The 72,089-nt window shown below is 35.2% G+C and overlaps 1 protein-coding gene across 1 annotated transcript; it reads right to left on the bottom strand.

Moving 5' to 3' along the window:
- Positions 1–14,153: 14,153 nt before the first annotated feature.
- Positions 14,154–67,395, bottom strand: RFX6 (regulatory factor X6). The gene is made up of 19 exons (XM_040965351.1): positions 67,153–67,395; positions 66,733–66,889; positions 64,547–64,670; positions 62,926–62,987; positions 50,634–50,711; positions 49,554–49,581; positions 31,546–31,653; positions 28,127–28,204; positions 27,914–28,027; positions 26,544–26,593; positions 24,959–25,118; positions 24,217–24,361; positions 23,897–24,006; positions 22,844–22,961; positions 21,290–21,412; positions 20,340–20,546; positions 18,746–19,258; positions 17,333–17,545; positions 14,154–14,965 (listed from the first exon to the last, which is right to left on the bottom strand). The coding sequence occupies exons 1-19, from the start codon at positions 67,370–67,372 to the stop codon at positions 14,790–14,792; spliced, it is 2,784 nt and encodes a 927-aa protein (XP_040821285.1). The 5' UTR covers positions 67,373–67,395; the 3' UTR covers positions 14,154–14,789.
- Between the last annotated feature and the right edge of the window lie 4,694 nt (positions 67,396–72,089).

Here is a 72,089-nt window from a genome sequence, read left to right as displayed (position 1 = left end):
CTCCAAAAAAGCAATCCAAGTAGGAATCAACCATCATTTAACTTAATGGTTATTAGACATTATTTACACTGAACTTTGAGCCAAAATTTGAATTTTATTCCTTATAAGGGGATTTGTGGAAGAAGTGTCCAAGTTATTGCTTTTATCTAAGGGAACGTGTGATATTGCTAGCTTTAAAAGCAGAAGGGAGACGAGTTGTTAGGTATTTGGGAGGTGTACTTGCATGGAGAAGTAATTCCGATGGAGGAAACAATGTGTTCTAACCTCATCCATATTAACTGAACTTGAAAAAATAGTCACAATTGCCATTGAGATGATCAAATCATGATCTCTGTAGCGTCTCAATTTCACTCAGCATGGTTGCTTAATGATATTTACTTCCACTTAGATTTCACTTTCCCATATTTTCCTCCGTGTATTGGGTTCCTCATCTCTTACCTAGACTATTTCCATATACCCATGTATCTCCCTGTCTCTAGATACATCCCTATAGTTGATTTGCCTACAAGTAAAAGACCTTGTTTCATAACTTTATCTTTGACTACATTACTTGCAGTTATCTATCCTGCAGGTACTAAAAATCAGTGTCTTCTGACTTTTAGCTAGAGTAGAAACGCTATAGGGTTGTTGTGAGATTTAAGAGAATACCCCCACCAGTCATAATTATGAATAAAAAAATCCCACTTATGAATACTTAATGCAATCATCTCATAAGAATTTTGAAAATATTTAGCATAATAATTCCTTTTCCTGTTTCCAAATGATATAAGTAAAAATCATTATGGTTATACATCCACATTCAAAAAATATCAACCCCCAGACAAAATAAAAGATTCAATGTATGTTTTTGCTAAAAATACCTGGGAAGTACCTTTTGTCAGCTGGATCATTCTTTACTTTAAAAACAAACACTATTTATATGTTGGGGTTCAAAGCTAGGATAGTAGCATATTTCAGATTGCATTTCCAATGAAGCAAGAAATCATTGTCTCTTTTGTTTGTGTAAATCTTGGAGTCACTTAATAATGCATCAGTAGGAAATTAAGGAGATAAGATATAATATATTCATAGTGATTAAATTATATCTGAATAAACTCTGTATGGCTTCTAACACTATTGTTTGAAAATAGGGCCGGGCACTGTAGCTTGGCAGCTAAAGTCCTTGCCTTGTGCATGCCAGGATCCCAGATGGGTGTCAGTTCATGTCTCAGGGACACTGCTTCCCTTCCAGCTCCCTGCTTCTGGTCTGGGAAGCAGCCGAGAATGGCTCAAAGACTTGGGACCCTACACCCGTGTGGGAGACCTGGAAGAAACTTCTGGCTTTGGATCAGCGCAGCACTAGCAGTTGCGGCCACTTCGGGAGTGAAACATCAAACAGAAAATCCTCCTCTCTGACTTTCCTCCTCTCTGTATATCTGCCTTTCCAATAAAAATAAAATGAATCTTTCAAAAAAAAAATAAACTAAAGCATAGAACAACAGAAGTTTGTGTATCCATATAGGCATCTGTGCACATCACATAAATATTGTAGATTGTATTTCTGAGACAGGATAATACTTACATTGAACTTTTCCATTGCTTTTCATTTATTAGCATCTTTTGCTCTTATAATTAGTAAACATGACTGAATTCTTCAAAGGAAAAGAATGCTTCTCTGCCTCCTCCAAAAATATTTATTAATGTCTAACCAACCTCTGCAATAAGTCAGTAAATTAATAAACACATTTACTAATAAGACCAAATTAATCCTTTAACATTTAAGTATAAATTTTGCTTCATGTATTATCATAGAAGTCAATGAAAGTCTATGGGTAAAGTCTATTTTTAATTTTCAGGAAAATTGTTCTATTCTATTTTTATTACATTTTTAAAAAATTATTATTTTATGATACAGTTCCATAAGCTCTGTGATTTCCCTTCCCACTCTCTAAATCTCCTCAACTGATTTCTGCTATATCATTACAAAATAGCACAGTTCTTCATAAACAGTCATAATTTCGTCATTCTGCTATTTAAGTGTATCCTGACATTGCAGGTACAGACAATGGCAGAGTCCAGCAACTTATTGTCAAGGTATAATTAATAGTTTCATTGGGAGTCGATCTTTGGTTTGGAAGTAGAGATGCCTACTGCACATTATCTTCACATCTTGATATGATAGTCCCTATTACACAGTTACTATGTATCCTGCTAAATGAAAAAACACAACATAAAATCAAAAACAGGAGTACAAATGAAAAATTTACAGTAACATGAAGTTAAATTACAAGTTACTGAATGATGAATCTGTCTTTGAAGAAATAAAAAAAGAAAATAAAAAACCTTCTTAAAGAAAACCATGCTCCTATGTAGCCTATTAGTCAGAAAAGAATTTAATAAAGAAAAAAACTATTTTGAAGAAATGAAAATTAATAATTTTATGATGTCTAAAGCAAATTATACAAAGTTAAAGGTAAAGTTTTAACTTTAAATGATATAAGATATTTGCTTTTGCGGCTTTTGCATTTTTACTTTAAATTAGTTAAAATAAGAGGTGTTTGAAGTTACCAAAGAGTACACAGAAAAATGCGATAGATATTAATGTATCCATCAATCCATCATCACAATTTAGCAAATGCACATTTTGCCATATTTTCTTCATACTGTTAAATGAAGCAAGTGTTTCATATAAACTTGAGCCCTAATTCATGATCATTTAACTGCCTTTTTCTCTAAACATAATTGTTATATTCAAGTTAATACTCATCTTCTCAGTCTTAATGACTAAAGTGTTTATCCATTCAATAGTTTTACCTTGCTTTAGAAATTTGTATAAAAATTTGAGCTTTCTTTTTAGCTCTTTACATTTAATTGAAATTTATTAATGAAAACTTGCTTGAAGGAGTGCATTCTATCACAGTAACATTTATTCCTTTTGTAAATTCATTCACCTGTTGATGGTCGTTGGTGCTGTAAATTTTTTTTGCTACAGTGAACATACTGCCCCCTTGACCACACATATAAGCATTTGCTTAGGATATATAACTGAATCCCATGGCTTACCAAGGCGTCTTCCAGGCCTCCCCAATCAATCAATCATTCCATTAGTCAATATTTGTGGAAGGTCTAGTCAATTAAAATGAATAGCTAGATCTTAGTTCTTAGAATTCCCTTGTGTCTTAACCCTATGATTCAAACTAAAATGAAACAAATCTAAAAGTAAAAAACATGGTTTAAATGACATTTCTAAGGAATGCTTCAGATTGGTGAGCATGCTACTCAAAACTGATCTCAGCAGATTCCATACTTTGTATAATTATAGCAATCGTTAGGTAATCATAATTGTTCAGTTATTGTTCACGTTGAGATATTATTTCGTGTACAGCATCTTGAATGATAAACTCCAAATGATTATTTATTCTGAGTTTAAATGTGTCCTTCCGTGGTAATTTTAATTAAATATGCATTATTGTGGGAATATATCTATAAGCCTGATATTTGCTTTAGCCATCACAAAACTTATACTTTAGTTTGGGTTACAAAAATAGCGCAATACATGTTTAGGGACATTTAGCACCTGAATTGAGGTTATGAGGGGGACACTAATTGAGACTTTTTTCATGGGGAATGTAGCATCAGTACTTGAAGGCTGAATAAGAATTAGTTAAATACAGGAGAACCACTGGGCAGAAAGTTTAGAGTTTATTAAATTCCTGAACATTGCTCTTTAAAATCTCAGCTTCAGCCTCAACTATAAATCAGTATCTCTGAATGTCATCAGTATGTATTAAGGCCTCTCCTCAATCTTTCAGCATCCCTTTATCATACATTAAAAGGACTGACAATTAAGCCAGATTATTTGTGTCAAATGGAAATGTCTTAAAATAGTTAGAGCCATTAAAATTATTGATTTTTGTAAGTCCTTTCTTCTCTATTAGCCATTTATCATTTTTATTCATACTTTCTATTCTGACCAGAAAACATAAAGGAAATTCCAACACTTACAGGCCGATAACCTTTTCCATATAAAAACCATAAAACCTGCCAACTGAAGACAATGTCCCAAACAGTGTACATATTCTATTGATTAATATTGATACAAACAGGAAAAGCAAAAGTGCCTTGGCTCCTTGCAGAGCAGTGTGAGCCTTGGCGTGAAGTCAAAGGGCAATCACAAAGTGTGTTGGGCAGAGGTACAATGTGTGTTTAAAATCATCCAGGAGCAAGTCTTGGCGTGGTTGGTGCCTGAATTCAAGTTCCAGCACAGTTCCTAACTTCAGCCTCCTGCTAATGTGTAGAGCAAGCAATTGGGTGCCTGCCACCCACACAGGAATACCTACAATGAATTTTTCAGCTCCAGGCTTTGGACTGTCTCAGTCCCAGCTATAGAGGGATCTCTCTTCCTCTCTCTGGCTTTTCTCCTTTCCTTTCTGATAAATTAAACACACTTTTGAACAGAAAGATTCTCTAGTCGTAACAGTGAAGCTAATGTCCATAATCCCTGGCGAGAGTTGAGAGTTTGCACTCAGAGCAGGAGAGAGCTCAGAAACATAATAAAGAGAAACAAAGTGGTCAGAAGAGGGGGCTGTGGGCAGTCAGGGGGCGGGGGAGGGGGACGTTTAGGACCTTTCCAGGTTTCTGGCTTTCACAGCGTGGAGGAAAACAGTGAGAATGCAATTCCAGCTCCCCCTGCTTGCACAGCAGCTTTGTGCAGGCTGTTAATAACACATTTAAATGTTCATAGTGGCTTGGAAATTAGTGCTTTGGATTAGATAAAGGTTTTTCTTACACTAGAAAGAAGAGAACAGAAAATACTTTATTCCTGACTTGCAGTTATCAAGCCATTATAAATGTCCTACGCATTAATATCTTGTGATAAAGCTTACACATCTGCATTTCAAAATTTTGTGGATTGATATTTCCGGGGGTGGTGGAGAAAGTCAATTAATAAAAATACTGTTCTTTTAATAGACCTTTTCACAGGAGCATCTCATGTTTTTCTGTTTTTACTCCATGGCTGTGAAAACAGACAATCAGATTGAAACAAACACTTGACAGCTCTCCTCCTGGAATTATTGGTTAAAAGAAAAATAATTTGTACAACTATGAAATCAGTAAAAACATTTTATAATATCATTGTAAACTTGTTTTCATAACTAACAGCTGGACCATTATTGTAATCTACAAGAACAGCCTTTTGAACACCATATTGGAGTAGTTAATGATTCACTCCATTTTGCTTTTTTCCCTTTACTTTTACATAATAAGTTCTTATTTAATTAACAGTGGCCTAGGTTATCTTAATAGACAACTGTAAGCAATAGAGGAAGTCTACATTACAGATACAGAGACAAAAGAACAGTAGGCCATGGTTTTAATATAACTACTGATCCATACACTCAGAATTAAAATAATGACATTTAATAACAGTTACCTTTATTGATTCTGTACAATATGTTAGGAACCAATGTGCTAAACAATTCAATAAATCCTCACAAAAAACCAGGGCAGACACTTGGCTTTGCAGTTAGGGCATTGTATTGTAGTACCTAGGTTAGAGTCCCAGATCTGCTTTGGCTTCCATTTTCTGTAACTGCATTTCATGGGAGGCAGTGGCTCAAGTGGCTGGGACCCTGTTTCCACATGGGAGACGTGGACTGAGTTCTTGTCTCTTTGATTTGGTCTGGCCCAGCCCTTGCTACTTAGATTACAGATATTTTGGAAATGAACTAGCATAAGAGATTCTTTCTCTCTCCACCTTTCAAATAAGTGAAATGATTATTTTTTAAATGTAAAGGTCACATGTTTATCACAAAGGTTAAATTGCCCTGTGGGACCTCTGCCTGCTATACCCTGAGTGTTTGGTATTGGTCCAAGCCATTCAACTTTCAATTCAGCTTTCTTCTGCTGTGCACCATGGCAGGTACCAGATGATGGCTCCGGCACATAGATCTCCTCCAACACATGAACGACCCAAATGGAGTTGCTGACTTCAGTTGGACCCAGTTCTAGCTTTTATGAGAGTTTGGAATAAAGAAAATTTAAAATCTCATCCTCACCAAAACTTTCTGTGAGGCGTACTATTATTTAAATCATTTTATACATGAGAAAGATGTCTCTGAGAAATTAACTGATTTGTCATACAATGAATGTGGCCTCAAACAGAGCTTTGACCCTGAAATTATGCTAATCCTGCTATTATTTTTATTGGAAAGTTCAATAAACATTGCAATGCTATTAATCAGAATTGAGTAGCGGATGGGATTGTTAAGGAGTTATCCTTCCTAGGAGAACTATACACATATCAGCCTTTTGTTACATCTCATTCCTGCTGCAAACGATTGGACTTCCAAATGCAGTGAATCGAGGAAAAGCTATAGAGCAATTTAATTAAGTCAGGTAATCTAGCACTGCGACACATGCCAATCACAAGCTATTCTTTAGGGTTTCTAGGATTCAGTACTCGGTCTTTGGCAATTTTTTCTTATGTTCTCTAAAGAGCATTTAGCATGTGAGAAAACCACTGATGTCCTAGGGGGTTCTAATTGACTCAGGGTTCAGTGTATCCTCAGAGGCTTTATCTGTAAGTTTGATGTCCGAGTCGTTCTAATCCTCCAGTCAACAGGATGTTCAGCTCCTGTGAAAGCAGGTCAGACACCACTGTCAGACGCATTTTTCAAATGACATTTCCTTGGAAAACAGAATGAAATGAACATTACATATTGTACATATGTCCAGACAACGAACAATTCATGAAGCTGTGTGCAGAGAGGAATATGGAGGGTGGCAAAAAGAGCAAATACATCACACCCTATATTTGATGGGAAGAAATCAGTATGAAATGTGGAAGCAGCTTTGGTCTTAAACAGGGGTTATGTGTGAAACATTAATAAGCTAAAGTACACAAAGCCAAATGACAAATCGTGATTAACAAATGGTGCACAAAGCTCATATTTGCCAGTGTGTTTACAGATGCTTGAAGGCCGTAAATCCCTGAGCCTCATTCTGACTATTGATTGGTAAGAACACCACCTTGTTTTTAACTAATAAAAACAATGGTTTCTCTTTACTTTAGAGCAGGTATCATATTGTGTAGTTAATTTTTCACCTTTGTAAATGTGTTCCTCACCCAATTCTTACTTGGAGTTTCCTCAGTCTTTTAAGGAAAGAGGTAAAAAGTCATCACATCACGTTTTCAAGGTGGTTTTGAACTCTTCACCTTTTGTTTCCTTCAGCTTTAGGGTGAAAATCAGTCACACCAGTACAACAGAAAATTGTCCCTTGAAAGTTTTAATATATTTTTTTCCCTTTCCTTGTTATTCAAATATATTTTTCCAAGATTTTCCAGAAAACCAGTTTGGCATTTGTGGAAAGAGAACATAATGTCACTAAAATTTGTGTATATTGATTGAAGTCATCATTTTCCAAAGAAATCCAAGTTAAATCCTTAATAAGGAATCCATGAGAATAATCCCATAATCCTTGATGAGTTGTTATAAAGCACACAAAAAAGGGGTTTAAAAGGCTTTTAACCATTTTAGTTGTGGAAACTATGGCAAGGCAAGACAGTTCTGATAAAAATGTTTGAACATTTCAATTTATGAGAGGCTCAGTGTGATTTCCTTACCAGTTTCTTATTCTTTACAGATCTTCCTAGTTACGTGAGTTTTTCATGTTTTATCAGTAAGTCCTTCAGACCTTTATTACAGTTGGAAAGACTCAGAGTTTCTTTTGAGCCTCATTTTTGTAACACACTCTCCATGCTTTGCCACATCATTTTATTAGGTTGCTCACTTGGTAGATTCCTGTCCTAATTAGTTGTTCTGCCGGTCACAACTGTTCCCCGACCCAAAAGCCCTTTGCCATCCCCATCCACTTGTTACACATTCTCTGGTATTCAGTCTGCATAACACTTCTCCCAGGAAGCTGCTCTGACCAGCTTTCCCACCCCATTGCTGCCATGTACACACCTCCAGGAGGTTGACTCTTAAACCTATGAACAGCATTCATGTTTCACATATAAGTGGATTCTTAATTGTAACCGGCTATGTAATTATTTAGTTTAATATCAGCCCTCTCTCATAAATTACAAACTATGTGAGGGCAGAGACCTTGCTTTTCTTATTATCAAGATTGTGAGGGGCATGTTTAAAATGTGGGATAACATGGACTGCCCTCTGGAAACTAACACACCAACTCAGCAAACCCTAATGAAGTTAAAGAATACCATTAGAGTATTTTATTGAAAAATACTCAAACAGTGAGTTTTTAATTATTGAGTTGAAGTGAAATATTTGTAAATAATGACATCAACATTTGAAGAACAGGAATCTGGAAACAATCTCCTTTTATGTATTAGATATCTTCCATGCTACTGGATGGAAAGCAAGATATCAACTACAGGTTTATGATATGCTAAATAAGGTCAAATGAATGAGCAGTTAACTTAATCCTCATAGACTTTTGCATAAATACAATAAAAAGTACTGGTATTTAAAGACAAATTTGAGGGTGTAGATTAGAACTCTCTGGCTGGATTGCATTTCTCTCTCCCTCTCTCTCTCACATACACACACACACACAAAACACAAACAATTCCAAAATTTAAAAAAAATATATTTTGCTCAATTTTAGAAAGCAGTTTTTATAACAGGAAACATTTCTACTCTTGCATTATTTAACCAGATCAGTTAAAGTTAAAATGTGATTTATAGGATTTTTGATATTAGAAGTTTAATACCCTTTCTCAATCTGAACAAAAATCCAGCCCTCATTTTCCAGTTCAATATCTCAACATTAGAGTCTGCTTCTATCTACCAATCTTTTCTAACTATTGCTTATGTCTATAATCAAAGAATAACTGCAATTTATTTCCTTTTCATCTAATCAGTGTGCTTTTGGAACAGGCAGTTTGTGTTCTATGTCCTTTACAAGCACAAGGATTTAATTTAGAATTCAATAATTGAATCAGATGGCACAATAACCTTTTATATAAATTCATCCTTTCTTATCTTTCACAAAGAACAAAATGTCCTGTAGGCGATAATCACTATTGTTTACTTTTCTGGAAGGTTTTTGTTTAAATTTCTGTAACTCATCCTGGATTGTAAATCTGCCCTCAGAATACTGGGTGATTTACTACTGAGCCCTTGTAAGAGCACATAGCTGCTATTATGACACCTGCATGGCAGTTAACGTCAATCCTTGTGATGTAGAAACCCATTCTCCCTTTCCAGAGCCTTCATATGCATAATACACACTTGCCTCCTGCTTTTAAAAGGGTTGAAAATCTTAATTTTAGAATATATTTCAAAGTTTCAGTTTTTTCTTCTCTCTCATTCTTTTTTTTCTTTTCTCTTCACTTCTCTTCTCTTCTCTTCTCTTCTCTTCTCTTCTCTTCTCTTCTCTTCTCTTCTCTTCTCTTCTCTTCTCTTTCCTTTTCTTTCCTTTTCTTTCTTCTCTATTTCTATGCCATCACCTCATTTTTAAAAAGAGGAGTGTGGTAGGCAAAGTAAATTCACTACTGAGGCTGACCCTTATGTTTATGCATGGAATTTGCCTGAGTCAGTGCATCTTGAAATTATTGAACTCTTCTTCAGACGAGGAAACACTTGATAGATCTGGGATTGTATTTAAAGCAATTATATTTGAAATGGCCATAAGAAAACTGAATCCATCAGTCTCCAAGAGCACCTTCAAGTGGAGCAGAAGTTGGGCATTTTTCCTTACTGGTTAAGATAACACATATGCAACTCTGGTAGCCTGTCATGCCGGAGTCCCACGACAGGGATCCAATCGCTGATACCCACAAGGTTTATACTTGACGACTCCATTTCTATCATTGCTTCTAATCATCTCTTTCTTTTATCCTAAATTTATTTATTTTATTATTTTATGATACAGTTCCATAGGTTTTGGGATTTCCCTTCCCCATGCCCCAAACACCTACCCTTTCATTAATTTCCCTTATATTACTATAATAGCATAGTCATTCATAAATAGTCGTAAGTCCATCACCCTGCTATTTAAGTGTATCTTGACATTGCAGGTACAGACAATGGCAGAGTCCAGCAACTTATTGTCAAGGTATATTTAATAGTTTCATTGGGAGTCCATCTTTGATTTCGAAGTGGAGATATATACTGCATCGTATCTTCACATCTGGAAATGACGTCACTATTACACAGTTACTATGCATAAAATGAAAAACCACAAAACAAAATCAACATCAGGAATGAAAATTGAAAATGTACAACAATATGAACATGCTACCCAATGCCCAATATATCCCTGAAGAAATGAAAAGGAGACTCAGGTTACACAATAACATTGCATGCTTCAAGAAGATTTTTGAGTCTTTCTCATTTCTTCAGTGACACATTGATTATTCAGTAGCATGTTACTTAACTTCACATTGTTGTAAATTTTCTATTTTTCTTCTTATCTCTTTCTAGCCCGAGTTTCTAGGCTGTAGTACTGTGGAGATGCCCTAATTAAATTAGATTCTTATTTAAAGGGCAACTCTTTGCTAAAATTTCGAGGCATAAAGTTTTGAGGCATCAGCTTATTGGTCTACTTTCACTTTTCTACAGATGCTAATGATTTTCCAAAGCAGAACAACTCCTTATTATGCAAGTCTGTCCCACACCTTGAGCAATAGATGCCGGTGCATTTGCCTTTATTATGCACCCTGACATCCAAAACCACCACTTTGCATTTCCAAATTAGGTTGAAATTTCTGAAACAAATACTGTTTCACATTACATGTGAGAGTTAAATGAAAGAGGAAAAAGAGAGACCAAGAGAGAAAGGAAGTAAGAAGTGTGCACCACAATTGGTGCAAATATAGTTTTGGGAAGCTGTGCCCTATTCCATTGTCAAATCAATGGTTAACAATGTCATATTACTATGTATTTAGACTAATATTTACTGTATTTAAGTGAAAAGATAATTTTTTATTCAATTATTGTCTACATCTATTTTCTATGTTCCCACTAAAGATGTTCCCACTTAAGGTTTTTTTTTTTTGTTTTACTTTCTGCTTTTAAAACTGTTTTGGTGAAGTACTAGCCTTTTTTTGCAGTGATACAAAGTTTAACTGCAATCCCCAAACCAAAAGATGCAGAAATGGAGAGGAAAGAATTATGAACAGGAGGAAGGGTTAGGAGATGGCAGGGAGGAAATATCTTTTTTTGTAATTATGTCTATAGTCATATTAAATCTGTTATTAACTAATTAGAATTTTTTTATAAAAAAATCGACTTTCTGTCTATGAGACCTTAATTGTCTCATGAATTGTTCTTTCTAAAAACAGGAAGAGGGGAATTATTTTTAAATTACAACTAGAACTGGAATTTAGCTTATATTGAACAAAAATAGTAACAAACTTCTCTGACTTGAAAGCATACTTGGGAACAAAGAAGTAAGGAGAGCACTAATTTTTCTCAGCACACTTGCTGGAGAGAAGTCTTTCTTCATCTGTGACCCTATGGTAATGACAGATGGTTTTAAGTTGTTAAAAAAATAAAAAGGATGCCTGCCCTCAAAACTGAGTTAAGAATTCACTCAGTTATTTTGCATGTTCATTTGTCATTATGTCTTTTTTTCTGGACTAAGCAACATAATGTAATTTGGAAAACGTTGCCAAAGAGTTGAGATACAAACTAGCATTTTGGAAATTCGATTTCTAAGTTTAAAGTTGCATTTCTCATAAGCAGAAGCTTGAAATGATTTCATGAGGCTCCACAGCCTCCAGAAACCAACTGAAGAACAATTTATTTACTTTGTAAACAAAAAACACAAAGACATAGGCAAGAAGCTTTAACGATATTCAAATTAGCAAAATGAATATTGCAAAATCCCCTGAATACCCAGGCTTTGATCCATAGAGGAAATAATTCTTGACTGCTGAGTGTTATGCTGTCTCTTTCTCCTTCCAAGTAAAATTTAAAATGCTATAACCTTTAATTCATGAAGAACTGTTTTTTCAGAGAATATTTGGAAATGTGAAGTGTTTCTGGTTTTCACAATAACTGGGAAAGAGGATTTTGTAGAGTGTTTGGGATTACTAAAATCTGTGTAATAAACACAACAGTCAAACACAATAAAGAATTGTCCTGCTTGAGAGATAATGGTGCCTGCACTGAGAAACACTTGACAAAACAAACTCAAGTCCCATTGTTTGGGAAAAAAGAGCAAGTTAGTCATCTGTCCCCTTTTGATGTCAAGGCTGAGCACCTTATTATCAGGCAGGTTCACGTGAGTCTCAGAGGTGCTGCTCACCTGTCTTCTGGGTTTCATTCTGTTCCACACCATTGCCCTTCACTTAAAAAGGTAGTATCAATTAAGACTCAACCGTTTATATTGTGATGTCTTGCAAAAGTTTGGAACATTTTATAGACAAGATGAGGGGAAATACGTCAAAGTATTTTTTTTTAACATGATGTTCATGCTGCTTTCTCCTCTCCACCATCTCATTCCTTCTGCTTTCAGGCATGCTGTTTTATCTGCAACATCTGTAGATGAGAGAAATAGCCTTCCATGCAGTTCCTCCTCAGACTGACTGCTGTTGCTCTTTCATGCCTTCAAACCCTTCTAGAAATTCCCTAAACACTACTTCCCCCACATTTCTTGTAATGTCTATCTATCTACCTATCTAGCTACCTATCTATCTATCTTCAATGAGTTTCAACTTCTTCTGCACAACTCTTTAGCATTACATGGAATCATTCTAAAAGTATGGTGTATGTTCCATTTTGTCTAATACAGTGTCTGACTCATAACAGACAGGGAGTTTATGTTTAATCACTATGCATTAACATTTTAACTGCTATCCTTCATTCTCATGGCAAAATACATCTTAAGACTATTTCATTTACCATTTTATTCCAAGCATTTATTAATCTTACAATTCTTTGGATTCATACAACTTTACTAAAGAATCTGACATTTTAGGGCCTGGCGCGGTGGCGCAGTGGTTAAGGTCCTCGCCTTGCACGCCAGGGATCCCATATGGGCGCCGGTTCTATTCCAGCAGCCCCGCTTCCCATCCAGCTCCCTGCCTGTGGCCCGGGAAAGCAGTCGAGGACGGCCCAAAGCTTTGGGAACCTGCACCCGCGTGGGAGACCCAGAAGAGGCTCCTGGCTTCAGATTGGCATAGTATTGGCTGTTGTGCTCACTTGGGGAGTGAATCATCGGACGGAAGATCTTCCTCTCTGTCTCTCCTCTCTGTATATCTGCCTTTCCAATAAAAAAATAATAAAAATAAATCTTTAAAAAAAAAAGAATCTGACATTTGATGTGCTATGAGTAAAAACTCTCTCCATTTAATTAATTAGGTAATAAAGTACAAATTACTGAGCACAGTACTTGATAAATGTTGGTAATACTCCAAAAAGTCCACAGGTAGTTATTTTGGCTTGCTAAAAAAAAAAATCCATAGTTGTTTGTTTTTACCAAATTGCGCTGTGATCTGTAACGGGTGTTTGGGGCTTACAGATCTTTTTATATGAAGCACTTTTGACTCATAGCATAACCTGCTCCCTAACAAAAATATGAAGTCTATCCTAAGATAATATAAAGCCTGTGAAGTTAATAGAACTTTCAATTATAGGCCTTGAATTTTACAACAGACCTTATAACCAAGACTTATGGAGTAAGAAAAGTACTGGAAAAATGATGCTGTCATCTTGTGTTAATCTTTGTAATATAAAGAATTCTTCACTTGTGAACTAGACTTCACGTCTTGACATTGCCTGAACATTCCCTCCAAGCAAATAGCAGAATGTTAAACTTGTAACTGTTACAAAAGAAGTACACTACTGAAATAGTATGGGGGGAAATGGAGGAAGGGAAAATAGGAAAGTAGGAAAAGGAGCGGGGATTCCTACACTTACAAACAGTATCATGGTAAAATAGTAACAATAAAAATATTTTCTTTTAAAAGAAAGTATTTAAGAAAGACTATTTCCAAATCTAAAAAAGGATCAAGCAGTAGAATAGTCACAACTTCTTTATATTTATAGGCATGGGTCTGACATTTAAATATTCTTGAGGTACAGGGTTTTGTACAAAGCAGCTTTACCATTTAATTTTGTATCTGGAGGAGTTCTACCTTTATTCAAAAATCATGTCAGCCCTGAGAGCAATCAGACCTTCAAAAATATTTCCATACATTATTTCTTTTATTTCTTATCTCTTTTAAATAAAGAGAGGAAAACATTTGTCAACTATATCTAGTTACATAGAATTGGAATACTGCTATGTAACAAAATCATCATACTAACATACAGGGATTGAAAGTCAAGCAACTTTGGTCTAGGCTGAGTTGAATTGAAGTCTTGACCTTGTAAACATTTCCATAGGAGGTAGAAAATACACATTTGACTTCTTGTCAAATCAGGGGTAGTAAACAATGATTCGGAAATCCTAATAAATTAAGGCTATTATGAAGGCATTAAATATACATTTCTCTTTTTTTTATAAACTAAAGATGAAGAAAACACAAATCTACAATAAATTAAAAGGTAAAATATTAATTTTTCATAGTTGAAGTATTTGCATCTTAAAATCCTTACTAGTTCCATTTCACAATGTTTGAACTATGATTAATCATGAGATCACATTTTAAGCTATTCTGTGCAAGACAAAATTCTGTAACTGTTTCCATCCACGATGGAGTAGGCCATAGTACCAGTGACTTGAAAAATAGTGTTCTGCCACTGAACATTCTATTTTCCTTAGTATGATGATTGAGTGAATATTTGTGCAGTAGAGATTTTTAGCATGAACTCCCTCTTGACATTGTTGATTTAAGTGCCACCAGCTGCTGTTCCCATAAACACAGTGTTGATAGGTGGTAAAGAAGACACCATTTCTCTACTGTTTGATCCATGAGAATCCAGGGTTTCTTGAGCTGGATACTGATTAGAAGGTCCATACATACACTGGGAGGAAGAGGAAGGAATTGATGTTTGCAAGCTGGAAGCTGTAAGGAAACATACAGTCAATAATTAAAAAGTGATTGACACTTTCTTTCTTCTGCAAGTACCATTCACTTTAAGTTTCAGTCCCCGTTTTTGCATTTAACACATGCACTTCTTTGAAATTAATTTTCTGAATTATAATCATCTCAAAATTATTTTTTCTACTATTTTTAAAGAGAACTCAATTTCAAATGTAGTTTTATCACCAAAATATATTTCCAACTCTATCCCCCCACTCCTCTTTCCTTCTGTACATTTCCTATTTTAGTCCAAATCATCACATCTCTTACTTGAACCAACCCAACAGCTTCCCTACTAGTCTTATGGCTTTCACCTTCTCACACGCTCTCATCTGCAGAAATCAAGCAGAATTGTTTAGCATAAATCCAATTTCCACATGGCTCCCCAAACTCATTGTTCAACTCTAAGCCTCCTGCTCTAACTTATGGTTTGTTTTACTCAATTCCATCATTCACCACACTCAATCGATAATGGCCTTGTCTGCCCACTGCTGACTATAACTCTCACATACATCAGAGGCTCTTCCACTAGAACTCCACCATCAGCTCTCTAGCAGATCTTTCTTCTGCTACAACATCACTTTCAGATCTATTTCTTATTATTCACCAATGTTTCATATTCAAATTTCTGTACTTCAGGATTCTTTTTCCAATTTTTTTCACCAGGTCTTCCATTACTACCTTTATTTTTAGACCATTTAATTGAATGGTGTCTGAAATTATTCTTTCAATGCATTTGTTTTTATACACATGCCTCTGGCTCTCCTTCCTGGCTTGCAAGCTTTCAGGCAGGCACTGTGGACTGACTATCACAACATGGAGTGCGGCAGCTTGCAAACGGGTGAAAACATTTACTAACTGACTCACTAGTAATGGTCAATTCCTTCTCATTGCTTCATAAACCCATATTTATAACTAGGTAGTTTATAGTTTCTCCCTGTACTGCTTACCCACTTTACTCTATTCCTTCTTTTTTACTCTGAATTTTACACTTTGAATGTACATAAGAAGCAAACTCTGAGAGCTAAAGCTTAGAGTCCACCACATTGCTGCCCCATGTTCCATCAAAGCTTCCACTATCCCTACAAGCAAATAGAACAAATAGAAACAATAGCAATGCGGTACATTTTAGTCTTATAATGAGGAAACTTCCTGAAGTGGAATTTTCTGCTTCATTAGAGTAACCTAGAAGCAATGACCATTTGCAGATAGCAGGAGCTGAGCTTCTGGACTCTGCTAACAGAGCATCTGTGATGTTCACGGGAAGGGAAGAAGTGTTTCCTATTGAATTATTGGAAAAGTACACGGAGAGAAGAGAGGAAATATACCTAATTTTCTCCTTGCTCTCGCTGAGTGTCATTATCCTTTACTGATGTAAGTTTGGAATCAATTCCATTGGAAGATTTCTGTCATATAGACATTAACACTCACCTTGGATTTAATGAATCTATGCTTGTCATAAAATGCCTCATCAGTAATTTTCAGAAAATAACTATGTAGATTTTATCACAAAATTGGTTATTAGTAATAATGTTAATTCATTCTATACAGACTAAATATAAATATAGGTTTAGCTTTTACTCCAAGTTCCAATCATATTTTTGTTGTTGTTCTTACTATATGGTAGTCACTTAGCTAATTGCTGCTCAGTAATTAATCTAGTATGAGTGGCAAAATTCTTTCAGAGATGTAGTTTACAAATTGCATTACATTTGCAAGAACATGGTAGGAAAATTCCTAGCAAATACATGATTTTCTCATTTTCACATAAACTGTCATGCTACAGAACAATAAAAATAGCAATATTTCACATAGATGTTTCAGGGGACACTTTACATAATATTAAGAAGATGGTTGTAGCCTTCATATCATGACATTAATTTGAACTATATATATACACACACATATATATATATTTAATTTTTTTCTAGCTGTTTGCCAGTATTGAAGGATATCATAAATTACAAAGATACTTCTTGGCACTGTCATTAAGTCCACCAGTAATAAAAAATAGAGCAATAAAAAGACATCATCAGTTACCCTATAAAATGTATTACCTCTTACACTGCACTTAATATTATATTAATTTTTTAGAGTATATAATAGATGTCAGCTATTTTTCTGCGAAGAATAACAGATATAACCATAGGATACATTCTAATCTTATGAAGAATGAAAAAGTGAATGTTTACCACAAATTCAGTTGCAAGAGGATAATTCTGGATTCCGAGTAGTAAAACTATGGGAACACGCTTGTGCAGGTCACCTCCACACATCTCCCCCAAGTAACACTGCACAGTTAGGTTACAAACTTTGAAAATATTTTCAGAAACTAGTAGAATCACTTACCCACTACTGGAGTCCGACATGCAACTGGAGGTGGTGTGTCTGCATAAAAGGAGCTCATCTGCTTTCTACTACCGTCATCTAATATGTTAAGTGGATCATGGATGTCACTGTAGGCAGGCAGTGAGCGAACACTGCTGATGACGGAAACGTGCTGATTCACCATTGATCCAAGTCTGTGAGACTCTGGGTAATTCATGTTGCTTCCATAGTATCCTACAACAGAAATTTGACAGTGACCATCTCAGGGGAAAAAAAGACAATATTATTAGATGGAATCTTAAACATATCAAACTATAAATATGAAACTTGTATCTACAATCAATGTAAAGTTGGGTTTGTAATAATTATGTATATGATTGGGATTTAAAAAAAACACAATAATTACAATATTACTAATTTTGAAACACAAACTATCCCTCTCAAAATTTTTGTTAATAAGCTCTGCTCATAAAAAAGAAAAACTATTAGCTGCTCTCAACAACTACACTACCCTTAATTATTGTTTCATTTATAAACTCATATATATGAAATAAGAATAGACCCACTTGGTACAGAACCAGCAAAGAAGCTGATACATAGGGGTGGCTAAAAGAGTCTGCAGATGTTTTCAGTTGCCTTGACTTCTGTTGTCTTTTTCTTCCTTCCCTCCTTCCTTTTTTTTCTTTCTGTCTGTCTTCCTCAACACTGTTTGATTCTTAATTTTTACAATCTGCTTTCTGGGGCTGGTGTTGTGGTATATTATGCTAAACCTCTACCTGCAACAGCAGCATCCTATGCATACAGGTGCTGGTTTGACTCCAAGCATGAGAAAGCACTGGAGGCTGGCCCAAGTTCTTGGGCACTTGCAGCTATATGGGAGACCTAGAAGCTTCTGGTCTCACTCAGGCTGGAGTGGACTTCTGGGGAATGAAACAACAGATAAAAACCCTCTCTGTCTCTCCTTTTCTCTGTGTAACTTTTCCTTCCCAATAACAGTAGACAAATCTTTTTTAAAATGTATGATTTCAGTCCCTTGGAAGGAGTATTATTCAGTAAGAATGTTTTCAAAAAATAGACTATTCTTTTTTAGGGGTTATTAAGACTAATAATAAAAATAAATATCATAAATAACATAAATAAAAAATAAATAAAATAAACAAAATAAAAATAAAAAGCATACTATTTGACTTCATATAAATTGTACATAAACCTAATAAAATGTGACTTTTAGATAGAAAACCATTTTTAGATAGAAAACCATATAGCCACAGAATTAGAGAATATTGTTTGTGTGTGTCAGAAATCAGCTACAAATATCTAAAGTTATCATATTTAGACATCTTGTATGCGATTAGATGCTACTCATGAAGTTCAATGTTTGATTTGCCTTATTGTCTCACAAAAGTCAGAAAAAATCCTTAATAATTTTATTACCATTAGGTGAATTAGGAGGCAATGTGGCTCCTTCGCAGCTGGTTGTCCCTGTATGACTCAGAAAATTGAAGCTTCCTGTATTTAAAAATTGCATGTTATGTGGATCTTGGGCATGTGGGGACAGTCCAAAGCTGGAAGGTGGGCGGGAATTATATGGTGATCCAGTACAATTCCCACTGAAGAGGTCTCTAGAAAGCTGCTGTTCAGCCCAGGCCATGCATCGACCATGCTCAGTGCGATGGGGATACAGTCCGGATGGGGTGTGGGGCTGTGCCCTAAAAACAGTCTGATAGTTAGAGTTGCTCCCAAAAAAGTCATGATTGGCTGGAGGGAGAGTAGGGTAAATAGGCTCTGGGTATGCTGAGCAGTGTGATGGAGCTGAGAGTCCAGGACCCACATTGGGGGACCTCCCTGCCATTGGCCCTTGGTTAATGACACTTCCTCGGTTTGCCATAGCTGGAGAAATAGGGGGTGTCATCAGATGGCCAGCACTTTGTGAGAGCTCCATTTGACCTGGAAGAAAAATTCCAAACAATCACTTAGTGGCGTAAAAAGGAGATGAGCTGAAATTTTAAAAACATTAAAAGGATTTCTACTTTTAACTTATTACATTTAATTATTTCAATTATTAGTATAATATTTTGCCTACTTGGTTCAAGGCTACCCATCAAAAATAAAACTGAACCAGGGGAATCAAAAATCAAACATTTGATAATACGTAAAATATAACAATCGTGTAAACTTGAAGTCTGTGAATATAGATGACAATCTAGGATGGCTTCATGCCTCCATAGGTATGAAGATGGAGAGAGATCACACCTGGGGAAGGCAGGGGAGTCTGCAGTTCATACTTATCCGTGACTTTAAATATCCTTGTAGGAAACTGTTGGATTTTTGTAGTAAAATAAAAAGATACTAAGGTAAAAATGTCCATAGCTTTCTTCTCAGTTCATGATGTAGCACATTAAGCCTCTGCCTATAGCACAAGCATCTCATATGGGCACCAGTTCAAATCCCAGCTGCTCTATTTCTAACCCAGCTCCCTGATGATGTGCCTGGGAAAGCTGCAAAAGATGGCCCAAGTACAGGAGACTCTACAGCCCCACAAAGGATCCCAGGTTTAGTCCAGTTTAGCTCTGATTATTGAGGTTATTTGGGAAGTGAACCAACAGATGGAAGATCTCTCTGTTTCTCCTTCTCTGTAACTCTTCCAAATAAAATAAATAAACAAATCTTTTTTTAAAAAAAAAATGGTTATCACATAAAAGCAGCCAATTCAAAACAGTATGCCAATGGCATATAATTTGTGAGCATCATCAACTATCTGTCTCTGCTGCAGTTACAATTGCTGAACTGTAGGTCCTTCCAACTTCCCGTTATGATCTATGAAATAATGTATGTATACGATAGAATTTCCAAAAACAAATAAAGGAAAGGTAGATAATTATTATTTGGAGCTTCCTACTTTTTACTTACACTAAAAATGGTAACTATCTCCATATTCATCACAGTGTGACACACGGGTTAACGATGGAGTTAGTATGATGAGAACCACGGCTGAGATGTGCTGCAGTCTGAGGGTTTCTCTACATACCTGTGAGCACCATGTTGTCTGCATTCCCTGTAGGGAAAGGATGCAGAGCAGGGGGAAGGCCTCCACCTTGAGTAGATGACAGAGGAAGATAGGTGGTCTCCACATGGCTTTCATTCTTCACACTGTCACTGGAAACTGAGTTCCCTTTATTACGATTGGCCAGAAAGCAGGAACTTGGAGAAGCAGTGAAGGCAGCTTTACTTGCATCTGGAAAGAATTTTTTTAAAAGTGTGTGTGTGGGGGAGACAATTGAGATTATTCCCATATCCCTGGGAGATAAGCCCTAGTAAAAGCAACTGAAACTTTTGTGGTTGAATACTTAATCTTGTTTTCTCTCATTGGAATATTATCTAAACCCCACCCAGTTAGCTTTTGAGGTCAGATGATATTGGGAACATTCAGGATTGTATGACCATACACTTAAGCAATGCCTTCTGCAGGAAGCAAAGCTGAAAAAATTTTGTGCGTGGTAATGGTGTGGAACTCATTAATGGAATGCATGCAGGTAGAGTTATGTTCTGGGGAACATAAAGAATCCACTCTGGAGGGAACACCATTCAAAATGCAGTTCCTCTAGTAAATATTTCCTTATCTTCCTTATCTAAACTTCTATAGCACTCATAGCTATTCCATTTATACTTGTAGTAAACCACATGTGTATTCTTTACTATATAGTTATTTTTTTATTATAGAAACTTCTCTAACATTTAAATGCTCAGAAATCAAGAACACTGATTTATATCCATCAAAGTTTTCAATAACATACTTTACAACATATATATAAATGAAGAAAAAAATAGTGTTTTAAGAGTGTCTATATGTTGCTAATAATTATCTCTCAGAGAAAAATGCAGACAAATATAAACCCAATTAACAGGTGCACTTAATAAATTCTTGAGCTTAGGCTTCAACAAAGGATTACACACAATAATGTATTTTATTTAGAGTACCTGAATTCTTCATATACTTGTCCAGCAAATTTTGTAACTCTTGCTCTTTGTCATTATTAAACTGTGTCTCCATGGCCAGGAGAATGTATTCATCAAGGAGCATTCGGATCAAATGGAAAGATCCTGGTTTATGAATGGAGGATGCAGAAAGGACATTGTGCAATGAAGAAAAGGAGAGAGAGAAAAAAAGAGAAGTCAAGTTATCTTTGTGACCATCTCACCACACTTTACAAGGAGCAACTGAAATAAGTAAATACTTGTTGGACTTTAAATGACCTGCTAAGACCAACATGCTTCACTTGGGTCTCTAATCTTTCTGTGTACTGCCTGCCCTGCTCTCTGTGTGCACTGTCCTGCCAGCTCTTTGGCCACTAGTTACATCAAAGGAAAATACGGATGAAAGTGAGACATACTTTATGCTTTAAGAGGGCACACACTGGGATATGATAAGCTTTAACCTGAGGATCATGAGCTCCACTTTGCTCTGTTTCTGTTTACTTTGTAATAAATAATCAGACAATAGCTATTATAGTCTCAAAAATTATCAAACAAGATGTCTTTCTGCCCTGAGATAAAATATCGGTGAATTGGGAAAATATCAAAAGAATAATTTTGGGGTGAAAGTAAGTTGGAAAAATAAAATATTTTTTAACTATTCAATAGGGTTCACAACAACCCTCACCCCTTATTTTTTTTATAGGATCAGGTTTCAGTGCTGTTTATTTTAAAACAATGTTAAATGTGTTATTCAGGCAACAGAAAATGTGTTTGGTTCATCCTTCAGTACAGTGCATTGATTTTAATTGAATGCATTGGAAATGAAACTAAAACAATATAGTTAATTAAGCCTATTTTATCACATGTAAAGATTTTTTGAAATGCAGCTATTAAATACAATTTCTGTCTATGAGTTTACTGTTATATTTGCAACAATGGAAATTCAACAGCTTTTTAATAAAAATAAGTATTTTAACTACGAAAAAGCTAATTTGATCCAATTTGTTTCCCAAGTCATACAGATTCAGAAAGATAATTCAGAAACTTAAGACAGAGTGTGTTTTAAGGTGCTCTTGATTCTTGGCATATAGCCATATGGATGACCAAAAGAAAAATGCAAAAATGTTCCATATTTCAATGAGTAGTCTTTGGAAAATAATGTCTATATCACTGATTAATTATTGAACAAATCAAAATTATACAAGTTCTGATTTTAATGTAGCCATTAAATGCTTACTTAGTGTTAGGAAATGTGCTTTTAAAATTGTAAGTCTTAGGATATTTTTGCTACCTTCCTAAAAGAATATTATTTTCCTTCTTCGTTGAGCAGACTGGTTTTGATGAAGTACCAAGTCACAGAGAAATAATGTCAGTGCTGATTACAACGCGTGGCCAGAATCTAAAACTCAGGATCTTAACTATTAATTTGTATCTGCTCACTATTCAAGTATGGTCTAAGAAGTGGCAACATAGCATGTGTAACATTGACAGGAGATTTGGCCAGTGAATGAATAATATAACTCATTTAAAAAGAGTTGTATAAAGCACATATAGTACCAAAACTGGATGCATTATTCAAGGTGAGATTATGCATCACTCGAGCACCAAAAAAACTCCACTTTAGCAGAAAGTCTTGAGCCCTCTTCTTTAATGATCTTCCATTTTGTTTGCTGGTCTAAAAATAAAGACAGAAATGCAACTGTAAAACTATAAAATCATGCAACTTGTTAGATTAAGAGCTGATAAACTGACGAAAGGTACAGCACTGATTTCATCAAGTAAAATTATCTTTCTAGAGGTTTTAATTCCAGGTGGTCAGTGCTCAGTTTAAAGATAATGATACATATCCTAGGCATACTTGCATGGCAACATCTTAGACAACAAAAATCAATACCCTCCAAAATAATTTTCTCTTTTAATTTTTCTTTGACATAGTTTAAAAAAGAACAGAAGGCAAAGTGTGAAGGAAGAAAGGGTTATATTTCCCTGTAAATAATTACTTTTGTCTTCTCTGGTCATGAATGATAATTTGTTTACTCTCTGAAAGAAAACAAAATCTCTAAAAACTAGTTTCTCTGATATGGAATGGCTAATCCAGCTACTGAATGATGTATCTGTGTTTATTGCCTTGTTTCATGATGGATGGCTTTAGATTAACTGAAAGAGCTTAAAAAACTACATTAAAATCATACAAATACTGAACTTTTAGAATTTGAAAATGCAAATGTTGAAATTATATTTTCTGTCAGTATTTGTTAAAACTTCCTGTTTTGTAAAGGGCTGGGTCTTCCTACTTTTGCGTTTCACTATTGATATTACTTAACTGTAAATTTATTGATTGATATTCATGAATGGCATTCTGTCCTCCAAGTCATTGGTCAAGAAAAGACATAATACAGTAGAATTCATGCCCATGTTCTCAGATTGGTCATATTCATAATTTTGATAATATCGATTGCATTATTTGTCTGGTCTAATAACTTTTATATAATATTTTTATTCAAAACCTACTACAAACCCCTCAAATCCACCTCCCATCAAGAAATTACAGACAATTTAACATTCACACAGAACCAACAATTTATATTATCAATTCGACATTAAAAGTACCTTGATAACTCTCTGTTCTACCACAGTGTCCAACCATTCTATAAAAGCCTCCACAGTCGCATTCTTCTTAAGGAGGTCCTTCAGTTCTTGAAACACAGTGATAGAATCATCTACCATATTTTAAAAAAAGAAACAAAAATGAAACAGAGCATTACCTCATAAACAGAAAACCCAAAGCTGGAAATAATAATTAGTAATTTCATGGCATTTTATTTCTGTTATTAACACCTAGTGGGCAGAGATCCCAGAGGCTGCTGAATGTCCTGCAATTGACTATCAAGGTTGGGCAAAACTATTCTAATTAAAGCCAAGTTACTTACATTCAGTGTAGATATCAGATTCAGTGTCTGTACTGCCAGAAATAGTAAGAAGGGCCTGTGATCCAATACTATTTAAATCAACCTTTTCAATGTCAGATATCATAGAATTTACAACATGCTGGTCAAAGAGAGCTGGTCTGGCAATCTGCAGAGAGAAAGCAAAACAGATATCATACTTGATAATTTATAGTCTATCTAAATGAAAATTTTAGCTTTGAGAAAACTAGTTCCTTAAAGGAAAAAATTAATCCATTAACTTTTCTTCCTTATTTTAAAACTTAAAGCAGTCATTGAGACTCATTGCAATCTCTGTTAAAGGTTTAAAAGTTAGCCACATATGTATTAATGACACTTCTGGTTCAAAGTCACAAAATAATGTTTAAAGGCTCTGTTTGAAAATTAGAGGCCTAGAGACCTTCATAATGCAAACAATCATTTATAATATGAGGAAATACATTTTACTAGCATTAATATGATTTCCCAGATCCAAGAATTACTTTTATTTCTCCCTAGTTAGGAGATTCATAATTAGTAGGCAGTACAATCTTAACTATATACTTAATTCAAATTGTACTAGCTTTCTCACCAATATCCTTTTTCAGTTCTAGCATTTACCCAGAACCCCTCATTGCACTTAACTGTTGGCTACTGTTGGCTTCAGTCTATGAAAGTTCCTCCATATTTTCTTGGAAGAATATCCATGAACAATAATGATTCTGATACATTAGGCTTACCAACATACCTGAGCGAGATGTAGGAAGGACGTTTGCCGTTTCAGAGAAGATACAAATCTTCGCACAATAGGTATTTTTTTGTCAGTAAGGGCTTCTGGCAAGTTTTCCAAAGATGAAACAACCCACTGTTCCCAATTTTTTGCAAAATTTCTTATGTCTGCCAATAAGCTACAAATAAGACTATATGTTAAATGCTACACTGTGCGAGAATCTAATAAAGAAATGCTGAATGCAGGTAAACACATGTGTACTTCCAAGAATGTGAGTTTGTAAGGCACACTCAGTCTAAGGCTATCATTTATCATGGTCAAAATACTCAATCTCCCGAAGCTACTATTAGATAGGAATAAGAACAATGCCTATATTTCAGATAGTGTGAAACATACAAAAATTTGATCAAAAGCTATGTTCTGCTTCTTAGGATTAGCTGCCTCTGGAAAAATTACACCTTTCTTCTCTCAAGTTCCTCTAAGCTGTGAGATCAGAGTAGCTGCTTGGGAATACTGTGACAGATTGTTTTACCAAAAAAAATTCCACTTGTCCAACGAAATGTAATTGGTTAAAATAAATAATGGAATCCATTACAGAGCAATTCCTTTTACAATATGTATTCCGCCATGGTGGTTATTTTATGTGTACTTATGGATAGTTTTTGAAAAAAAAAGTCTGGAAGATAAACACATTGAGATTGTAGTGAGAATGAGTTTTTTCTTAATTCACTTATTTATACTTTTCATTTTCTTCAATGAAAAGGAGAGGCTAGCAGGGAAAATGAAATAATTTATAGTCTCATCGATTGTTCTGTGTTTAATCAAGGTCGGCTGTTACTTTCAACGCTCACATAGCACATGGCAGCTGCTAGAGAAGCACAGTTATTTTACGATGAAATGTTAGATGTACCTGATCTACAGGACAGATTAGATAAAGACACAAACTGATAACTGAAGGAAACTATGGACCATGTGGTGACCAACTGTTACGTAAATCAATAAAGTAATTTGGAGGAAAATATAAACTTAAAAACTTCAATGTACCAGCCAACATATTTATTGCGCGCCATGTCCAAATACAACAATTTACATCTCTTGAACATGAAAATAAATTTCATTAGACTTCTTTTTTTAAGCAAAATTTGGCTTTCTTTCAGGTTTCTGTTGTTGTGATGTTGGCAAATACTTTGTGAAAAATCTTCAGGTCTCATTTTAGTAAACTATTTGAAAGCTTATTTCTTTGCTAAAATAACAACTTCATTATACATTTTCATTTTTGAAATTAAGACCAAAGATATAATAAAACAATAATTTTTCTTACAGGTTTTATTGTAATTGTTTTGCATAAATTTTCCCCATTTATCTTCTTTCACTTTCTCAGTATCTTATTGGTAAACATACTTAAGCTTCTACTTTTCCCTTTGGTAGCTCTCTAATTGAAAGGATTTGGGTACTGTTCCACACATTTTGTTCACAGAGGCATGAAAGTAGGAAAATAATTTTTTTGATAAATTAATAAACCACCACCTAGTGCTTTCCCTAAATGCAATGTTAAAGCAAAACCCATGGCAAGAAATGATCATGTTTCATTAACCAAACGTACCTTTCAGGCATTTCTTGCATTGTTGCAGGAATGAGTACATCTGTAAGAACCTTAATCACAGCAAAAGAGAGTTAAAATAAAGCTTTATTGAGTATTTTCATAGAGAGAAACATCATTCGTAAAGTAATTTTCCTGTTAGATTTGCAGAGAAAAATATACTAACACCATCCTGAAGGTTAAAAGTTCATATCTAAAATGAATGTATAACATCTATGTGTATGAAGGAGTAAGACACGAGACAGGTTTGTATCCACCCAGCGAGGAAATTAGCAAAGGGCTAGCCTTCGAGTCACGTACTGTTTCATGAATCAAAAGCTGATCACTCTACCTGGTGAGGTGAGGATCTCATAGAAACTCTTTTTGCACATTCTATTCATGGCACTCACTGTGCCTCCCTGAATGCACCCTAAAACAGGAGAAACTAAGTTCGCCTGAAGTTACTTAGACCTAGTATGTTTATGCTGAAATTTTAAAAAGTAGATCATTTATGGGGAAAAGTATGTTTTAAGGTTATTCATTTTTAAAATTTATATCATTTATTTGAAAGGAAGAATTACAGAGTGAAACCGGGAAACACACAGAGAGAGAGAGAGAGAGAGAGAGAGAGAGAGAGAGAAAGAGAGAAACTGAAAAACGACCACTCACTTAAGGAGCTTTATTTTCCACAAGCTTAATAGTATTCACTTTGAGTGTTCTCACCAACCGGCGCTACTTTTCAAAAGGAAAGTTTTCATCTTTCTCTATGACAATTTAGTAGGCAAGCATTTAAAGTGCTCAGATTTCAATAAAGTTTTTTCCCCTAACTTGGGACATGCTGCTGTTCCTACCAGGGAAGAAAAATATTAGGGGTTAGCCTGTCTCCCTCATGAAATATTTTGGCTAGGAAAGCTCCTTTTATTTGAGATGTTTTCATGATCTCTCAGCAAATACTTGCAGACTGTCAATTTACTTTCAGAGCCAAACTGGATGTTAATTCATAAACCTGGAGAGTTTCAAGACTTTTCCACTTGCCAATCCCGTGAATCTACTCAATTCAGCTTTCTCTGCAAACACCAACATTATAGGGAAATATGTTTTTTATATTAAAACAACTTGAAGAGTTAATGAAAATTAACTATATATTATTATGCCACATTTAGAAAATCTCTTACCTATAAACCAAAATGGATTTTGTTTTAATATAACTTTTCATTAAAATCCATAGACTGTTAAACATGCACTGTTAATTGGTTGCATTCTCCTAAGAAAAAATATTGATAGCATGTCTCCATCTAGAAGAACAGATTTATTGAAAAAACACTGCAAGAACTGAGATAAATGCTACATAAAAAAATAGATGCTTCATATTTAAGACATCTCAAAGATCTTACCTTGTAAAGAATTGAGTCACAAACACAAAAAATGTCAATGATGACAGGATTTTCAAGCAGGGGAAGAAGATGGTCAGGCATTCCTTGCCAAAAATGTAGTAAGAAATGCTGGATCTAGTTGCAGAGAAGGGAGTATGCATGTTAGAATTTTCCCTTAAACATAAGCTCTTTAACAGGACACGAAGGCCAGAGAGCATCCTCTGTCACTCTTACCTCTTCAAAGTTTCCATTAATCGCATTGTCCAAGATGCACTGGCAGTGAGTTTTGTACATCATTATGAGAGTATCAACCTATTTGAAGGGAAAAAAATGTAAATTATCCTTTTAGTATGCCCTTAATTTGTTCATTCACGCAACATGAAGATTTAATGTTCCTTTCAAAAAGCAACATTAGACAATGTTGAGGACTCAAAAATAAAGTGAAAATCCTAACCAAGGAACTTGCTATCTTGCAGAGGAGGAAGGTAAATAAGTCTACAATTATGATAAAATATGATAATAACAATGAAAAGGGGAACTGTTCAGTAAGCTGTGGGTTAAATAATCAATCTGTTTTTCTATTTAATAATAAAATTACCTTTGGTCAGGGAAATACATTAACCCTTTACTCAATTGTATTGAGTGAATACTTAACACAGTGTGGCATTGTGATTTCAAGTTTTGATTCTGGATTCCGCTGAAGCCGAATGCCTAACTCTGTACTTCTTACCAGGTGTGGCTGCACAAGTAGCTTTGTGCATGTCAAGCTTTTTATCCCTAAATATTTATAACATAGTAATTTTATGGTATTAAGAAAATCAAATAAACTAAGATATGACACACAAAGTAATGCACAATAAAAGCTTATCAAATGTTACTTAGGATTCATATTACATGATACAGTTACCAAAAAGAGTCAAACATTCAATATCTATTGTAAAATGTTTCTACTTGCACAATATTTTAAAAATTTGATTTGTGTACTTCAAAAGTTTTGAAAACATTCTAACATTGAACTGAATTAGGACTAAGTATTATTCCAGCAAATCATCAAATTTAAGCTAAAGTGTTTATTCCATATATTATACACTCAAAAATTGTGCTTCATATGAAAGTGAGCACAGCTTAGAAGTTAAAACTGCCAATTTTGCCTTCAATTTATCTTGCTTTTAATTCCAATTCTAGTCTGCCTCTTACTAACCAAGTTTCAATGGGAAAACTGCTTAATATTTCTGTGCTTTGATTTCCTTGCATAAATAACTCACGTAACACTAAGGGTATAATAAGAATGTTATAAGGACTAATTGAATTAACACATACAAAGCTGGTGGGAATTCTCTATATATTAAGAAATTGGTTAATGCCAGCTATTTTGATCCAAAATGGCATCCAGAGTGCTGGTAGTGGTAAGGGGAATATCTTAATGTAACCTGCTATATTCTTTTCTGTATTCATGTAACCCAGCAGTGCACATCTTAGCGATGTAGACCACAGCTGCATATTGATGACATACAAAGTACCAATTCATTTCCAAGGACTATGCTGACTGCAGAACACTTCCAGCTGCATATGACACCATCATACAAATAAGACTTGCCTTACATTTCAGGTAAGGCAATTACATTTTACATGGATTGTCAAGACATACTTTTTTTGAAGAAGAAGATAAGGATGGATGGGAAGTCATAGTGTTTTCAAAATTTAATCCTTTGAACCCTGAAAACTTTAAAAGCAAGCATTTTTATGTGTTTGTGTAAAAATGCATTGCTTTATATATATACATATACATACATATATATATATTAATACCTTTGATCTGGTATATATAACTAAAAATTAACCTTGTTATCAGTATATCATTATTTACTGATATTTGGTCTCTGGGAATAGATTTTAATTATAGTATAATTTGCCTTCCTTGTAAATCTATTTGTGCTCAATTTCCCAAACATAGATATCACAGTTGGGAATGTAGGAGAAGGGGCAAAGCTTAGTGACAGTAAGGACGATCTGATAAGCAAGGCAACTGCCTTGAGTTGACAATATAAGAACTCCTCAGTTTCAGCTACCACTTCTCAGTAGAGTCGGCTTCACGTTGCCTAGTGTAAATTCTTTCTGCCTTACAGAAACAGATGCTTAGTCACAGACCCTTTCTTCTTTTCCAGAAATGACAGGTTACTTGGAGATCTTGGCTACTGGTTAAGAAGGTGAAAGGGCTAATTTGTCCTCAGGGACAATTGTGCCAGTTTCTAGTACACATAATGAAGTTCATTGGGAATGAACTTAGGTTATATAAGCACCTTGTTACTTGAGTGAAAAATGATCAACAGATCACACGTTTAAGTTGACAGGTGAGGAATTCCTTGTAGTCCAGGAGAGCAACTGAAACAAGCCTTTGGAGAGTATAGTTCAACTCTGTTTTCAGTCTCTTACTTCTATTCTCAATCTCTACCAGAGCCAGGTATATTTACACAATAAACACTTTTGTGATTTGTCTGCATTTGAGCAATTCTCTCCTCAAAAGTGATCCACTAATACACTTTGCCATAGAATTGAGGTCCCATACCTCACATGAACATTTAGTGGCAACTTTTCAAATATAAAGTCTAATATCACATGTGCATAAAGTAAAAAAAAAATATGGTAACACTTAGAAATGTGATGGAGAAAGAGAATAGCAAGAAGTGGACATGCTTCAAACATTCACCATTAACTCAGTATGTAGGACTTTTTTTCAGTACGTCATTCTTAAGTATGGTTTTCATTAAACACAGTAAACTTACTATATATCTCTACTCACCTATCAACAAGCTTTCAATGAATAATTTTCTTCCTATTTCTACAAAACGTTCATTACTAAATCAATATATCTGGACATTAATCAAATTCTTCCACCTTTGCAATTCAAAAAATATAAATTGGCTCAATATGCAATGAAAGTTTTTTCTTAAATAGTCTATACAAATTGAGGTTTAGTTAAAAAAATAGTAGTCATTATGTTCTGTTTTAAGAAAGACTTCTAATATTAAATAGTTAATAGGTTCAGAGCAAATGATTCTGCAAGTACATAAACAGATTTAGTTTTTTACTTAATTGCACAAATGTTGAAAAGCCATACTTAATATTGCTTTATAAATTGAGCCCAATGCAAGTGTTTCTCCTTTAACTTAAAAACTTGCAAATGTAAAGAGAGCACAGAAATTTAAAACTGAAAGGGATCTTTGGGACCCTCCAGTTAAGAATTTTCCTAGATATTCGCCTAGATATCCCATCCATGCTAGGAACAGATTAATGACTACTTACTGAAAGAAAATGGAGCAAATTGAAAACATAAAACTTAACATTAAAGAAAGTGCATGCTGAAGGACACATTATAGGCTTTTCTTCCTCCCTAAGGTTTTAAATTTTAAAAAATCATTAGTACTTTATGAGTTTATATACTGCCTTTAGATTGCATACTATCATGGAGATAGTAAATAATTAATTGGAAAGTGTTTAATCAATGCTGGTAAATGTTTGTCTCTGCTATAAATCACTCAATTATGTTTGATTATGAAGATTTCTGACTGCTTCCTACAAGTGCCATGAATTCCCAGGAAATTGAGAAATGGAACCAACATATCTGAAAATCAATAGCAAAGTATCTTTGATACCTTGTCCTTAGAAATGCATCCTTGGTACACAAGGTGTTGAGCGCTGGGGAATTCTGGAAGAAGAGTTCCAGTTTTTGAGCTAAGGGAATACTTTCGAGTGAAGCCACCCTATAATTTAAAAACAATGGAAAAGTTTATGAACTACATGGTTCCAAAATACAACTCTAAGAAAATAGAAATGCTCCCATGCACAAATTTAAGTCTTTTTCGAGTTGTTAAATGATGAGAAATTAATTTGAATAGACTGTTTTTTTTTCTTTTAGCTGAATGAACTAGAGTTGTGTAACTATTTCCAAATCATAAACAGTTTCACAGAATATCTTTTTTATGGTTTTGAATTTGAAAGTTGAAATTTTTCACAACTTACAGAACTTTTTAAAGCTTGCTAATTCCAAACATTTTAGAAAGCTATTTTCTAAAACTATTTTAAATATAAGAAAGGACAGCAATTTCCAAACCCAACTTCTTCATTTACAGATGAGATAAACAAGAAGATGAGAAATAAAGTCATTCACTCAGGCTCAGAGTTAGAACTGGTAGGATTTAATTAGTGTCTAAGTCTTCTGATTGTAAAAATGGCCTTCTGGATTATCACTTAACAATCTTTCCTGACCAGACATTCACATTTGGCTATTCTTTTACATCTTTTACAAAAAAAACACACTTATGGCAGTTTTCAGAAAATTAAAAAAAACCATTTATATAAAGCATATAAAGCTATAGTGCTGATATAGCTACAACAAAACCAACATTAAATGAATGAGTGTAAATTCATGACAGAATAAGATACGCACCAAATCAAATACATTGGCATGTCATATAAATATAATTATCTCAGTTGATGTCACATTCCCTACCCCTTCACTTCTCTAACAGAAAAGCAGAGACAAATACATTTCATCTTTGCACAAAATATATGCATCAAATTACAACAAATATGTTATTCAATAGTAAAAATATAAAAATCTCCTTGGAAGTCACAAACAGTGGCCAGTGCTTAGTCAATACTTAAAACACTGGCATTAATTGTAAGAGTGCCAGTTCAAATCCCACTTACTATAGCTCTGATCCAGCTTCCTGTTAATATATAAAGTGGGAAAGTAGTAGAAGATGTTCCAAGTACTTGGACCCTTTGAACCTTGCAACCCATGTAGAAGACCAGGACACAGTTCCCTACTACTGCCTCCAGCCTGCTCCAGCCCTGAATGTTAAGGCCACCTAAGAAATGAATAACAAATTGAAAATCTCTCTCTCTCCCTCTCCTCATCTGCTACTTGCCTTTCAAGACAGTCAATCAAGCAATTGATTAATCATTTTGTAAAAGATAACTGCAAACCAGATAATGTTGTCTGCTCTCAAGTCTATTATTCAGTACCATAGTAGAGATCATAAGCGAAACAGTAAGTATTGAAAATCAAAACTGGCTTGGTCACCTCATGTTGTCGATTACATTGAAAAAAACTATAACATACAACAAAAAGCTTGTTATAATTAATAACAGAAAGTTTTGAAGTTGCTGGATACAAGACCAATTTAAAAGTCAGTTGAATTTCTAACATCAAAAATTTAAGAATATGTAAACTGAGGCTGTATAAGATAGTAACAAATACAGGATGCTTAAGAGTAACTTAAAACCACAGAAAATTACGATGTAATAATCATAGTTTATTAAAAAGCATGCAGTGACTTATGATAAGATTCAACACTGAACAAATGTTAAACAAAAATTAATCATTTTATTTAATGTAATTATAATAAAAACTGATCAGTAATTAGAATGAAATTTAATAACAAATCAGTTCCAAAATGTTTGTTGTCATATAAAACACTAACACATACACAAAATACTTCTGATGAAGAAGAATCTGACAGGAGGATGTTCAGACACATAAAGGTGTATTATTTAAAATATTGGTGGATAAAATAGTAATACTGGCAGGATTCTCCATCCCCAAACAGGAAAATATCTACTTTCCTCAAGTGCACATAGGATATTTTTCAGGATTAATCACAAAGGTCACAAATTAACCATCAACTAATTTAAAACCATGAACATCACACAGTGTATACTCTTCTACCACCACATCATGAAGCTAGCTAGAGAGATGAAAAACTCACAAATTTGTTGAAATAATACACTCTCAAACAATGGATCAAGGATGTGAAATAAGATACTTTAGAAAACTATTAAGAGACACAGAAACAGGCTAGATGCCATGGCCTAGTAGCCAAATCCTCGCTTAGCATCCCTGCGATTACATATAGTCCCTGGTTCATATCCTGGCTCTTTCACTTCCCTTCCAGCTCCTTGCTTGGGAAAGCAGTAGAGCTTTGTAAAGCAGTAAAGCAGTGGCCTGGGAAAGCAGTAGAGGACGACCCAAGGCCTTGGAACCGTGTACCCACACGGGAGACCCAAAAGAAGCTCCTGGCTGTCTGATCCTGGCTTCTGTTCAGCTCAGCTCTGGCCATTGTGGCCACTTAGCAAGTGAACCAGCAGATAGATCATTCTCTCTGTATCTACATCTCTCTGTAAATCTTCCTTTCCAGTAAAAATAAATAAATTTTTTTTAAAAAGACACAGAAACACAGCATACCAAAATATATGAGATGTAGCAAGATCAGTGCAAAGGATGAAATTTATAACTATTAAAAGAAAAAAGATTCTAAGTCAACAAGGTATCATTAAAATGTAAGGAGTTAGATAAACAACTGCCTGAACCCAACTAAACAAAAGGATGGAAATAACAAAAACTGGAGCACAAATAAAACAGACAAGAGAATGGAAAAACAAAAAGGAAAATCAGCAAAATGAATATTTGATGTTTTAAAAAATCAACAAATTGACGTTGGCTATCCTGACTTACAAAAATGACAAAAATCAGAAATGACAATAGGGAAATCAATATTGATTCTAAAGGGCTAAAAAAAAAAAACCAAGAGAGTACAATAAAAACTTTATGTCCAAAAATTGGACAATCTAGATGAGATGGATAACTTTTTGAATTATAGCTTAACATGTAAAAGTGAATGCCCAGAAAAAGAAGTTAAGAAAACATTCTATTTACAATAATGCGATAATAATAAAATATTTGGCAGTTAACCAAAGTAAAATATTTGTACAATGAAACTGTGGAACAGTGCTGAAGGGCACTAAAAAAGGTGTATGTAGAGACATTTCATATTTATGGATTGCAAGACAGTAATATTAACATTTAATTTCCCTCTCCAGAAATCATCTATGGAATCAATGCAAAATCCCAGTGATATTTTTCAAAGTGATAGAAAAATATATCATTAAATTTATATAGGATCTCAATAGTCTCTAAATAACTAACCAATCTTGAAAAACAACCAAGTCAGAGGACTCACAAATAGTGAGTTCAAATCCTACTACAGTTACAATGAAAACAATGTAATGCATCATAAATGGAATAAAACAGATCCTAGAAAATGATCTTCATACCTATGGTCAAATGATCTTTGATAATATGCTAAATCTATTCAGTGGTGGAGAGAACAGTCTTTTCTACAAAATAGTGCTGATAATACTGGGTATCCACACGCTGAAAAATGATGTCAAAATTCTTACCTAACTGTATATATATATTTTAAAGATTTATTTATCCTTTTTGTAAATTCACATATACAAAGAAGGAGAGACACAGAAGATCCTCCGTCTGATGATTCATTCCCCATGTCACTGGAGCTGAGATGCTCTGAAGCCAGGAACCAGGAGCTTCCTCCGGGTTTCCTATGCAGGTGTAGGGTCCCAAGGCTTTGGGCTGTCTTCTACTGCTTTACCAGGCACAAGCAGGGAGCTGGTTGGGAAGTGGGGCAGCCAGGACAAAAACTTGTATCCGTATGTATCCCTGGTGCTAGTAAGGTGAGGACTTTAGCCATTAGGCTACCACGCTGTGCCCTGTATACAAAAATTAACTACAGCTGGATCAAAGATTTAAATCTAAAAGCTAAAGTTTTAGAGCAAAACATGGGGTAAAAGATTCAGTATGATGGTTTTGACAATGAAGTTTTGTTTATGAAAGCAAAACACAAGAAATAGCATAAAGAAGAGAAACTGGACTTCACAAAAAGTTTTTGAAGTGTACATCAATGGAACTCTAAACTGAATAACAATAAAACATATGAGAGAAAATAGCTTCAAATGTATACGTATGATTAGGAATTAATACCTAGAATATGTATAACCCCCCCAAAATTGACAACCAATAAGACCCCAACAAATTGATTTGAAATTGGACAAAAGATTTGATAAACACTTCTCCAAAGGAGATATCTGAATAGTCAATAAACATGTAAAGATTTTTCAAGTTGCTAATCATTAAGAAAATGCAAACCAAAACCACAGTAGAATAACTCAGTCCCATTAGAGCGGCTACTACAAACACGCCCACATGTACACAAATAACAAATTCTGGTAAGGAAGTAAAGAAATTTGAATCCTTGTGTACTAAATGTGGGGTTGTAACCCAGTAAGAAATTCCTCAGAAAGTTAAAAATAAAATTGCTTTACCATCTACTATTTCTAATTCTGAGTGTGTATGCAAAAGAAGTAAAAATCGTTCTTGTAGGGATATTTGCACATCCTTGTTCATAGAAGCATGATTCACAAGAGCTTATGCATACAAGCAGGGGAATGAATAAGCAAAACATGGTTTATGTATAAAATGGAATACTATGAAGCCTGAAAAACAAGGCAATTCTAACATGCTACAGCATCGAAACCACAAAAGACATTACACTTCATTAGTCAGTCACAGAGAGATAAGCACTCTATGATTCCATGTAAGGGAAGTGTATAGAATAGTAAAAGTCCTAAAGACAGAAATTGTAATGGAGTTTGCTAGGGATTGGAAGAAAGTAACACAGGGAATTAGTCATTAATGGGTAAAGAGTTCTAGTTTTCAGGAAAGAGTTCTGAAGATGGATAACAGTTGTGGTTATCAAATATGTGAATGTACCAGAGAACTGAAACTTTCACATATATTTTACCACAATAAATATATTTGATTATTTACAGAGGAAATGACTTAAAAGTTATAGCAACTTTAAGAATACTTTTAAATAGTTTGTGTAGAACATTTACATGGTTTGGAAAATAAACACTTTTTTAAAGAAGAAAAAAAGATTCTTTGGCTAAACTTTGTATTTAATCATACCAACAGCAGGAAGAAATTATAAATAACATACAACCCATAGGATTTTAATGTCCAGAATGTATAAATGACTCCTAACACTCAATTTTTCTTAAATGAAAAAGTGTGATATGAAGCAAACATCTTGGACAAGGTAACTGGACAACAAAATATTCCCAAAAGAAAAAGGTATTATAAATCAGCAGGTTAAGTTCCAGCTTGGTTAAGTTCCTGCATCTTTCATTGGAGTGCCGGTTTAAGTCCAGCTACTCATTTATTATCAACTCTTTGCTAACACTCTTGAGAAGATAGCAGAATATGGACCAGATACTTGTGTCCCTGCCACCCATCTGGAAGGCTTAGATGGAAGGCAGGGCTCCTGACTTCTGCCTGGCTCAGCCTGGCTTTTGGGGAGTGAACCAACACACAGAACAATCTCTGACTCTGTCACTGTGCTTTCCAAATACATAAGTAAATAATTCTCAAAAATAGGGTATACAACATAATACTCAAACTCAAATTTCAAGTAGTGTAAATGAAAATATAAAACATGAGAGATAAACTGACACAAACACTTGGGAAAACAACTTGACCTTAACTGGTAAACTTAAACAGGAGCATATCCACAAACTTGAATACCATTCACCTATATAAAGACCTGGACAATACTTACATTGGTTTTTTTTCTAGGCAAAACATTTCCATCAATAGTGTATTCAAACAGATGCACTGTGATATTTTCATATAACAGAAAACCATACATCAGTAAAATAAAGAACCAGAAATTAATACATTAGGATTAGAGAATCACAAACTCTAATGTTGAATGAAAACAGAAAGCCAAATGAAAAAATAATCCACTTTTATGTAGTATCAGACTGGGAAAATAATAACTAATATACTAGTTAAGGATATGTTCATAAGTGATAAGGTTCAGTAAAAAATTCTGGAAAGCAACTGGGTTTTGGTGAGTAGGGAAGAAAGTGATTGTGGTGAATGAAAAAGGATTTCAGAAAAGAATTCACAGGGTGAATTTTACGATAAATTTTAAAACTTGACAGATTAGAAAAGTCACAAATAATGCATTTCCCAATAAAAAAAAGTATTGTGATGTCAGGAGGAGATCCAACATGGCTGGAGAGACTGGGCCCACACCTTCACAACAGAAAGAACCAGAAAAACAAATGAAGTACCATATTTCTAGGAGTCTAAGAGAAAATTTCAGTGAAGAAGTGATAGAACTCTAAGCAGCACTTTGAAATGCAGCATAGAGAAGCAAATAACATTTCAGCTCCTACCCAGCTCTCCAGCTTGGGGTGGAAATGAGCAAGTAATCTGGCTGGTTAGGAAAAGGTTAAGTGAAGGCTCTGATAACTCCCACAATCTTCAAAGATCTTCAGCTCTGATTATAGGTAGATGCAACAGTCCTCATTGGCTTTAAATCCAGTCCAAAATTATGACTGTAGTCCCAGTAATTCCTTGGCTCCTAGTAAGGACCCACATTGCCATATTCACTTTCCTCTTATTATTAAAATCCCATATCTAAGCTGTTGTAATTACTATGAAACACCATTCTATATTAGGGACAGCAGGTAACTCTGCTGCCTCCAGAGCTCCCCTACTCTGCCCACATGAATCAGGGGGCTTCACAGAACACACTCCCATTCTCTCAGCATCCTGTACTTGTAGGATTGGTGGCCACAAACCCCCCAAGCTATGTTTATTCTTTCTGTGGCACCTAGGAAGATTTTGTTTTTCATTTTGTGGGGCAGCACCAGAAGCAACTGATGCAAAAGAAGCAAAGCAAAAGAAAAGTCCCCTTTGCCATCTCTTGGTACTAAGTGCTAAGTATTCAAGTCACAAAAGCCCAGTATTATCCTTAACAACTTGAGGGACCCAGCCTGGGACTAAGGGTGCAGTCCTGTCTGGGTCATGAAGCTCTGAGACTGTGTCTGGTGGTGATACAATTCGAGAAGTAACTTCCCTGCATCAGTAGGACATAGGCAGCCCAGCCTGGGTTCCTCTGCTTTAGTCTAGTATCTACTAGTTCACAATCCCCAGCACCTGAATGTGCTCTATAAGACCTGGATAAGGATTCCATTGTAGCCTGAAGTTTTGAGACAGAGATTGTTGGTTCTCCATGTGGTGAGCACATTTAACATGTCTTTATGGAGGATGAGGAATTCGTTTCCTGAATTCTTTTGCTCCTGACTTGCACTTACTAGTACATAAATCCTACTATAAATTGCAAACATCATGTAGAAACTTAGTAATATACCTTCCTAGTTCTCAAGATTTGGGTCTTTGACTTTTGGAGCTATATTCCCCAGTAACCTGAGTTAACCTGAAGAAACTCTGTGAGGATCCCACTATATGCAGCAGCTCTGGGTCTGTGACTGATTGTTCTGTATGTTCAGGAGACACCTGTTCACAATCATGGAATGACGAAAACATGTTGTCTGCATCACCCTGTCCCGAGTTTACATCATGGGATGTAAGGCACACTCAGACTTGCAGCTCTGGGACTAGGACTGCGAGAGTTTGATTCCAGAGTCATCTCTAAGTTCATCACAAGAACCTATGGAGAGCCCTATAAAGCACTGCTTCATCCCCAATACAGCATGTGTGCAATCCTCAACCTACTATGCACATGAATCTTGGGACCAGGGGAAGGTGACAATGCATTCTGTAGTACTCTTGGAACACATGTACCTGCACTGTAGGACCTAGGACAGACTCTCTCTTCTTTCCACTGCTGCATCCCTTGGCTGTCAGTATGTAATCAAAGCAAAAACAATAGTTTTACACTGGGATCTGAGCCAGGTACCTTTCCTGTATTGCAGTTCTGGAATAGTGACTATTAGTACTATGTTCCTTGAGTCAGTCACCTGAGCTGACTCACCAGGACCTGGAAAGAATCTCTGGGTCCTGAGGTCACACACCTTTGGAGACTCACATCTACATTAAAGTAATACTGCTGCCTCTACAAAGGAATGCTTGCTAAACAAACTAAAGTTTTAGGTTATTCAAGTGGTATAGCCTCTTAGATGATTTTTTTTTTTGAGCTGTAGTCAGTGTAAGCAGTGTCTACAAGTGTCACAATTGTCCAGTCTGGCAGACTGTTTGTTTAGTCTGAAATTTATGAAACGTGTGGAAAATAATAAATATGATCCTATGGAAATTGAATGAGATGTAAGAAAAAATAAAGAAAACTCAAAGAGATGCTGAATATTTTGTACGATATGAATGAAAAATTAAAAAGAATAAAATCATTAAAAAAGTCAATCAGAACTTTTGGAGCTAAGAACTTCAATCAATGAGATAAAAAATGGAACTGAGAGCTTCAACAAAACAGATGAAGCAGAAGAAAGGGTTTCTAATCTATAGGATAAAGACTTTTGAAACAACACCAGACAAAAATAAATATAAGAAGAAAGAAGAAACTGTAAAAGACACATTGGATATGCAGATACAGAAGGCTTAAAGGACCTCAAGCAGATTCAATAAAAAAGACCCTAATCACAACATATTATAGTCAAATCTATACAACTTAAAGACAATGTGCAGGTCATACAAACAGTGAAAGAGAAAACATCAAGTTACATGTTAACGAAAATTCATTAGACTAATAGCAGACTTCAAAACAAACTGTGCAGAGCAGAAGAGACAAATTAATATATTTCAGGCTTTCAGTAAAGCAGGAATATCAATCCAGTGCAGTTATTCTTTGAAAGAAAAGAGAAATAAAGTAACTCACAAACAAAAACTGTGAGAATTCTCCACCACCATACCACCCTTAATAAAAATGAGTCCTACATCAGAGATAGAATGATCATATCCGCTATCGTGGAAACACATAACAGTAAAAAATCCATATACAAGCAGATAATCAAGAGAGAAGAAAATCTCATCATGCAGGAAAGCCTCATAAAAAAGATACATAATAATAAAGGCACAAAGAAATGCAAAATATAAAAACAATCAAGAATGGGCTAAATGACTAGAGCTTTTTATCAATATTAAAATTAAATATAAATATAAATAATTCTTCAGTTGGAAAACATAGGTTGATGAAGTGCATGAAAATAATGAGACAAAACAAAGGAAAGCTAAACAAATTAGACTCAAAAGATTTTTCATAGCAAATGATCAACAGAGTGAAGAGACATCCAATACAATGAGAAAAAATATTAGCCAACCACCTGCTCAAGAAAGAATAACTATTCCAAATAACAGCAACTTTAAAATCTCAGCACCAAAAACAAAACAAAATCTGGTTGAGAAATGGGCAAAAGACCTCAGTAGACACTTCTCAAAAGGAAAAGGAAAAAAAATGCCTGCAATATCTGGGAAAAAATAGTTAATGTTAATAGTCATCAAGGAAATTAAAATCAAAACCATGATGATGTAGCATTTCGCTCCTATCAGAATGATGGAAGTCCAGAAAAGTGACAAATGCTACTGAGAATATAGAGAAAGGGAAACAATTACACACTGTTGATGGTAATATCATTACTGCAGCCAACATGGAAAAATCGTGGAGGTTTTCTAAGAAACTAGAAATAGACTTGCCATATCATCCTGAAACTCCACCACTGTGTTTCTTCCCCCCAAATTTGAACACAATGAATCAAAGAGAGACATGCAAGATCTTCTTTTTTATTTACCCTGTTCACTACTGCCAAAAGTTGAAGCCAACCAAGGTGCCTATTATAAGATAAAAAGGTAAAGAAAATGTGATGGGGTCAATGAGATGGTCTAGTGACCAAATCCTCTCCTTGCATGCACTGGAATCGTCTGTGCCCCATCACTTCCCATCCAGCTCCCTGCCTGTGGCCTGGGAAAGCAGTAGAGGATGACCCAAAGCCATGGGACCTTGCACCTGAGCAGGGGACCCAGAAGAAGCTTCTGGCTCCTGATTTCAGATTGGTTCAGTTCCAGCCATTGTGGGCACTTGGGAAGTGAACCAGTAAATGGAAGTTCTTTCTTTCTGTATCCCTTTCTTTCTATAAATCTGCCTTTTAGGCAGAAATAGATAAATCTTTTTTTAAAAAAGAAAATGTGGTGTGTATATATACACAATGGAATAATACTAAGTTATATTAAAAAAAAAAAAAACCACCAGGTTTGCCATTTGTAGCAAAACAGAGTCAAACAGAAGACGTCATTTTGAGCAAATATTACATGTTTTCTCTTATATGTGGGAGTGAAAAGTTTAAAAACAAAAAATAAAAATTAAGAAATAGCTCTATGAATCAAAACTGCCATAATTAAAGTTTATTAAAACTTCTCTTGTTATATTTTGGTTAAATTAATGGTTAAATGATATATTACTATGAATTTTAATGATCTGTTATTCCTTTAAAATTTACAGTGCATGAGTAAAGTTGTCACTTGTTTTGACCAACATTTACTGTATTCATGTATTACAACATCACATTATAGTCCAAAATTAAGCGTAATTATTGTTAATAAAATTCCTTTCAAATGTCAGAATATTAAGGAAAACAAGTATTAGAATACTTACTTTTTGCTCCCCCTGATACTTTTTTAAAATCTCATGTTAATAAATAATACAACTGGAGGCAGCAATGAGTGAAAAAGAGGCAAAACAAAACCCAGGGAAACATGTGTTTAATTTATTTAAATGACAGGAGAGAGAGAGAGAATGAGAGGAGATTAATTTTTGCTTCATTCCTGGCCAAATATCTGAAGGCTGGTGCTACTTCAGGCTTAAACAAGATGAGAAATCAATTCCAGGTCTTCCACAGGGTTGTCAATGACCCAACTACTAAGACCAGTTCCAACAGTATCTCAACGTCAGACATGTGCCATAAAAGGATAATTATTTGAATAGATTTGTTTCTATAAGTACACAACTATGTATAAAGGTGGTATAAGTGGCGTATGTCATTAAAACTATGCTGTTCAGAATATGCAACAGGGAAAAAGCTAAGCATCTGTCAAAAAATGCCTGGATAGTTATTTTTATCCCCTAATTTGTTTGCTATTACCATTACACTAAAAGAAATGTCAGATCATAGGCTAGTTACAGAAGTCCAGCTTTGCTTCATTTTATTGCTTTTTTATTTCTTAGCTAAGGGCTTCAATATTTTGAGTGAACTATTAAGAATTCTAAGAGAAAATAAGAATGGACCTATAGAAAAGAAACAAATATGATTAGAAGACAAGATGGTCTGATTTATGAGCAAAGATTAAAGGAGTTAAACAGCACAGTTTGGCTAAGTGATGACAAAAGAGAGCAAGATAACAGTCTACAAATATTTGAGGAGCATACACCCCGGAGGGAGGATTTGATATTTATCTTGGCACAAAGTTGTCCAACTGGCCAAGAATGGTCAATGTTAAGGAGAAGGAAATTCAGGCTATCAGAGAAACTTCCTTGTTGAAATATCTGACATGATGGGATTTATTCTCCAGGAAATAATGACGATTACATAGCTTTAACTAATTAAAGCAAAATTTGGCCCAATTGAAAGATTCACAAGAAAAGGAAATCTTCCTTTCTCTAAGGGAAATCAGGTTTTGTCTTTTTGATTTGGGGGAATTTAAGGAATTTGAGAGAGCCTCTGAGACATTTTAAAAATTAAAGATGCTGCGTTTTTGTATACAACATTTCAAACTTAATAGTCATAACAACAAATGGCACTTATTCTTGTCACCCCTTCCCATGTTTGTATATTTTGTTTTTATTGTCTCTGGCTTTATTTGATTCTATATATTGCACTACCTAAAAATTACCAAAAAAGCATAGACAAAAAAAAAATAAACACTCAAGTACTTACCATCCTGATGAAGATATGAGATATTTTCAATACTAAATCAGGCTTTATAGCCCTCTCTAATTTATTTCCTTCCTGCTTCACAAGAAATCATTAATGGTGTGATTTAGTTTTAGATCATTCTTATTAAAATCTTTTAAAAATTACCTCATAAGTAAATTTTCTTAAACAATGTACAATATTGTTTTAAACTGGTTCCTTAGAATATTACCCTTCCCCACTCAACAGGGGATTTAGCTCAACTTTAGCCTTATGATACAATTCTGATATTTTTAGATGAATTATAGTTCATTCGTTTTAAAGTAATATTGATTTCCCTCATAGTCATCTATAAAATTCTTCTTCATTATACTATGATAGTTATTTTAATCATTTCCCATTCATAAGCAGCACTGCAATGAACATCCTCACACTGGTTTCCTTGCGCGGTGTGCGGAGTTCTCCAGGAATGCACTCATACATTGCACCTCCGCTTTACTAGATGTTGACCTTGTGTCATTCCAGAGGCTTTGCTTCACAGTCTTATAATACCTATCTTTAGACTTTTCAATTATTGCTAATGTAGCTATTATTAAAAAAAATCACTGTGGTTTGAATTTGCAGATCCCTGATTAATATTTATGCTGAACTCTTAGTGGAAAAGATGCCACTTAAAATTTTTATTGACCATATGCCACAGGTCTTGGTCAAACAGATTGGGTATTTGGATGTTATTCTGTTTTATTAGTCATGATTTGATTTACTGGTCATTCTTATTTTTTTCCATTTTGTGATTTGCCTGTTAATATATTCTGCTGTATTTTATTTGGATTATATATTTGTTATTCAGTTAAATTATTTATATCTTCCATAACACTGCTGGCTGATAGATCTTTCTGTTGTGATGAAAATATTCTTTATCCATATGGTCCAAAACAACAGCCATTAACCACATTTAGCTTTTAAAAGGTATTTCAAACATGAGTAGTGTAATGGAGAAACTGGATTTCTTGTTTCATTTAATTAAGGGCCATATGTAGCTATACTGTACAAAATGGTTCTAGATATGCCTAGTCATCTTGCTTTTCATATTTGATTTACATTTATATTTACATATATATTGCTTGTGTCTTGGTGTTTTCCACAGTTAGCATGTCTCCATATCATTGTAGGAACCTTTCAATTAAATTAAAAAATATATCATCAATAATGTAATCATTTTTTATGATTGTTAATTCACAGATTTTCACTGTGGTCAGTGACAATTTTGTGAATACTATTTTATCTGTATCTCCTACTTTTTATGTCTCTATGTTAGACTCTTATGCAAAAGCAGACTTTACAATAGAGAACATAAATACTTTAGGGACTCCTGACATAGAACTTAAAGCTGTTTTCCGGAAAATTTATTCTACCTTCACCAGCAAGATACAGAAGAGTAAGCTCTCACCATAGTATCACTGGCTTCGTAATAATTTCTTAGTATCTTATAAGTTTGTCACATTAAACACTACTTCAATTTGTATACCTTTAGTAGCCATTTTTTAATGATTTCTGTGTCATTTCTTATGAATTATAATACTTCTTGTAAGAGACATTATTATATTTTATTAATGTATTTCCCCACTTTTCTCTTTTAGTTCAAATTTGTATATGATGTCTTTAACATAAAAGATCTCCCAATTTCCATGTTTTTATTTTTCATTTGACATGTGTTAAATTGTTCTTATGTTTACAAGTCAGTTTCTGGGCCTAGGTTGTGTTGTTAAAATTGCCACCTGTGACACCACTATTCCGTATAAACACTGGTTTATGTTCTGACTACCCCATTTCCAATCCAGCTCTCTGCAAACTTGGCCTTGAAAAAGCAGCAGAAGACGGCTTAAACGCACTCATGTGGGAGATGCAGATGAAGTTCCTGGCTGCAGCCTGGTCTAGCTTTGGCAGTTGTGACTAAACCAAGAGATGAAAGATTTCTCTGATTCTACCTCTTTCACTTTAACTAGGATAGTCATATAAACAAATCTTTAAAGAAGCCAGTTACCCCACCCAGAACTGAGGTAGATACATGTATTTTCTTACAAATATTAATTTTATATTTAACAATTCATATAAATTTTAAGTGTGAGGTACAGATTCCAAAATAGTCCATTTTATAACATTATGCCCTAAACTTTATTTGTGTGATATTATATCTTCCTCCAAAAGCAATTTAAAACAATTCATTGAACAATGTTTTCTTCCTTTCTCGATAGTCACACCCCTTAATCAAATCCTTTTATACTTCAGTGAGCAATTTGCCATTTAAATATTACATTTCCTAACTTTTTTATTTTTACAGAAGTTTTTTCCCCCTCTCAACAGAAAGTCTGTGGGAAAATTAAGTCCCCAGAACATCTTTTAGTGTTTTCTCAATTCTTCCAGGGATGGCATTAGCTGGTACCATTGTCTATGCATAAAAGAGTTCATCCTTTCCAGTTCCCTTCATGTAACAGTTGCCTGACAGTTCAGGACTGCATTCTCTCTGGGAACCTAGGACTCTCATTAAGCAATTCATATGCCTGCTTTCTCCCCTTGGTACTCACTTACAGCAAAAATGTCCTAAATTCTATCTGAGGGAAGCCTGAAAGCACCAAAACAGAAAAACCTTCAACTTCCGGTCACAAAATCTGCAACTCTGCTTGTGCCTGAGTTTACACTTCTATAAGTTTTGATGGAATCAGTGAGCCTTCTTTCTAGAGCCAGGGTCTGCAGACTGAAGCTCTTTGCTTCCTAAACCCTCAGCAATATCACAGTATTCCCAACATCCCCCCTGTATGTGGATGTGTTTTACAGCACTGGGACATCAGCCTAATCATTCCTCCAAACTAAATTCCAAGTCCTTTTCCAATGATCACTCTGAACTTGACCAAGCTTTCTACGTTTAGCACTATTTCTTACTCAGATAATAAAACAATCCAATCCAGCTTATTATTGAAAATGTTCTCCCTGAAGTCATCAAATTATCTCCACATCCCCTTGCAATCTTTACAGTAATAACTTGTTAGTATTTCAAATTGGTGAACATTCCCTTCTGTTGGAGGCACATTTTATTTCCTCTTATCTTCTCTGACATAGTGTTCTTCTATTTTACCTCCCTGGTTATCCTCAGCTGTTTCACCAACCTTCTTTACTTTTCATAACTTTTTTCCTGGTAACGTCCTCCCTTTACATTCACCCTTCACCATCCCACTCTGCAGCATTCGTATCTATTACCGTGCTTCCAATCATCATCAAACGGGATCTCATTAAATCCCCTTCTCCAGTCAAACATTCCTGCTTTAAATTTACAGTTTCACAAGCAAATCGAATAAATATGTCGCAGATTGAAACTTACTTTTCTGTTCTTTGCAACTACTTTTTCTTTAATGTTCCCTAACTAAAAAATTCAGTCACTCCTACCTATACCTAGGGTTATATCTCTAATCAAAATCTGGATGTTTGGGCCCAGAACGGTAGCCTTGTGGCTAAAATCTTTGCATTGCATGCACCAGGATCCTGTGTGGGTGTTGGCTTGTATCCCAGGTGCTCACTTCCCATCCAGCTCCCTGCTTGTGGCCTGGGAAAGCAGAAGAGGATGACCCAAAGCCTTGGGACCCTGCACCCTCATGGGAGACCTAGAAGCTCCTGGCTCCTAGTTTTGGATTGGCTCAGCTCTGGCTGTTGTGGTCACTTGGGGAATGAACCAGCAGTTGGAAGGTCATTCACATTCTTTGGCTCTGCTTCTCTCTCTAAGTCTGCCTTTCCACTAAAAATAAATAAATCTTCAAAAAATCTGGATCTTCTGGCTTTCTTTCAATTAATTCTCCACAACAAAGTTCAAATGCATTTTATAATATTGAAGTCAGATGACATCATTCCCTTTTGGTGGCTTCATATTCTAGAGTTCTTAACCTAATATTATCATGTTGCCGTGTGTAACCTAGCTCCTGCCTGCTACATAGCTCTACATTTGACCTCAATCAACACTATAGTCATCCCCAAATTGTCTTACTGATTTACTTTTGCAATGTGATGCTCCTTTGTGCTTTGTTATAATATATGTAGGTGGTTAACTTCAGGCAATGTTAGAAACATTTTGGGTTGTCATACTGTCTGTCATAATTTGAAAGATAGAATCCAGGGATATTATAATTCTATAAGTCATCCTACAATATATAGCACATCACCCACAAGCAAAATCACCTGGACCAAAATGTACACAGCAGTGGGGCTATACACACACAATTCTACTTGTTTGCAGTATTTTTTTTTTGTTCCTCTTCCTTATTCTGCTTCTCCTACAAATACTCACTTATAATCAGTTCTTTTCTGAAACATCATTTCATTACTGTGGGAAAATTCCTAAATGTCTTCAACCTATGAAATTTATTTGATCCCGGTAACACCCTTTATAATTCTTAAATTATATGTTCAAGACTTTTTGTGTGACTACATTATAAAGGTCCATGAGCACTGGATTAAATAATATAAATATAGCCCTAGTATGTATTATCTATAATGCTAAGGATCTGATAATTAATATGTTTTCTTTAAAAAAAATTAACTCTGAATCTTTTAAAAATCAAATATATTGAACCACATTTTTCCTAGCTGTAAATTAGCAAAGTGAACATCCATATTTTTTTTATCACATAGATATTAATATTCAAATGTCTAAGTCAAATGAAGGGTTACACTCAATGTTTTGTGTTTGAACAAACCATGCAGTTCATCAACCTATTCATTTTTAAAATTTCAACTTTGTGATTCAAGTATTTTATAATTATTTTTGAAAATTATTTAGAGTAGCTCTGAACTTGCCAAAAGCCCTTAATGGTATTAATTTTTATGACCATCACCATCATCATAATATGCTATTATTGCTGTAGGTATTTACAGAAAATACATAGGCTGCATAACCTAAGCAGAATATTTTTATTTCAATAACAAAATCCAGCACTAAATTTATTATTGTATTTTTTTTGAAAGAGTGAAAATGAGACTGAAGACATCTTTTCTCTTTCAGTCTACCAACCAATGATTGACAGACAGGATGTGTCAGTTGACCATCAGCATCACTAAACTCAGCAAAATGATACAAAGAATCTGGGAGAATTTATTCCTATTTCCTACTGACAAAATATTTTGTTAAGGTATTATTTCTAAGTCAGTAGTTATGCAGTTTCGCAACTGTTTGTTAAAAAAACTAATATTCATTTGATAAAAATAGGTAATGAGCAGGATTTTCTTACATGATCAGTGGCAATTAAAGGTACTACTTAGAAAAAAATCAGTCATTTCAGATGGTTGGGGCATTTTATATTCTTAAGCTAATGTTTGCATCATTTCACCAACTAATGGAGTTACTCTTTACTTTAGGACCAGCTTTAGCACACAATACCCGTCTAGGTCCTTAAATCTGTGGCACCCCTTTTTAATGATTAGTTAACTTGAGGATAATGAAGGCTTTATCATGTGCCTAATTAGCCATGCAGTCCCTAATGGGAGTCTAACTCATTTAGATAAAGTCAGTTTGCTGATCTGTTCTTTAAGCAGGGGGTGGAGAGGAAGCCTGTAGAGAAAGATTATATATGTGAATGTGTACACAAAGTAGTAAAACCCAACCATAATATAGCACTGCATTTGAACTTCTTTTCTAAATGGTGTAGTCCAAATGTCAATTCTTTCCACATCCTTGCCATAGTCTCTTTGTTTATACCTAAGTGAATGGCTTCTTCTCTAAATCAGTCTATTTCTCTATATCTATCTATCTATCTATCTATCTAATTTTTTTTACTTCCCAAGTATCTGATATTTGGAAATGATAAGTAAAAAAGCAACCCTCTTATGTCAGTTGGAGTTGTATAGTAAATTCATGTAACGACTCATCAATTGCTTCTAATCTAACTTAGATGCAAAGTCCTCAGTCATCAAGATGCTCTGCATAAATGACACTTATTTCTATATTCACCAGTACGAATGAATAACATGCATTTCTTGCCTTGTAAGACATATTTTGACAGATATAGAATAGTAATAAAACAATTCTTACTTCATTCTTCAGCTTGCTGCCAGAAAACCTTAAAAAAAAAAAGGACTTTCCATTAGTTAAAAAAATTAATTATAACAGTCAAGGAAATACAGAAGGCCATACAACATAGTAACTTTCATACCACAGTCAGTGAAACAAACCAGAGAAATTTGTTTTTCATGTAAACCCAAGCATCTTGCTCAACTTCCAAACAGCAGATCTTTGGAAGGTAGAAAAACAAGGACTACAGAGGAAAGTCAGGAAACACATGAGGCAAGCAGAAACTACCTGTGTATGCTCCAGCCTGTAGCGGCCGTGAGTTGCCATTATGTTCCTTGTAATGTCTGGAATCATTTTAATATGAATCAGGTAATTTAAAAGTTTTCCACAAAATACTTTACCTAGAAAGATCATTTCTAAGAGCACCTCCTGGTAAATCATACCTGAGATGCAGTTGTCATTTTCAGAGTGCTGGTATTTTTTTTAAACGGCAGTGCATTTCCATTAGTCTCATTCCTGGTCCCTACATATGAATAGCCTCCTCCTGGTAGATCATGAGGACTTAGTGCAATGTGCTCTTTATATTCCTGTCTTTACTTTCAGAGCAACACAAAGAAGTCAACCGCTTCATCTTCTTAAAGTATGATGATAGCCAAAGCATGTGTGATTAGAGATAATTATATTTAGGTTTTCATTTTGGCAAGATACTAGTTAAGCATACAGATCTTTATAACTAGCTATCTCGGAAAAAAATTACACTTGTTTTTTCTGCTGTTATTTTATTAAATACAACCTGGAAAAGAAGCTCAGCATTATGAGTAAATGCTACTTTATAAGCAATTCAGCTCCTGTAATTTCTCTTCTTCATCTCTTTGAACACTTAGCCTGCTCTCTATTCCCCCACATTATATAATATATATATTACACATTATATAAATGTCCCGGTAAGCTGGACTATATAATAACAAATGTACACACAAAATTGACCTTAACACTTAAAAGAAAAAAACCTCATAAGCAACATTAGCAAAAGATTTTGTTCAACAGATATCATGCATTTCTTAGGAAACAGAATCTGTTTTCAAGACATTATAACATTACCTGGTCAAGCCCTTTCCTGAATAAACAGAGTGGTAATATGCGCTGCTCTCTTTGATACCAATCCCATAGTAATGATACCTAGGGCAAAGACAGAAAGCAGTTCATGTTAACAGAGGAGTTCATGGAGGAGCGAGAGGCTAAGGAATAACTGGAGCAACCACAGCAGAAACGCAGCCCTTGATGACTGTCCTTTCTTCATAGTTTCAATCAGCCTCTTACTGTGCTTCATTCTACTCTGATGGTAACTAACTCTTTGCACTTCTGACTCTTTGCCTCAAAGAAACAGAAGACTCTTACACTGCTAATCCTGTTGGTCACTTAAAAAAAGTAGGCTTCAAAGCCCCAAATTTAAAAGTATAGGAATTTAGCCCAAAATCAATCATATTCATTAGAAATCACTTGGTTCATCTTGAGTTTAGTCAACTGAGCAAGAACATGACATGGTTTCCTTTATAGAATATCTATTGGAAGGAGAAACATGTATGCCGTTATATGTGCGGAAGACATGAATGTCATGCATAGGAGTATGTGCGAAGCAAGTGACACTGAATGTTAATTTCCATATAAAGAATGAAGAACCAAATTACCATTTTTACTTCCAACTTTTTTGTAACAATACGGAAAACTATAATACAAATCAAATGGGAAATGACACATTGAATGTGAATATTGTGAATATTTGTATTGTGAACACAAATATATCTAGGAAGGAACACTGTACCAGAGAATTAAGGAATTGTTACTATTTATGATGCCTACATGCCACATCACAGCAAGTGCTACTTTGCTTAAGATTAAGATCCATACTAATGCATTCTATGGGACAGATGATAGCTTAAATGCTTGCACCTTTGCTGGGTTCTTGGTTTGAGACTGGTCTATCCCTGACTGTATGTGAGCATTTGGGGAGTAAACCAGTGGATGGGAATGCTCACTTGTGCTCTCTCTTTCTCTCTCTCTTTGCCTATGAAATAGATGAAAATCAGCATATAAACATTAAAAATGTCAGTGTATTATGAACCACAAGATAAATATGAACTCCCACTGATTGCAAAAGTATAGCTTTTTCTTCTAAGCTACAGACTCCTGGTGTATCAAACACTCACACACAAACACTTCCATATTATACAAGAGCTAGTCAAATAATGGGTATGTAATGATAGGGGTCAAAGTCCTCTAACATTTGCTGTCTGTGTAAGTCCCCACCTTCTTTCAGCCCTCCACGAGGAAGCTCCACTATCCACTTGCTTACCTACCTCTTAAATCTGCATTCATCTCAGATCAGGAAAGGAAAAAAAAAGTAAAAGATAATGGGGGGATTTGGCAGCTTAGTTATGTTTTAATATACAATTCCATAGCATTATCTTCTGTATTTGCAGTGAACAAGATAATGAAAGCTCTAAGTTTCAAGGCTTCTTGAAAGAAAGAATTTAATCGAGCAGTTCCACCCTCACATTTTCAGTTCACAGGACAAAAGTACAAATGGAAGCAAAATATACATATCTAAATACTTACAAAATATACAGTAAGCTAACAAACATTATTGAAAATATTCCTCTATCCTACACTTAGAATGTAACTCTAAAATAATCTGCTATAGGAATTTGAGTTTAGAATTCTTAGGTGCCTGAGGTTTGATGTGAAAACAGAGAGGTGGGGAAGATTAACTTCTCAGTCCTTGCTGCTCTGTTTACGTTACCTACCACCAGCCACAGATACTGCTTCGTCCAAGGTTGTGTGCACTGATGGAGCAGTGTGGGCTCCTGAGAATAGATAGGGACAAACAGTGCAGTCCTAGGAAAGTGGACCTTGAGGCTATGTAGACAGTGATCTCCAGAGCCCAGGGACCTGAGAACAGGCCAAAAACAACAGCCAGACAAGTCGTCCATCGTGTGAGCACAGAAGATGGACTCTCTTCTGTCATAGTGCAAAAGTAGGACCGGGACAGCGCAGCTCGCTCTCTGTCTCAAGTTCATTTGAAATAGAAAGAAAGGATCTTTAAAAATTAAAATATACACCTACATTACAGCAACGTTTCTAATTGTATATTTGAATACAGTAATGTGGAGTGACCAAAGTAAATGAAAATATTCTCTTGTTGTGGCAGGCTAGGAAGGAGTTTTTAAGTCGTTTCGATAAAAAGCCAATGATAGTATGTTAAACTCAAAGTTGCTCAGTGTCTGTAATACAAAAACAAATCTCATGGCAGAGAAGGACAAAGGACTTGTAAGATACACAGAAAACTGGACAGGATGGAGGCACTACAAAACTAATGAAGATGGCCCAGCATGATAGCCTAATGGTTAAATCCTTGCATTGCATGCACTGCCTTCCCACTTGGGTGCTGGTTTCTGTCCCAGCAACTCTACTTCCCATCCAGCTCCCTGCTTGTGGTCTAGGAAAGCAGCACAGGATGGCCTAAAGCCTTGGGACCCTGCAATCACATGGCAGACTGGGAAGAAGCTCCTGACTCTTCACTTTGGATCTGCTCAGCTCTGGCCTTTAGGGCCACTTAGGATGCAAACCAGTGGATGAAAGATCTTTCTCTCTGTATCTGCTTCTGTGTACATCTGCCTTTCCAGTGAAATAAAATAAATCTTAAAAGAAAAAAAAAAAGCCTATGAAGACTCCAAAAATAATAATTTGATATATGTAACTAGAACCTAAAAGAAATGCTTATATCAGCCAAATTTATTGAAAGAGCCATTTTAATAGAATTAGATAAGGGAATACTTGGAACCCATGATTTAAATTATACTTAGGCAATTACTTTTGAAGGTTAGATGAGCCTGGAAGCATGGAATAAGTGTTAATGTCTCTTTTACTAGCAGAACTACAACACTAAAGAAAATGTATATATTAGACAAAATAAAGTAAGTGATAATCAATTTCAAAGCAAAACATTGCAATTTCATGTTCCTGGCAAAGTTTGTTGCTTGCTCTACAGATTTTACAGTTAGATGCTTGCCGAAGAAAATGTTAAACATTGCTTTAAAAGTTAATAAACTTATCGCAACTTTGATATTTTTGTTTCTTGTTTCTAATTTGTTTTTCAACATATTAATGATATCACACCATGGTCGTTTGCCAGGCAGACTGAAAAGAAGCTGCTTGGTTTCCAGCGATAGTAACCATAAATCCCAAGAATAGTGAAAGGGATGACCTGCCAGAGTCTAATGTGTTCTGCTTGCTAACTTGGTTCTTAGTACACTAAAGAGCAATACGAAGATCAGGAACACTCCTATTTCCAGATCCCATGGCCGCCTAAGATTGAAGAAGAGTGGCCACAATGACCACCACTGAGGTGTGGTTACCTCCAGGTTTGAAATCAACTGATGGTCACATTTTTGTAAAGTTGCAACATAGGGCTCAATAAATATTAACTAACACAGGTCTATACCTTTTTTCTTGTTGTTAATTTTAAGAAAGAAATTCCCTGACACAATTTACGGGTCCTTATTTTTAATAAGAGAAATACTTTAAAACAAATTTTGAAAACCAAAATATTTAATGTCTCTGTCTTTATTAATATTTGAATTTTATTTTATGTCAAACAAAAATGGCTTTGTCATATGCAGCACGCATCTCTACTTCCAAATAAAAGTAGAACTCCCAGTATAACTTAACAATATACTTCTACATTATAATACTAAGTTTTACACCTTTTCCTGTATTTATCATGTCATGATACATTTAAATCTCAAAAAGTTAAACTTGTGGGCCCGGCGCGGTGGCGCAAGTGGTTAAGGTCCTCGCCTAGCACGCCCGGGATCCCATATGGGCGCCGGTTCTGGTCCCGGCAGCCCCGCTTCCCTTCCAGCTCCCTGCCTGTGGCCTGGGAAAGCAGTCGAGGATGGCCCAAGGCTTTGGGGCCCTGCACCCACATGGGAGACCCAGAAGAGGCTCCTGGCTTTGGATCGGCATAGTATCGGCCCGTTGCGCTCACTTGGGCAGTGAATCATTGGACGGAAGATCTTCCTCTCTGTCTCTCCTCTCTGTATATCCAGCTTTCCAATGAAAAAATAATAAAAATAAATCTTTAAAAAAAAAAGTTAAACTTGTAATTTGTAATTATGATAATAGTTGGTAGGGGATAGCAAGAGGGAAAACAGGGAGAGAGGGAGGAGATGGGGAAGGATGAATCCCTATACCTACAATACTATATCTTGGAAAACCATTAGAGAAAGGGAAGAAAATGACATTTTCGAGTTAGAGATGAACTGACACCTGAGAAAGGTGACTTGGTCAGTTACATTCATCTCCACAAAAAAGAAACAGTTTATCCATTTCTCATTACCAACATTTCATCACTTACATACATGAGAAAAGCTGAGAATATTTTTTGCAATATAATCTTCTAAACATGTCAGGATTTAGGGAATCTATAAAAGACAGCACTCTTTTTCTTTAAACATTTATTCAATGCTTACTGGATACCTGGTGCTGATAATTGAAAAAGTTGGGGGAGGGCCTGTTCCCTGTAGGATTTGACAATATCAAGTTGTTTTAAATCAGAGCAAGTAACAGTAGTTAAAAACAAAATAGCACCTGTTTTCACAGGTTACATTAAAAAGTCATAAATTTGAAAGCAAAATTGAGACTGAAAGTTCCACATAGCATTTTAAATTCAATAAATCATGTTGCCTCCATATTTAAGTTGCTAAATATATATCAAATCTTCAATGTCGAATTTATTTACAAGAAGACATTCTTAAGAGAAATGCAATTTGAATATACATGCAAACACACTGCATTCTACTTGAGTATACAGACACGGTAAACACAGATAACTAAAATTAATCATTAAGACCTTCTGCACCACTAATCTGGATGTTTCATATTTGACATTCCAGATATAAACAAAGATTCCTTCTAGGCCATAAGCTTCCAATAACAGAAAATCAATAAATGCTTGCTAAATAAATGAATAACATAAAAACTAAATAACAATATGTCATGAAGAAACATAGTAAGAACTTTTGCCAATTAAAAAGCACAATTTTAATTTTGGTAGAGATTAAAGGATCTTTTATCTAAGAAAATACAATGAAATTCACCAACATTATTGCTGTATAAACTTATCTGTTACAATGAGGATTACCTACTCTCCATCGATAGCTTGGGTCTTCTACCTGGATGCCTTTATTTTGTTGACCTCTCCATTGAGAATGGTTTTCCTACTTTCTGAACTAATTTCTTACCTGTATATTGATGCAAACCTTTGCCTGCTAAAGCTTTGCTGCTTTTTCAAGCAAAACGAATTTCTCAGTGTCCTAACCTCTCTCAATCATTTATTTTAATATCTTTATATCTTGCATCATCAAAATATATGTAAATGACTTGCCTCCACCATCATTCCCTAAGACTAATGTATCCCTCACTAGTAATTACTGTAATTAAAAAATCTTTAAATACTTTTTGGATAAGTTTTCTTCTTGAATATAATATAGAACTTAAAACAGCTTTCAGTAAACATTGTAGATGTGAATTTTCAGGTTCACAGTGAAACATTAGATTGGACAAAAACTACATATCTTAGTTTTACATGTAATATATATTAATACCTATCCATATTTCTACCAGGTAGAAAGGCTATTGCTAGCAATACAAATTTCAATATTTTTCAAGTTCATTTCTATGCTTTAGCATGTTTCATACCCAGTTTCTTGTGTATTTAATACAATTATCTTTCCACTTTAAACCTCTTTGTAGAGTAGTTAGGTATTTGGTGTTATCTGAATGATAATATGGCATATTATAGAAGAAAGAAGAAAAGATAACAAATAAGTCATTTACACCCAAGGATAAATCTCATAGAATAAGGGAGAATGGGTTTATGCCAAGTAAACATGAACTATTCATCTTCCTTGCAACATTTCACAGCTTGATGCTGTTGTTGTTTACAAGATTCCTTTAAAAAATTTATGGGTAAATATTTACCAAATAAGAACAGATGCCAGTGGTGAAGCTTACCTCACCATGTGACAACCAGTCTTAATTTACTTACCTGACTTTTCTTACAGGCTACATTGAATAAACATTCCTAACCTCAATGACGACTGTTTTCTCCCCATATGATTGTTGTCCATTTTTAGAAGAAGATACATGCTCAAAAATATTACATATGACTAAGTAATATTACATATGACTAAGTAATTTCTCCAAGTAAATACATGCATTATGAAAGTGGCCTTTATACCTAACAAAATTTTCTTCATTCATTAACAGCAAATGTCCCCAACCTTAGGCTTTATTTCAAGTGACAGATACTATTTAAAATTTATAAATAAAAGATTAATTCTTGTGTCCACATTTTAAAGTGAACACACTATAAAATATAAGAGATTTTTAATGGGACACATGAAATTACTGTGGTTCTTTTTTACCACGACAATATTCATGTTATAGCTAATATTTTTCTTTATTGGTTAAACAATTTATACCTTCATGTAATGTTTTTCCTCATTTGTTGATCAATTTATATCTACACCTACATTTCAGTCCTTATATAGAATTCCTGAAACATATGTTCCCATTGAGGTAGTAGCCCTGATGTTAGTTTACACTACACAAATGATCACTGATAAGGAAATGATGGGATTAAGCTGTTCAGGGACTTGCAATAACTTGCTATGATAAGAGCAGCTGCCATATCAGTTTTATTAACCTACTAAATCACTACTAATAAATAAGATGATAGCTTTTGTCCATCATGTCTGAAAACCAAATTTGGCTGATCAAAGCCTGTAAGAAATTAAAATATAACTTTAAATCAAACAGTCTTCCATGTGGCTGAAATCTGTGAGCTCAACCATGTTCTGCCGTGCTTTGCTTAGCTGCTGTGGGCAATGGTGGGATTCAGGCTCTATTTGCTAATTATTAGTAAGACCCACTAAGAACTTCAGTAAAATTCTTCCTAAGTAAGTTAATACTAGTAGTAAAAGTTCCTTAACAGTGTAAATCTTTAAAACATTTTAAAATTATGCATTGTGCATCAGCATAAAATGTATAATTTTATAACAAATTTATAATAAATGTATCAATTTATGTTTATAATATAAAACATTTACAATTATGAAATATGTAATAATTATTTTTCACTACTCTACCAACTGAATTTTGTTTCATTTTCATGATTAAAAAAATCTAAATTTGAACATATGTCAAAGGATAAATCCAGTGATAAGGCATTTGTGGTTAAATAAGAAGAGACAAATAAAACATGAAAATTCAATTGATTTTCTCTCATTGGGAATTTATAGAGTGTGGCTTTGTGGCTGGGAGGAAGTAGTCAGAGTCAGGGAGTGGATGGGGAGCTGAGCTCTTAACACTTGCAGCAAATGAACTGCCTTTTTCCCAAAAGCATTCTTGGCAGGTGATTTAGAGTGAATGAGGCTAGCACACACATTAATCTTTAGAGTTTTCCATAAGCCACCATCAGTATCTGCTGATTTGCCAATGGAAACAAAGTATTCTTCCATTTTAGACTATTTCAAATGTTGATACTGGGTGATATCTTGGCTATGTCGTAATTCTCTAACTCTAGATGTTTTGCTTTTAATTTATTCATTCATTTTGTTACAATAAAGTCAGTATAATTTCACTGTTCACTTTCCAATGAGGGAATGAAGTAGCACCTGCAAAAAACTGAGAACAATGAGGACTGATCACATTGATACTGAGTCATTTCAGGAGTTAGAAACACAGAACGTAGAGGACTGCATTGTGGTACAGCAGTGCCAAATCCCTGTTTCTTCACTGTTAACTCAGTTCCCTACTATTGTGCTTAGTGAAGTATTGAAGCCCCTGTACTCATGTGGGAAACCTAGATGGAGTTCTTAATTCCTGGCTTCACTTGTCCCAATACCAGTCTATGGCAGCCATTAGGGGAATTAACCAGCTGAAGAAGGATCTGTGTCTGCTTATCTCTCTCTTTATCTAACACCACATTTCAAATAAATAAATACTCAAAAATATTTCTAAACAGACCAAACAAATTGACAAAGAATTCACTCATAATTTTTACACTGCTCACCATGCATTTGTCAGATAGTCCAATGCTTCACAAACTCTGAGGTTCATAAATGAACCAGTAAAATGGGGAGAGAGAGACATTGCTCCATGATTCCCAAGGACAAATAAGTACCAACCTGTTCCAAGGTTGCAGAATCTGTTGAGTCAATCATGATCTAAAATAAAGTTCCAAGTGCAAAGATTGGACATATTTTAGGCAAAAATTAAGAACTTTTAAAAGTGATTATCATCAGATATTAATGGACTTTAAAATCTAATCCAGTGGAATTGAAGTAAATTAATAACATTTATAATACCTTACAATGATTACAAATTTAAGAGTACTTTAAGCAGTTTGAAGAAATACATTTCAATTCTAGGTTTAGTTTGGTGCAAATATTTTTCAAACACATGTATATGAAAGCCAATTAAAAATTTATGTTAATTCATCTCAGAAAAATTATGCATGAATTTTAAATTATACATTTTCTATGAATTATTTAAAAATGTGTTTTCCTAAATATATGAAAGGCAGAGCAAGAGAGAAAATCTTTCATCCACTGATCTACTCCCTAAGTTTCTACAACAGCCTGTATTGGTCTAACTTGAACTCAGGAGCTAGGAAATCCATTGGGGTCTCCCACATGTGTAGCAAGGAATAAAATATTGAAACCATTATCTGCTGTTTCTAAAGATATGTATCAGCAAGAAAATTAGATTGGTAGCATTGTCTGAACTTAAATCAAGACACTGCACTTTGGTATTTTTTTTTTATTACATTGTATTATGTGACACTGCACTTTGTAACGTAAGCATCCTAAAATGCAACTTAGCCATAATGCCTACTAATTTGATGAACTCTTTGTAGAAAGAACTCTTACACGTATGGAATTATGAATGTTTTTTTCACTAAAATCATCTTTTATCTCTATTGTTCATGAACTTTTTTGAAGTATCCTCATATTAATTGTTTAAGGAACAATAGTAAACACTGCAACATTAAAATAAGCTTTGAAAACTGTTAATAAAATTGGGAAAAATTATTTCGGATTTTTCAAGACATTTTTAACACATTTACATTTCTGTTTCATTCAACTGTTTATGATTTATAGACAAATATTTCACATAAATTTATAAATTACTAAACAGTTACTAGACTTGACAAATGTGAAAATAATATGCTACTATAGGGAAATGTTTCAGATAAAAATTAAGTCAGCAAGTAAATTTGTTCTTGAACTGTGATTTGGCTTTTATATACAATATATATATATCTCTAAATAAAATGCTTTATGATTGAGCCTGTTGAAGTGTTTGAAGAAGAGTCTTAATAGATAATATTAACAAATTTTAAAAACTGTTCTATCAGTAAAAAATTAATAAGACATGTTTTTAAAATACCCAAATAGTCTGTTGGTATTATAAGATATCGAAAAAGTAGGCTTTCCTACATTGCAAGATGATAAATCACAAAAATAACAATCAGATAAACCCAATTTAAATGACAACATTATTACTGTGTTTTAGTTTATGTGACCCTAGAAAGTTCATAATCTTTGAACTGCAATTTCCTCATTTATGAAACAGTAATTCCTACCAGGTCTGGCATGATAGCATATGGCTAATTCCTCATCTTTTATTTGCTGGGATCCCATATGGGTGCTGGTTCATGTCCCGGCTGCTCCAATTCCCATCCAGCTCCCTGTTTGTGGCCTGCTAAAGCAACAGAAGATGACCCAAAGCCTTGGGGGCCCCACATCTGAGTTAGAGACCCCAAAGAAGCTCTTGTGGCCACTTGCAGAGTGAACCAGTGGACAGAAGATTTTTCTGTCTTTCCTTCACTCTGTAAATTTGACTTTTGAACAATAATAATAAAAAACCTAAAAAAAAAAAATCTTTTCTGTCTCATTGATGTATGGATTAGAGTGATATAATGAGAAGAATACATAGTAAGTGTGTTGCTGATTTTACATGGCTTGTGTCATTAGTTTATATTATAAAGGCTAGCTAGACTGGAAGTATATTTGCTGCTTTATTTGTTCCTATACTTCATTTCATACAATTCCCTATAACAATCTGATAAGATATAGAATGCCCACTTTGCTGCTAAAACACTGGATAATCTAGTCAGTGTTGTGTAGTAACATATGGAATTAGGAATTAAATTCATTTCCAGATTTGGACAAATTAAAACATCATCTTCTTAATCACTATTTGGATACTTTATCTTCCAAGATAAAGTTTAAGGATACGCAAAGCTTTTGGAAATAAAGATAGAAAATCTTCCTGGCTAAGAGTAGATTAGATCAAAACATCACCATTTGTAAAAGAAATTCTACATCTTGATATTTCTCTTAACATATAGTAGAATGGAAAAAAAAAATCTTCAACTGTTAATGCTTTCCCTTTGATATAACTACAGGTCTTAGACACCAAATAAACTACCAGCAATCACCACAGGTCCCATTCAAGTAAGAACTAGAACTGCACCATGTCACAATATCAGGGTTAATGATTCACCCCTAATCCCAAAGGCTCCTTCTGAGATTAAGGGGCTTTCTCTCCAGTCAGCCTGCCCACTCACTTGTAAATTCTGTCAAAAGATTTTTTTCTGCATTGCAGTCCCTCTTTTTACCCTATCTAGCTAAGTCTACACTGTCTCCTCTTTCTGCCATCTATGCAAATGAGTAGGTATCAAACTCAGTAGACAATCAGGTAGACTGAGTCTGTTTAAGTGATGATATAAGTTAATTTTACATTTAAGTTAGGTACCAAAAAACTTCTAGAAAAGCACACACACACAAAAGCCTACAACAAGCAAAAAGATAGAAAAAGATCCAAAAGGGAAAATTCATGTGACATTCCTTTAAATGGGTAGGATTTATCATACAAATAAGGAAAAGGACATTCCTTTGGGAAGGTGGAAAAATGGTATTAAGAGAATGGCTGGTACTGTGGCATAATGGTAAGACATCTGTGGTGTCAGCATCTTGTATGGGCAATGGTTCCAGTTCTGACCGCTCCATTTCCAATTCAGCTCCATGATAATGTGTCAGGGAAGATAGCAGAAGATGACCCAAGCGCTTGAGACCTTGTACCCTTGTAGGAGATCCAAAAGAATCTCCTGGCTCCTAGCATTCTATTCACCCAGCTCCTCTGCTGTGGCCTTTTCAGGGGTAAAGCAGCAGTTGAAACATATTTCTCTCTTTCTCTTTCTCCTCTCTCCTTCTCTCTCTCTATGACACTCCCTCAAACTTTCTCTGTAACTCAGCCTTCCATAAAAATAAATAAATCTCAAAAAGAAAAAAAAAAAGAGTGACAGTTAGAATGACCGGTACTGTGGTAGCCATTTATTGTCAGCATAAGCTCCATGCTGAAAAAGTGAGAATTACATATTAAGATAGGAAAGTGCGATGGGACTAAATTGGAATGGATCTCCAATGTCAAGGTCAGAAAAGTTTGTCCTTTTTGGTAGAAATTATGTGTCAGTGCAGATTTCTGAGCTGGGGAACTTTGTGACTAAGTTAGTACCTCAGAAGGCAAGGTTTGGGAAGTCACCTTGAATGGACTAGGGAGATGAGGTATTAAAGGTGGGAATGAGAAACAAATTCAAAGGCAAGTGACTAAAGCTCAAGTATTCAACAAGGTAAGCACCTACCCATGAGGGGACTGAGAGCTTGAAATGAGGCCAGTCTAAATTGAATCATGCTGCAAATGTAAAATACAAGGGATCAAGAATTCCATTTGTAAAAAAAAGTGAAATTCATCATTAGCAATTTCGTACTCATTGCACACTAGAATGACAGGATTTGGATATACTGGGTTAAATAAAATATTATTAGTGTTAACTTCACCTGTTCTGTTTTACTTTTTTAAGGTGGTTACCAAAAGCTAATGGATCAGATATGTGGCTTCACTCCACGTCCATTGATCACCATATTAGACAGAAACAAGAGAAGAGTGGTAGAAGAGAAAAGAGGGACCCATGTCGGAATGGAGAAGTCCTAAGAGTTTTTCTGTTTTCCATTTTTTGTATGTGTATTTTTAAAAATCCAAGGCATATCATACTAGTTTTTGTTTTTACTTGATATTATTGTCTCAGTAAAACATAATACTAAATTCAAAATTTCTTGGTTTTGGTCTTAGCGTTGGGAAATGCCTGCTGTATCAGGAAGGGTGTCCCTGGTTCCAGTTCCTGATAAAGACAATGCTTGTTTCACATTTGTATCACCGTCACACCCAAGGACAAATCTGATATTTGTTCATTGATATGTCTTACTTGGAATGGCCTCTTGTTCCAAGCCGCCGAGTTGTCAGAAGGGGAAATTTCTGACGAATTGTCTAAAAAGAAAAACAACTACTTTAGTTTTTAAAAAGTGTGCGTTTCTAAAGCAAGACACTCACTCCTGACTTCTTTGATCAAATCAATGTTGAACTTTAAATGAACTACAAGTAATAACATGGAAAAATATTAAATTATGCATATTTGCAAGAAGTACATCAGCAGATGAGAAAAGTGTTGTTTTGGTTAAAATGTTCTCTATCCTAGGCAGACTAAGCCACGAAATGCTTTTGTTTCATCGGAGCAATTAATACTTTATTTATGCACAAGTGAGAAGTTTCTGAGTTTCTCTGTTACAATTTCATCCAGAGATGGCTCCATAATTAAATCTCCCTCTAAAATTTTGTAAGGACTCATGAAGCAGCTACTGTACCACTAAATCCCGGTAGAAGCAATAGAAGTATTTTCTTTCTTTTGTATATTCCTTTCTTAAATTGGCTAAAATTGATGAGATTTAGCATTTTAAAATGTTTTCTACATAAAACAGGAATTTCAGCTTGGATTTTAAATTCTATACATTAACTTCAGAGGGCTCCATTGTAAATTCATGTTCTACTAATCTCCCGGGGCACTACACATACAGCTTTTATCAAATTCCCAAAGTTCTACAGTACTCAGCAGTAAACTGTTGTCATTCTCTTTATATTAATATAATAAAATAAAAATCCACTAGCACCAAAAGCAAACAAAAATATTTTATTATAATTGTTTACCTGGCCTTAGGAAATTTTTATTGTACCATAGATCAAGTTAAAGAACAATTGTCTGGTATAAGCAAATATCAGCAATCTTGAAATATCAGTTGTACATGGTAAATTTTCTGATATTCAAAACTATAGCAATAAAATTATCATTCTATTACATAACTAGATGGTTTCAAGATAATAAAGATAAAAATTACCAAGAATCTTGACCACAATATTCACTATTTTCTGAACAATGAGTCCCTCTACAGGTTCTTATTTGGATTTCAGTTTTATGAAAAAACCACATTCGAGACTCACACTTCTTATGGCTTCCGGGATATCCCAGGTAGACAACAAAGCATGGCAAGAATATCAAAGAACAAGACTTTCCCAAAAGATTAATACTATATCTTGATTAGTCAAATAATTTTAGCATGCACTTATAGCGATCCCAGCATTTTTGATTCCTGACCTAACCGTACTAGCTGAGTAGAAAAGAGGACTCTGAAACAAAACAAATTTAATCAATCAAAATGAACAACCACTAACTGTGTTAACAAGAAACTTGTTACCACATTTAATTTTGCCTCTCAGTGTAGCCCATATTGGAGCCAATAATGTTGTTTGAAGGGAAATGCTACTCGCTACTCGTTAGACAAGTTCATGTAAGATATTCTGGTAGTCAGGGTTCTAATATTCAAAATCAACGTAGAAACATGTGGTAGTTTTAAACATGGTCCTTAGAGTTCATTTGTGCCTGTAAAATAAATGTCTCAATATTCACTAGAAGAGCTCACTCGGATGAACTTCTTTTCTTTCTCCTTACCAGTAACAGTTTAGTTCTAATGAAGTAGCCAGGATGTGTCATTTACCTTCCCAAACGTGGCTGCGCAAGCTGGCTCCAATTTCTCTTTCCTGCAGAAATCTAAGTAGTGTGCATAAAGGATGCACCGTGGCAAGCAAACTCCTTCACATACAATGTAGTTTTCTTCAAGCCTAAGGGAAAAAGAGGTCAACAACTACATGAAATCTCATCATTTTCTCTATCTTCTCACTTTTTTCATTGACTTCCTACCTATTTTTAATTATAGACTCATCTGTCTATACAGATAAGCTAATAGTTTTGAATAGACTTTTAATAAATGTTGGAAGAACAAACGCCCTTTAATTTCTGCTAGTAGAGTTAAAGTGTGACAGCTAAGGTAAAATCACTTCTGTCTGGTCCCATCCACTAGGTCTGACTTCTACAAGAGCCCTGAGTGTCCATCATGGTTTCTTGGGCGGAATATAATTAGAAATGATAAAATTTAAGGCAACAGTTTTATAAGGGATTATTCTCAACGAAAGTGGGCTCCCAGGTTTCAGGCTGGCAAATCTTACTTTTTTTAAAACTTTCATTTGCAAACTAATTCTGAACCCTGAATATTTAGGAAAGGAAAAAAAGGGTGGGAAATTCAGATTAAATCCAATCAGGTCTACTGTTACAAAATGTAAGATAAATTTGCATACATTAAATCAAAAACTTAGTAGACAGTGAAAACTGAAGGTGATCAGCTTTTTCACTTTTCAGTTTTAACTCTTCCAAAACTAATTCTATACCATAAGGAAAATTTTCAAAGATGAGAGCCTATTTTTTCAAATTTATAACATGGAAAATTCAAACAAAATTAACGGCATATAAGAGGTGTAAGAACTATAAAAAAATTTTATTAGAAACATTTAGCAGTTTAAAACTTTTAAAATCAAATTTGATGTTTGATGTTAATGCATATAATTTTTTAATTTTGAGATTTTTAATTAACAATTATTTATTTATTAATTTTGAGATTGTTTTAATCTGTCTTAATTTTCAAAATAGTGACTAATGTTAACTATCAGTACAATGATCAATTTGGATAAATCCATGATTGCTTTCAATCATTCAATTTGAGCTGCATCCATGGTAGTGATTATTTCAATATATCTGAAATAAAAAACATTTTGATTCAATTATCTTAACAAATAATAGTTGTATCCAAATATTCCAGACAATTAGGTCAGTTACTTATTGCTCTGGCATATTTTGAAGCATCAATCATAATTGTTTCAATAATCAAACTATTTTGAGAAATAGTTGGTTCATACATCAAAAATGAAAGAATTCAAACATATACTCACTATATACAAATTGCGAATTTAAAGTAAAAATTTACTACTTTTAAGATTTTATATTTTGCTCTTTTCTAATGTTTAGATTATTTTTTACACATAAGCATCTTATGTAACTAATCAGCAAGTAAGTACCTTATAATTTATTTGCTTGTTTATTATTTGGAATTTGAGAGGAAATCTGTACTAATATTTCTTCATACTAGTCAGGAAAGTTTAAGTACATGTTTTTAGTTAAAATTTTTCTCTCTTATGATAAATATTACAAAATGTTTTCTGTATGTGTAAAGTCTATTGATAAATTCAGTTTGAAACAATTTTCACAAAATTAAGTTTCTGATATCCCACTACAATAAATAATATGTAACAGCTGCCATAAAAATTGTTCAAGTATTTTCTCAAGTTAATTAGTAATATCTGAATTAATTTTTTGTATGGCATTCACTTCAAACACATTTCATCTTAGAGCCAATACATTATTTTTAATTCGGTCTCTGGTTAAAAGAGAAATTATTAAGATCTTTTCTTCTTTTAAATTATTTCTAAAGCCATATTCTACAAATACAAAGTGATTAAACAGCAAGCATGTAAGTACTGTTTGATTGCATGCTAAGCACATAAGTTTTGAAACGTTCATTATTTTGGTTATGTAGAAATTTTAGATATCTTAAAAATCCATAATGAACAAAATAGTAAAGCTTTATTTGCATTGCAGTTAGTTTTCCATTGGTATCAGACTGTCTCTAAATAATCAGCAACAAAGAATGTTTGGGGATAAATTCATAACTCATTTTCTAAATTTTCCAGAAAGTTTGAGAGAAAAGCCAACTCTGGAAAGCAAAGATTTCACAGACGCCAGCTTTCAAAACCCAAGTAGGTGCTTGCTAGTTCCTCTGCGGGCGCATCTTACCACTGCAGCGTGAGCTGGGTCTGCTTCTTTTTGTCTTTCATAATCTGCGTGATGGTTTTTTTCTGAGAGAGGTGTTGATCCGCGGCTTTGGTTTTGCTCTCATTAGCGTCCGCATCCTCTTCCTCAGAGGAAAAGTTACCATTACTTAAATGCGTTTCTGATGACAAGTCGAAGGGATGATAAAGAAAAAGAGGAGATAAAATCAGTTAGGTAGTGTGTAAGTGTTCTTAGGTGGCTTACTCTGGGAAGAAGCACAAGAGCGCAGAGCAAAACCCCTTAGAGTTCAACTCTACTTGACATAAATTTTCCTGGGAAACTACAGTGTTTCAGAAGGAACACCCTCCCTATACGCATCTCTGGGAATTACTTAGTTTACTTTGGTCACTGACGACCTTCTCAGAGCACTCTTTCTCCACTCACCTGCTTTAATTCCAACCCGCAGCTGCGGGTCTTCTCTCTCCTCTCCGCTCTGCGCGTCCCTGGGCTGCGCCTCGGCCGCCAGGTATTCTCGCCCCTCGGGGTAGACTAGCAAGTCCTTGCCCAGGAGCTGCACGCAACATTCTTCTTCGGTCTCGGGGGAAAGTTGGGGCGAAGCCTGTGCTTGCAAGAAAGCGTCATCCAGCTCTGGGACCCTGGCCATCCTCCCGGCCGTCAGGGACCTCCACACCAGTTTCTCAGTCAGCTGCCCCGCAGAGCCCTGAGTGTGAGGCCGGGCCTGGGAGGGGCGGGGCGGGGCGGGGCTGAGGCCAGGGCCGCAGGGGTGGGGGAGGAGGCCGCAGCTGCAGGGGCCTCCCTGGACGTCGCCGAGAAGGGATGAGGTGCACAGGTGCGGCTCAGGCAGCTGGGGAGAAGGCACAGGTGGGACTGCGCTTCTCCAGCTGTCTGCTGTCCGGGCAGATGCTACACCCTGCACCCACGTCCTCACCTGCGCCCCTCATGCGCTGTGCAGTGGAGTCCGGGTCACTTCACTTCTTTTCCTTCGTCTCTTATCCTGCACTGTGTTCTGGGATCACCTTTCATACCGCAAACTCCCAGGAAGAGAAAAGAAAGCATCTTTCTCTCTCTGGGGAGAACTCCTTGCATCCTCTCCATCCCCATTCTCAGCACCCAGCATTTGGGGAGGGGGTAGGAGGGAAAGTACACCACTCCCACACACAACTGTCCTTTCAGTCTTTGTGGGTTTATTTACACCTGAAATGACCCAGGGAAGTACTGAAGGGGCTGTTTTGGTGACTGGAGCGTCTCACCTCACCCGCTGCTGTGCACAGCCATTGAGACAGATTCCTGGCAGCCCTATAGAATGGGGCCCTAACCTTCATTTACTCTGATTTGCAGTGCTTGTAATTTAAATGCATCACTGATGATCTCTCCTCACTAATGTCTAGCTGCAGTGAGATGGACATTTTGCTCAAAAGTAACTTAAATTGCAGTAGTTTTCCAGTTGAAAATAGTAAAAGAGTCAAGATTGGTGAAAAAAAAAAAGAAAACCGTCTGTGCTCTCTGTAATCAGGAGTCCCTGGTGGAGACGTGAAGGTGGTGTTGACTGACTGCCATACAACCCTTTCTTTTCCATGCCTTTGTTAGTACTGCTCTTCAGGAAAAGAAGGCATCATTGGTCCACATTGTCTCATCACAACCTACAATCTGCTGTCCTCTCTTGGAACACTAGAGGGAAAAGATCGCCTTTGAGGTTTAATTACTATCAAGCCGCATTACATTAAAATTAACGCAGAAACACCCAAATGGGTGGTGGCTTATGGATGAATTACAGGGAGGAGTAACACAGTCCCAGAGCAGGATCCTGCCTAAGCAGATCAAAGTGTGTGTATTTAGATCTCCCCCATTGTATAGCAGTACTTGTTGGGAAAGGTCTCCTTGCACTGACAAAGGGCTTCTTCTCACATGGTAGTCCTAGTAGTTGAATGCAATCAGTCCACCCACTCACACACCTAGTGCTTTAGGCTTGTAACTCCCCAGGCGGACTTTCCACATCGTCTTCTCCACCAGAGCTTGCTCGTTTCATAGGATTCAGCTCGATAGTTCTAAATGTCAAGAGGTTTTCACCCTCAGACCCATCCTGTGAAAGAAACCCTGTGTAAATGCAAGAAAACTACTTACTTATATCACCAAAACAAACAAAAAAATGTTCAGAAAAATTACTGGAATTTCTTTTGAAATTCTTGAAATACAGGCCACTTGACATCCAAAGTGTATGTAAGTCATATAGATACTAAGTGAATACCTGACAATTATTCAGTGGAGCAGTTGGAAAAAAGAAATCCAATATCTTTTGAAAACACACATAAAATTGTTGACCTTATTTTAAGCAAGCTGCCTACCTAACAAAATAACATTGCAGTGTTTTGTGAATCTAATTTTCATTTACTTGTTTTAAGTATTTGAAAGGCATGTGCCCAGAGACATAGGAGAGTGTTCTGGTTCACCCTCAAACACTCACAGCTGTCAGTGGTTGGCCAGGAACAAACCAGGATCCAGTTACTCAAGCTGAATGCCCCACTCAGGTAGTGGAGACCAAGCAATGTCCTTACCACTTGCTGTCTTCAACCATGCACACTGGCAGGAGGCTGGATGAGGAAGTGGGGCCAGGACTCAAACTCCAGCACCACAATATGGGACACAAAATGACATCTTAATTTTTCACCAACCAAACATCCACCTGTTCTTTGAGATTCTCTTCAGAAATAAATCAATCTATCACATGAAAGGAGATTGAAATCAGGAGTGGAATACCCAGCACACACACACATACAAAACACAGCCCAGGATAAAATGACTTCACTGAAAAGTTATACAATTCTTTACAGAATTAACATCAACCCTTGTCAAACTTGAGTTGTAATGGAACCAGTGTCTAGAAAGGCAAAACCTGCTATGCCAATTTGTGATTATTATGAATAACTTGAGTTCTAGAAACCGATGTTTTAGTGAAGTAATAGTGACAACCAAATCATAATAGCCTGGATAGAAAAACAGATAAACAAGGAGAATGGTCTTCTATAACAGTGATTCTTAAGAGTGTGTTCTTAGATATTATTTTTAAAACAATATGTGTATGATATAAACTCTCTCCTTGGAGAGAATAATAAATTTATGTACACATGAACAAAATTTTGTTCACAGATTTAGTAAGTCCCAAATAAACAATATCTGAAACATCTGATTCATTTTTTATAAAAAAAAACCACAGGATTTCTGAAAGAGAAGACTATTATAAATTCCCAGATAACAAGATTTTCAAAACAGTATGTGCCACATGAAAGAGGAAATGAAAAGCAATTTGGAATTAGCTACATTTCTGCTTACACTCTTAGTGGCTCTAGACAGTCTGAATTTGTTTTCTACTTCTTAAATTGGAAAAAGTAGTTCTTACCTAGAGTAGGCCTCCTGGGTGCTAGGTTCAGATTCTTGAATCCCTTTCAGCTCCTTTGCAGCTTCAGCTTCTGCTTTTTTCCAGTGACCAGACCAGAGGCCACCACTAGAGAGCACTGGGCACTCGGGAGGAAGAGTCTTGCTGTGGCTGCTGGGACCACTATTGCCCACAGGTTGAGAAAGAGCTGGCACCTGGACGTAGCATGCCCAGCTCCTTGATTTCACGGTGGGTAACACTGAGCTGTAACATGTAAACTGCAGCTCTGAAGCCGTCCTCCGTGAGACCATCAAGACTTTCCCTCTTTGCTAGGTTTTTTCACCAACTCTGTTCTACCACACCTCTTTTGAGAAACACGTAAAGTCATAATTTGTAGTTGAATACTTGATTGGATTCTGCTGGTGTAAGACATCATATGGTAGAGTTGTTGTGAAAATGAAATGAAATATTACAAAGGAAAACCTCATCCTGTGCCTGAAAGTAAAGTTTTAATGAAAAAGTATCTAATTTATTTTTAAATTTTGAAACAAAATGCTCTCTTTTTCATTGCACAAGGTTTCTGAGATATATCTTTCACCTGAATTTTTTGTAAAAGCTTTATGTTCTCTGAGACTACTTTATAAATGCAAAAAGCACTTAAAATTTTTCATTCTAAGGACAAATCTTTAATTGCAAATCAAAGTAAGGTCAGGTCAATTAAATCCATTCACTCTAGTGTCTGGGTGAGTTCTGTTGCTTCCTTGTTGAGTTTCTGTCCAGTTGATCGGTTCATTCATGTTAATGGAGTATTAAGGTCCCCACTAGTATTGTATTGGAGTCTATTCATTAATATTTGTTTCCCATACCTAGGTGCCCTGGCATTTGGTACATATACATTTACTATGGTGATCTCTTCCTACTGAATAAATCTTTGATCTTTTTGTGGTATGCTTCTTCATCTCTTTTACTGTTTTTCACATCAAAGCTTGTATTATCTGATATAAGCATGGCTATGCCAGATTGTCTTTCCTTTCTATTAGCTTGGGATATCTTTTTCCATCCTTTCACTTTCAATTTCTGCCTGTCTTTGTTGGTGAGATGTGTCTCCTATAGGCAACAGATAGATGGGTTTTGTTTTTTTGATCCACAGGGCTTGATTGATGAGTATAAACCATTTACACTCAGGGCTAATATGAATAGACTAATTTTGTCCCGTCATTTTAGCAATGGATTGTTCATTGTGTGATTTAGTCCTCTGTTGTCCTTTTGCTAGGATGCTTTCCAGGTTTTCCTTCAGTTTTGGTAGGTGCTATTCCTTTTCTCTGTCAAGAGAACATCTTTAAGCATCATCTGTAGAGCAGGTCTGGAAGAGGTGTATTCTTTTGAGTTTTTCTTTACTGTGGAAGAATTTTATTTGATTTTCAAAGACAAAAGAGAGCTTGCTGGATACATTATTGTGGGCTGAAAATTTTTCTCTTTATAACCCTGAATATGTCACTCCATTCTCTTCTGGCCTATAGAGTTGCCTCTGAGAGTTCAAGTGTAAGTTTTGGGTTCCTCTATAAGTCACTTGACTTCTTTCATGTTCACATTTAACGATCTTTTCCTTATATTCAACTGAAAAGAACTCGAGTATCATGTATTGTGGTGATGTTCACTTTCGATCCACTCTGTTGGTAGTTCTGTGCTCCTCCTGTATACTGTTTTCCAATTCTTTCTCCAGAGTAGGGGACTTCTCATTTATTATTTCATTGAATACACCTTTACATCTAGCTTCTCTTTCTGTACCTCCTGGAACTTCCATAACTCTTATATTTGGCCTTTTAATAGTGTCTTTTAATTTTCGAATACTTGTTTGGCTTGAATCAGATCAATTTATGGATTTTAATTATTTCCCCACTGTGATAAGAAATATCTTCTAATTCTGACTCACCCATTCTATTACTGAGGTTATTCACTGAATTTTTAATTTGCTCCATTGTACTCTTAA

Source organism: Ochotona curzoniae, unplaced genomic scaffold (genome assembly GCF_017591425.1).
Source record: "Ochotona curzoniae isolate NIBS_2020 unplaced genomic scaffold, NIBS_Ocur_1.0 scaffold_3890, whole genome shotgun sequence".
Taxonomy (NCBI): Eukaryota; Metazoa; Chordata; class Mammalia; order Lagomorpha; family Ochotonidae; genus Ochotona; species Ochotona curzoniae.
This window is presented reverse-complemented; position numbering and strand designations above follow the sequence as displayed.

Bases quoted from the DNA above. Each gene is read 5' to 3' on its own strand.
- RFX6 (XM_040965351.1), bottom strand. From the start codon at position 67,372: ATGGCCAGGGTCCCAGAGCTGGATGACGCTTTCTTGCAAGCACAGGCT. The intron at 25,119-26,543 runs GTACGTTTGGTT...TCTTATTTGTAG, and splicing joins ATGCAAGAAATGCCTGAAAG to CTTATTGGCAGACATAAGAA. The intron at 17,546-18,745 runs GTAATAAAATTA...TTTCTGTTGTAG, and splicing joins GCCTCCTAATTCACCTAATG to GATACTATGGAAGCAACATG.